Genomic DNA, 50,919 nt, shown 5'->3' on the forward strand with positions numbered 1-50,919 from the left:
AATTTGTCATCTACATGGAGAGAGAAAACTAACTTACAAACCATTGAAGTGTATGTTAAGGCTAGAATTAATTAGTTGCAATTTAAAAATGATGAATATTTAGCTTTTATCAGTGTGTTTTCTGTATTGAAATACATAGATCTAAGGTAAAGAAGACAACTTTTCAAAAGTACACTTATTTTATACTTTATTCATGTTCTCAAGAGGCATCTTTTTACATATTATTACATCTCTGAAACTGGGGTATATCTTACAATTGACATTTTACAATAGTTACTTTGGGGCAGCTAATTCATTTTTTTGTTGTCTAGGCATATGCAATCTTGGTTATCATTGCTGGTAGTATGACTGACTAGACAACTGAAACTTTTCACTATTTCAGTCTATAAGCCGTTTGAAGAAGGATTGGGAATCTCTTCTAATAAGGAATTTAATCTAGTCTAGTAAGAGCAAGTAAGTGCCAACATCAAAATTTGCAGAATGTTGTTAGTGGCTTGGAGAAAAATCTGAGAAGTGATAACGGTACAGACTTATGAAATAGAAGGCTGCCTCTCTAATGCCATTGTTGACACAGAGGTCAGTGTTATGTGGAAAACAGATTGGTAACTCTGAGCCAGAAGGTGATTTAGAAGAGCTGAAGTCTAAATTTGAAGAAGTTTTAGGGTTTTCTTCACCAAATAGTTTTGCTTATATATTCTTTTTTATTCATGTGTGACAGATATATGATAAAAAGTCTATGCCTAAATAAATCTAAGGAAGCTTTTTGAAAGGGCTATAAAATAAAAAATTTAAGTAATAAGAAAGAATTGCATCACTATTTAATTGATAACATTTTCTTCTTAGTAGCACATTAAATAGCATTGGCATCTTATATGCATGATTAATCATAAGCAAATGCACATTAAAACCATAATATACCACTACATGCCTTCTAGAATGGCAAAATTAAAAAGACGGACCAAAGGGTGTGGCACAACTGGGACTCTAATGCATTGCTGATGGAAATGAAAAATTAGATAGCCGCTTTGGAAAACAGTTTGCCACTTTTTTAAAAAGTTAAACACACACTTAGTTTATGTCCCAGCAATTCCACTTCTGGGTATTAATCAAAGAGAAATGAAAACATATCCTCACAAAGACTTGTATGCAAATATTCACAGTAGGCCCAAATTGGAGATAATCCCAATGTCTATCATCTGTGAATAGATAAATAAATCATGGTATATACATATAATGAAATAGTATTCAGCAATAAAAATGAATAAGCTAAGTGTACATACAACATCATAGATAAAAATGAAAAAGCCAGGTGCAGAAATCTTCATATTGTATAATATTGATGATATGAAACTCTAGAAAAGACAAAACCATAGTGATAGAAAGCAGATCACTAGTTGTCAAAGACCAGGGGCTGGGGTGAGAAGACTCTACAAAGTTGTCTGAGCAAATTTACTGAGGTAATGGAAATGTTCTTTGTCATGATTGTGGTGGTGGTCATTGAACCGAATGCTCTTTGAATCATAAATTTTTTGCATGTAAATTGTACATTACTAAAACTGCTCAAAAAAATATAAAAAAATTATGGTATCATAGATTTTATGAAACATGGATTTTTCTGTATTTTAAAAGTAATATAGAGAATAAACTCAGAAAGAGGGAGAAATCACTTGAATTCATGCAACACAAAAATTACCGTTTAAAAATATAAGATTGTTTACCATATTAGTCTACTTTTAGATTTTCCCCTTATGCATGGTCATATCATAAATGGCATTCCTGTGGAGTTGATGTTAGACACTGTATAAACTGAATGAGAGGTTTCATGGCCTTCCTGGTTGTCGATCTTATTTATGGTAATGTATAAAAGGCTCTTTATTTTTGGGTTCCTGTAATATCTCTCTGTGGAATATGACTCAAAGAATTGGAAATAGTTAAAATAATTATTTTAAATCATGTCTCTTTAGGACATTAAATTTTGATAATTGAGAAAGAAATCTAATACAGAACTAAAATATGTTATTCAGAGAGAATTTTAGAGCCAAGGCCTAAAGACAGGAATCATTAGATACTGAGGTATGTATGATAGTTTGATAATGAGTGAACTTTTGACAATGGCTTTATGGAAACTTTCATTTTAATTTTATAACTTGATTTAAAAAATTATATAACCGATTCTATGGGTTTTTCTCAACAACAAAGGAATTTTGCAATGACATAAACTAAATCAGTCCTTATTTTTTTTTCCTGCTCATACCTATCTCATATAAAGACAGATGGCCTCAGCACGTTGCACATACCTTTGTGGTTATGAGCTCAGGCCTAGAAACAGTTAGGGTGAGGAAATTTCAAGGGAGAAGGTTCAGACCTTCACTCATGGAATACAGAGCTATTTTGACACTGCATTTTTGATGCATCTCATTTTATATAATAAATTGTGTTTTATGGAAGGCCTTATGCCTGTGAATGGGGTGAAGAGGAGGCCTCCTTGGGATTCTGTGACTTGTTCCTAAGAGCCAGATGGAAGCAAGTGTTTTTGGGGGTGGGGCAGAGGTGGGACAGAATAGGTTCCAGGTACGGTCCCCTTTCTGGTGACGGCAGAGGCCAGTAGCTTCTGAATGTGGAGACTGAGTTATTCTGAGGCTTGAGGCTTCTGGTTCCTGAGCCTCTTCCATTGAGGATTTAGTATAAGTTTTTTCTTTAGTGACTACTACATACTAGGGGATTTACATAGGTTATTTCAACCACCTCAAGAAATAAATAATGGTATGTGCCCCATAGGGTTGTTGTGAGGATTAAATGCACGCAAAATATTTAACACATATCCATTCAGTTACTCAAGCACTTACTATATGACAGGCACAGAGCTGAACTCTGGGGGTACAATAGTGAGCAAGACAGACAAGCTCTCTGCTATATAAAGGTTACCATCTAGTGGGGGAGCGATCTCTTGAACAAGTCATTGCTAAAGAACAACACTGATATGTGCTGTGAAGGAACCATCCACAATCACCTCAAGAGACAAATCTTTCTTGTTCCTATGTCAGAGATAAGGAAGCTGAGTCCCAAGAAGGCTGGAGATCTTGCCCAAAGCCACACAGCTAGTTAGTCAGTGAAAATTTGGACTACCTTTGCCATCACATGGAGAATTTCCTTCAGTTTGATTTGAGAAAAGGAGCCAATACCTTTCAACTGAGATAAGAGAATGGAATCTGATCTTATCACCCATGTTTCCATGTAAATTAATTTTTTCAGCCTCATTTACAACATTTTTAAAGGTCTCAGTCCTCTCTCTTCTATATTCTTATGGTATGAGACCTTGGATACGTCTCTCTTTCCCTTTTCCTATAAGAAGAAGAAAAAAGTTACCTGAAGAAACTTGAGCAAGTTTATTCACTTCTGCAAACCTCAGTTTCTCTTTTTGTAAAATGGGGATAATAACACTACTAATTTCATAAGGTTGTTGTAGAAGTTAGATGGAGATAATGTGTAAAACTTCGAACAAAGTTAAAATTTCAGATGGTTGTTGTTATTGCCACTGGATTCAGAGAATGTTTTATATGCAAAGGGAAGTGGGGGCGGAAGCTTGTATGTGGAAATATTTTCCCTTACTTCTTATACTTGACCTAGAGAGAACTTGAGGTATGATATTTTGGACCTGAAAAAAACTCTCCCAGCTTTCTTACTTTCTGTTTTGTGAGTGGTGAAATGAATTTAGAGAAAATTTAGTAGCTATGAAGATTGTTGACTGAAGATGCTATGGAAAATATGTTCAATTTTCTCTCAATTTGGTTTGATTAAAAAATTAAAGGAAAACCCTTTTGCTGTCATTCAGTGTCAAAATAGAAACTATAACTAGAGTTTTGAGGTATGAAAAGTATTAATATTTATGAATATTTCAATTAAATTTTTGTGTGTCATGTAGAAGAGGCATCATTTCTACATCCTCCTTATCCCCTTTTTTGTATTCAAATAAGGAAAGGCGTTTGACAGTTGAATATCACTTCATAAAATAACAAATTTAAAGACTAATATTCAAATTATTGACACATAGTATTTGAGTGCTATATACAACAAAACATGCTTAAAACATGACATCCTAACAATTAATTTGTTTTAAGAAATTCCTGCATACTCGTCATGGAGAACTGATCTGTATATATAGAAACAGATCTTCCCTTTGGTGTATTTGCAATAAAAAGACCTGTGTCGATAGCACAGCCTCCATTTAGAATTTTTAATTCAATAAGCATTTGTTGCAGAGCATTGTATTTCGGTGAAAGAAAGATGACTAAAAACCTAGTCTCTGAGGAAAGTAGTAATTTAAGGAATGAAAAAGGGAAAAGAAGAACACTGTACGTGCACAGCTGAATGAGGGGGAGAACCTGGGCCGGATGCTGAGCACAGAGCTTTGCATACTGTGGGCTGCCTATGGCAGTAGCCTCTGTCTCAGCCTCTTCTAGGTATTAAGAGTATATGATCACTGGGGCTCTCAAGTGGGGTCAACTTCTAGCCTGGCCTGCCTTCTACAATACTTTCATTTCTATAAGCTGTATTTAGCAGAAGACTTTGCCTCTCTTGGTGTTTTTCTTCAGTTGGGTTTTGGTGGTTTTGCTGTAGCAATTTGTTTCATTCTTTGAGTTCTGCCTTTGATTATGTAACTTTTGAACTATTTTATCATTGTTCACTTCCCTTTTTCTTTCACTATGAAGAAAAGAATAAGATGCAGAGTGTATAGTGATGAGAGATGTCGAGGGTGGAAAAGGAAAGAAATGGAATTATAACATATAATAAGTGGCAGCTTGTGTCCATAACAGGGAAGACTTCTGTGTCTCCTCTGGACCAAGGGCTTTATCTTTTTAGGGCAGCCCTCCTAGGCTGACTTACAGAGAAGCGCTAATCTTACATCTAATAAGCTAGAAAAATCCTTCAACCTCAAAAGTACCCTTCCGGGTAACTCACCCTTCCAGGAGATCCAGAGGGTAAGTTTTCCTGCCAAAGGGCAGTAAGCTGGTTCTAAAGATAGCTCAGGGAAATTTCTAGATAATGCTGTTTTCTTTTTTTTTCAAAGCAATTCAGAGACCATCACAAGAGCTTTGTTAAATATCCCCAGTGCAGAATTCAAGCCAGATACAAGGCTTACAATTAGAACATTGAAGCTTTGATGCCAATTAAAAATAAGTGATGCCATTTGTGAGCAAGGATCTGAGCGGGGGGGGGGGGGAACAGAACAGAGAGAGGGACATTAAAAGTTTGAGCAAATATGAGCAAACTTCATTAATGAATGAATTAATATTTCAGAGAGAGTCACTGTTAATCTTGAGCCTAAAATTTTAATAGAGACTTCAGGGTTTTCCAATGATAAGAGTACTAGTATAAATGGGAGGTAGAGTGGAAAATGTGTAAAGGTTATATGTTTCTTGTGGTTGAAGATACAAAGTTAAAGAGTTTTAAGAACAGAAGTCAGCTGTGGTTCCAGGTGGCAGTATATTGCAAATCGTCATTCAAGTAGATTGGTTCTGCTTATACCTAAACACATAGCTTCTCAAAAGATCCAGTTTCTGGTTTCCCAAAGAATCACAAAGCAATGAATGTGTTTTTCTTGTTCATAGCAATATTACTCAATGGTGATAGGATGGTTTCTCACTTTCCTCCTTTCCTTTCCTTTCCTTTCCTTTCCTTTCCTTTCCTTTCCTTTCCTTTCCTTTCCTTTCCTTTCCTTTCCTTTCCTTTCCTTTCCTTTCCTTTCCTTTCCTTTTTCTTTTTTTCCTTTTCTTTTTTTCTTCTTTCCTTTCCTTTTCTTTTTTTCTTTCATTTTCTTTTCTTTCTTTTAAATTGAGGTCTTCTACTTATTTTTAAGTAGAGGGTAATATTATCTGAAAGGTCCTCAATTTTACTGTTCTGAGTGGCTGGTTCTCCTGTAGTTCCCAGTATAAGGTAATCTCGAGCAACCTTTTTGAGACAACCACAGTCTTTAACAAATGAATGTGAGAAGCCCGCTTTCATTTCTTAATTTCTTATTTCTATTGACCTATAATCCTGCCGTTCTGGGTAATCGATGGCATCAGCTAGAGTGGAGACATTTCTTTTCAGACGAGCTCTGAAAGGATGAAAGGAAAAAGATTCTTTAAATGTGAACAGAGAAACAGTGGATGGTAAACAATTTCCCCTAAATTATAAAGCTATTACATTTCTTATGTTAAAACAAAGTGCGATGAGACCTGTGTTCTTTTTTATTACGTTTCTAATAAAATCCTATGTGAGAAGAGATAAATAGAAGTGATTTTCCAGAAACACCAGATGTTGACCCACCTGTCCGATTACTGTTAACAGCTCTAATCTTGTGGTTAGGTAAATATCTTAATTAAATTACATACCATTTTTGCATCATTAGAATAGGTCAAAAGCTGGAACTCTTCAGAAATTTGAGCCTAGGTTTGTTTGTATCCAGTTTGCTTATATACATTTAGGCATCCACCAAGAAGAATCATTACATCATTCTTATAAAGCCAGATTCCAGTTTTGCTTCTCATCAATGCTGAGTGATCGTGGACCTCAACTGTCTCTTTTGTGTATTTTGTTTCCCTGGTATGAATATGAAACAACACACTGCATGTAAAGCACCTGGCATATAGAGGGCACTCAGTAGATGTTAGTCATTGCCGATTTCTCCTCCTTTCTGTTATAATATTGAAGTAATCTCCCTTAAACATCATTATCATCTTACCTATTGACCGAAGTGCCTACAGTGACTGTTTTTTTACTTATCGTATTCACTCATTTATTCAACTATCATTCAAAGTATTATGTTTATCCAGAAATGAATAAAAACATGACCCCTTCTTCCAAGGAATTCACAGTCTAATGAACCAAATTAATTATGGAATTTAAAACTATCTTTTAACTAAGTTGCCAATATCTGTTTCCCATTTCAAGTACATCATTTCTTGTTTTTTAGATATAGGATCGCTTTACCTTGGGGTCCTCAACATTGGCTGAACACTAGAACCCCTTGGGCAACTTTCTTAAAAGTATTAATGCCTGGGCCCTGCCCAGTTCAATGAAGTCAGAATCTCTGGGTAATGGTGTGTTTTAAAAGCACCCAAGTGCAATCAGAGTTCGGAATCTTTGGGTTAGAATCAAGCCATACTCAACCTCCTGGCCTTATTCTGTACATCACTTTTCGTTTCCCTTTCATCAAGCATGCCATTCCTTTCTCTTTTCTGTCAGCATCCCTCATTACCTTCAGAATGCAGCTTCAAATACATCTCTCTGGCTAATGTTTGATGTTTCACACTCTAGATTTTGCTCTCTGCTCTGTGTGATGCCCTCTTTATTCTCATGAATTATTTTCTCCTTTAGCTTTATTGGCAAGTGAAATTTACACAAGTGTTATTTATCTATTTCTTTTGTGTATTTTGTTTCCCTAATCAGTTTGAAAGCTTCTCGTGGAAGAGATCGGATGTTCTGTTTTCTGTGTGCTGTTTCAAGTGCTTTCATGCTACGTCTGGCTGCAGTAGACTCTTAACAAATGGTCGTGGCCAACTGATTCACTTCTGGTAAGCTGACTTCTTCATCCAGCCTGTTTTGGTGTTAACAGCTGTAGGATCTCAGCATGAATTATTGAACTTTTAACTTGATTTTCTAACTCCAAATTTTAATCTCTCTTATTAGCCAGTTCCTTGGAATTTAATCTTCCTTCCTTTCCACAAGTCCAAATGAAATGTTTTAAAATTTCTTATCTTTAGGCAGTTTTTGGGACAGTGTCTGAATTAATTAAATCCAGATATAATAAAAGCCATAGCAGTGAATCATACTCTGCTAAGCTTCTTGAAGACAGGGGCCATGTCATATTTATCTTTGTGTATCAGATACATGAACAAGTACCTGGTATACAGCAGGTTCTCAATAAAGATTTGTTGAATTAATTAAATTGTTTTTGGGTTAAATTAAGGTTCTGAATTCATCTATGTGCACATTATTTGAAAACTGTGATGCTTTTTTTTTGTTTGCTAACTGGTTGATTTTCTCTTTTTTACAGTAGAAAATATGTATTTTATAAAATAATTACAGTTGACATGCAATATTATATTAGTTTCATGTGTACAACATAGTGATTATTTATAAAACTTACAAACTTATCTTCTCAATAAATCTAGTACCCATCTGACACATACTTAGTTGTTACAATATTATTGACTGAATTCCCTGTGCTGTACTTTACATCCTCATGACTATTTCGCAACTACTTATTTGTACTTCTTAATCCCTTCCTCTTTTCAATCACTCTCCCTAAACCCTTTCCCATCTGGCAACCACCAAATGTTCTCTATGAGTTTGTTTCTGTTTTATTTGTTTATTTTTTCTTTAGTTTCCACATGTAAGTGAAATTATGTGGCATTTGTCTTTCTCTGTCTGACTTCTTCACTCAGCACAGTATCTTCTAGGTCCATCCATGTTGTTGCAAATGGCAAGATTTCATTCTCTTTTTAATGGCTGAGTAATACTCCATTGCATATATATACCACCTTTTCTTTACCCACTCATCCACTGATAGACACCAGGTTGCTTTCATATCTTGACTACTATAAATAATGCTGTAATAAACATATGGTTTCACATATCCTTTTGAGATAGCATTTTGGGTTTCTTCAAGTAAATAACCAGAAGTGGGATTACTGGTTCCTTCCTTGTCTCTTATTATATAGCCTTTGTTTTAAAGTCTATTTTGTCTGGTATAAGTATTGCTATCCAAACTTTTTTGTTTGCTTGTTTCCATTTTCATGAAACACTTTTTTTCATCCCTTTATTTTTAGTCTGTGTGCATCTTTCGATCTGAAGTGGGACTCTTATAGGCAGCATATGTAGGGGTCTTATTTTCTTATTTAGCCACTCTATATCTTTTGTTTGATGCATTCAATCCATTTATGTTTAAAGTAATTGTTGATAGCTATGTAGTTATCCCATTTTTTAATTCATGTTTTTCATCTTTTTTTATTCTTCTTTAAGAACTCCCTTTAACATTTCTTATAATACTGTCTTGGTGGTGATGAATTCATTTAGCTTTCTTTTGTTTGGGAAGCTCTTTATCCATCCCTAGATTCTAAATGACAGCTTTTCTGGGTAGAGTAATCTTTGTTGTTTGTTCTTGCTTTTTATAACTTTGAATATTTCATGCCAATTCCTTCTGGTCTGCAAGGTTTCTGTTGAGAAATCAGCTAACAGTCTTATGGGAGCTCCCTTATAGGTAACTAACTGTTTTTCTGATTTTAAGATTCTCTCTTTGTCTTTAACCTTTGACATTTTAATTATGATCTGTTTTGTGCGATCAAGAGTGGCCTTGTGTAGTGGCTTCTTTGAATTCATTTTGTTTAAGATACTCTGTGTTTCCTGGGTTTGTATGTCTGTTTCCTTCACTAAGTTAGTGAAGTTTTCTGTCATTATTTCTTCAAATAGGTTTTCAAAGTCTTGCTTTCTCTCTTCTGGTAGCCCTATGATGCAAACGTGGGTACATTTGATGTCCCTGTGGCACCTTAAACTATCACATTTTTTTGGATTCTTTTTCTTGTTGCTGTTCTGATTGGGTGTTTTCTGCTACCTTGTTTTCTAAATCACTGATTCATTCTTCTGCTTCATCTAGTCTCCTGTTGATTCTCTCTAATGTATTCTTTATTTCGGTTATTGTATTCTTCATTTCTGACTGGTTCATTTTTATGTTTTCTATCTCCATTTTTATATTTTCTGTCTCTTTGTTAAAGTTCTCACTGAGTTCATATACTCTTCCTCTAAGTTCATTAAGCATTCTTATAGCCGGTGTTTTGAACTCTGCATCTGGTAGATTGCTTGTCTCCATTTTGTTTAGTTTTTTTTTTGAAGCTTTGTTCTGTTCTTTCATTTGGGACAGGTTTCTTTGTCTCCTCATTTTAACTGCCTCCCTGTGTCTGTTTATATCTATTAGATAGAGCTGCTACATCTGGTTTTTGTGACCTTGTGTAGTAGGTGTCCTGTGGGGCCCAGTCATCTGACCCAGGTGCTACAGATATGTCCCTTGTGTGAGTTGTGTGTGCCCTCCTGCTGTAGTTGAGCCTTGGTTGCTGTTGGTACATCACTGAAAGGGATTGACCCTTGGGATGATTGGTTGTCAGGACTGGATGTGGCTGCAGTGGAGGAGCTGACTTTATGGAGCAGGATTCGATTTAGCAGGGCTCTGGTGCCTGCTGAATCTGCCGTTTGGGTATGCTTGTGGATCTGGTTGTGTGGTACTCTGGTGTGGTCCAAAGCTGGCCACTGGATGTGTTGGTTCTGGGACCTCTTGGGAAGGGCTTTGGCGTAGAGCAAGGTCAGCTGCTGCCTGTGCCCTGCCTGGGTCCACTTGGCATGAACTACAAAGCAATCTGCAGATGGTTGTCACTTTTGCTGGGCTCGGAGATACCTGTGAGAGGCTAAGCTGTGAACCAAAGCCATCTACTGCTAGTGCAGGGTATGGGGCATGTCAAGATCACTTTTTTTTGAGTTTGTGAACCTTTGAGAGATTTTAGGGAAGTTTGCAGCATAAGTCAAGATAGGTTGTTTAAATGAAAAAAGAAACCGAAAGTGGCTTGGGTGGTGCCACAAGTTAGGTGGGGCGAGGTCCTGGAATCACCAGGGAAATGTTAGCCAGGTTGATTGAGACTTAGATATGGTGCCCGCCTGTGTCTGTGGACTGGATTGGGGGAGAGCTCAACAAAGGAACAATAGCTTATGCCAGCACCTTTGTCTGATAGGAAGCTGCCTCGCCAGCCCTCGCTCTGAAGCCAGACAATTCAGTCTCTCCCCTATATCCAGTGCCTTTTGAGCTGCTGCCCTAGTACTGGAGCTCAAAGAGAGTGAGCCTGTCAGTGAGTAAGTCTGTGCATGGCCCCTTTAAGCAGAATGCCTGTGATTTCAGCCACTCTCCATCTCACTCAGCCACAATCCCTTTTGGTTTTCACAGTCAGAAGTTATGGGGACTTCTCTTCCTAGCACTGTAATCCTAGACTGGGGAGACTAATCTGGGATTAGAACTCCTCACTTCTCAGGGGGGACCTCTGTAGTGAGATATACCTCCCTATTTTTAATTCCACATGTGGTTGTGAGACCAGCCTGTTCAATGTTTCTACCCCTCCTACCAGTCTCAGTGTGGCTTCTTCTGTATATCCTTACCTATAGGACTTCTGTTCAGGTAGACTTCAGGTGGTTCTCAAAGATGGTTGCTTTGTAATTTAGTATTTTTGATGTGGTCCTCGGAGGAGGCGAGCACAGCGTATACCTATTCTGCATCTTGACCAGAACTCTCGCTAATGAGATGCATTTCTAATTGTATTTTTCCCTCTGTATTTATCTGCTTATTACTCATAAGTTCTGGGAATCTAACTTTCTTGTTTTATATCATTGTGCCTCCCTTAGCTTTTCAGTTCACTGACATTCTTTTGGACTTAGTATTGGTTCACGTTGGTCATTAATCTGTCTGGCTGTCTGTGGATCTGTGAATATCTAACACCAAACCTAAACTGGGCCATTTCAAGTTAATGCATTTAATTCACTGAATTTTATTTCCTGAATCTCATTAGCAAAAAGATAAGAAATATTAAAATTAAAATAATATAAATGTCAGTCAATTGATTTCACTCAAAGACAACCACTGGGAATTTTTTGTTTTATTTTCTACTAGTCTTTTTTCTTATATGGATTTTTAAAGCATGGCTGTGATCTAAAATTTAACTGTTTATTCTATTTCGTATTTTTGTTTATTCCTTTAATATTGTAAACTATGTATTTTCCAAGGGTTTATAAACCCTTTGTTAAGTTCTACTTAATGGGTCTATTATATTTTAAGATATAAATGTATAATAATTTTAGTAAGCCATTCTTTTATTGTTAAACTTTTGAATTGTACTGTTTTTCTTTCTATTTTCTTTTTTACTTTTTTTTATTACTATAAACAATGTTGTGCCCATCTTCATGCATAAAGATTTTTTTTTTATGTACATAAGTAGGGTTATATCCTAGAAGCTGTGTCCAAGAATATGAACATTTTCAAGTTCTTGATACAGATGAATAGATTACTTTCCAAAGGATTGTACTCTTCCACAGCCCTGCCAACAGTGCATCAGTATTCCCCCTTTCAATGAACTCCTGTCAGACTTAAGAATTTATTTGTAATATAAAAAGGGTAGTTTTTATTTTATCTAGGGTAAGGCCCTTCTAGACGGTCTCATTGTACACATGTCTGTAAGGTTTTATTCCATTCAGTTTGGCTTCTGAATCTTTCCGCACTAATGCTATCCTGATGCAGTTGTTGATATGAAGGAACTGGTTCGTTAGTTTGCTTTGAGTACACTGCTGTGGATGTACTGATAGAAGCTGTTTGGAGTATACAGCTCAGGATGTGTGTCAACAGAGGCTGGTTGTAGTGCACAGCTCTGGCCATACTGATAAAGGGTGGTTGGAATGTGCTGCCAGACGTTCTAATAGAGATGCTTGAGCCAGCATGTCACGTATGTGTCAGCATATGTTCTTATAGGTTGACCATGTCCCCTAAGAGAAATGGAAGCTTAATTCTTTGGCTAGAATTTCTTACGTAGGGATTTGGAGATCTAAGTTAGAGGAGACCATAAACTATAGACTACGAAATATGGAGTTTCCTTAAAAGAACGAGAGGGACTGTGGACTCTTTGAATGCTTCAGTTGACTCTATATCTTCAAGACACTTCCATATTCTATTTCATTTGATTTTTTTTTGATCCATTCTCATGTCAAGAGACGAAATGTGGTTTTATTTTGGTGACTGGTCAATAGGTAATTTTGTTTAAGGCCATGGTCAAGTTGGTTGGAGTACTGCCTTTTATGGTGTCATGAAAGAAGACTAAATATCTATTAACGTATGGAAAGTGGTGAGGAGAAATTTTATCCAAATATATAAAATAGTCACATTTCAAGGCATTAATCAAATGTCACATCCTCTCTCGAAGTCTTTTCTGACTACTCTAATTCTACTGTTTGTTCTCCTACAGCACTTAGAACCCTCCTCCTATTATAGCATTGATAACACTGCATTAGAGTTACCTGTGTACATGACTGTTCCCCTACTCAGTTTATGGTCTTATAGAAGACAAAGGTAATGTTTTGCATATTGTATTCCTAATACTTAACAGGTTCTGACATGTAACAGATAACTGATAATTCATTATTAGATGAGGAAAAGATGGAGATATAGGAGAAATGGAAAATATTGTTAAATAGGTAATCAATAGCATGTATTCTAAATTAGCTTTTTTAGTCAAAACCAATAATATGGAAATGTGCTCTTCATTTTATAGATGAGGAAGTGTGTCATAGAGAGGTTAAATGACTTCCCCAACTGACACAGCTGGCTAAGGCACAAAGCCAGGTTCAGCATGCATGTGTTTTAAAGCTCAATTCCATGTTTTTTCTAATCTTCAATGTAATTTGCTTTAGAAAAGTGAATAAAAATAACTTTTTTTCCTGATTATATGGAAAAAACACCTAGCAAAATAAGCTTTCTTTATGTTATGGTACATGTTGATTTTTTTTTTCTGGGATATTATAGAATAATGCCTTTACATTTAACATGAGTCATGGTATTATGAGATTTTATAAAGAAGAATGAGAACTGAATTCTCGGAGGAACACTTTATATAAAAAAGGTAATTAATGTTTTAGTGTTAATATCACATAATGATGATTTTTAATATGTACCATATTTGGATAAATGTCACCCCTATATTTATACTTCATAATTTTTTGAGTTAATAATGTGAATAAACTTACATAATACAAATAAAACTGATTGACCCATAGCCTAGCAAGTGCTTAGGTATTCTTATTTTTGTTCTTTTTTTTTTCTTAAGATCACATTCTTTAGCCAGATTTTGTCGTTGTGAAACATTCAGAGGAAGCAACTGAAGTGCTTGTTATGGTAACTGGAAGAATCAAAACGAAATGATTTTAACTGAGTAAAGGAAGGAAGTCTTCAGTAGAGAGAGTTGTCTTAATATGTGCCAATTGGTTCATACTCTTGACAGGTTGCTATATCAGACTTTGATAATTAGGATTCCACTGAATCGTAGAGGGGTAAGATCCATGAAGTAAATCATTCTTTCTGTCTGTCTGTCTTTCTCTCTCTTGCCTTCCCTCCTTCAATCTCTCTTTCTCTCTCTCCCTCCCCATTTCAAAAGCAGCCTCTGGAAGAAGCCAGCAGATGGGGGCCACTGGGCAGTGCTCCTGGTTTCTCTGCTACTCAAAGGCAACAGTTGGTAGATGCCATGGGAGCAAAAGAGGCAAAACTGAAAAAACAAAAACTTTTTATCTTTTGAGAATTGAAAAGTAACATCTGAGAATGGCAATGGAAGGAGACAAAGGGAAAGAACATGGGGTCTGTGATGGAGCATAGGCCCACAAATAAACTTTGTGGTCCATTTGAGTTTCAGTCCAGATAGCCTCCACATCCTCAGCTTTCCCATTCGTAAAAAGAATACGAGTGACTAAAGAATGTTCCCTGGAATTTTGGAATAAGATAAAGGAATGTACTGGCTAAGATGTAAATTAATCTAACCATCACCCTAGTTCTAGCTTATGGTTTTAATTAGCATTATCTTCTTTGATTATTTTTAATTACCCTTACAACCCCTAAGCACTTTGGCAAGGCTGTGGTGAGGAAAGTTACTGTAAATCAAATTTTGGATTTTATTGCTCTAATTGGAGTTGAAAACCATGGCATCAATTAAACCCCCATTTCTTATTACCTTAGTTCATGCGATCATCATTCTAGGTATGTATAAAACCTCAGTGTGGAATAATTATATAATTCCTTCAGCAACGCAGCCAGTACATTAGTAACATCCTGATTAGGAGAGGCAGGAGTCTAAAACCTTATTGGGAACATTACTGTGAGCATTGTGAGAGCCTTAACTGTGTCATTTTCTTTCTGTCTCTCCACATTATATAGCTCAGGCCAGAAACATATAAGGAGTTTAGTAAGTGGTTCTAATGGAGACACCTATACCTGATCTGCCTTGTTCCCTCTATGCTCAATTGCTGATGGTCTGTCATGACTTGGCAGGCAGTTTCAAGTTTACATTCAAGCTTCAAATAGCACCGAAGTCATGAAATCTTCTGTAGGAATGAGAGTTTCAAGATGTGTTAGGATAATTAGTGTTAGCTGCTACAACAAATAAAACCTTGCAGACTCATGGACTAACTAAATAAAGGCTTATTTCTTGCTTATTTCTCAGTCTATTTTGCAACTATGGAATCTGGAATTTGTGGCTTCTGTGGTTTTTGTGGATGGAGAAAGACAGGTGGCGGAGGCTCACTGGCTCTCAACTGCCTTAGCCCAGAAGTGACATGCATTTCCACTTAGAATTGTTTGGCTAGAATTTGTCACATGACTCCAAATGTACCTGCAAAGGAAACTATGAGGTATAGAGGAGCTTATAGAATATTTGACGAGTATTAATTGTCTGTGGCACATTACGATTTCTGTAGAGCCCTGGGGATTCCACTGTAGCTTTAGGTACTGAGTTATGAATGCCAAATAATGTAAATGTACAGATGAGCAGCCAGGTAGTTCTGTGGGAAATTCTTTTATTAAAATAAATTAAACATGAAAGGCAATTACAAAAAAAAAAAAAAAATCAAGTCTTCATTGTGCGATGTCATGATTCTCCAGGATCTTTAACTGGACTCTTCCATGGAAGTCGAACTGGAAAAAAACAAAATCAAAAACAAAAAAACCAAAAAACCTGTACAAGCAAGTTCCGTTGCTGATTTTAGGTTGCACATATTTTTAATTGTATGGTTCCCATCAAACCAGTAGAATACTCTCTTTTTAATCAGATATCTGTATTAGTCTGCCAAGGCCGTAATAGTAAAATACAACATATAATGGGGCTTAAATGATAGAAATTTATTTTCTCATAGTTCTGGAGGCAGGGAAGTCCAAAATCAAGGTACCTGGCAAAGGCAGACTGCTACCTTCTCACTGTGTTCACTCTGATGTCTCTTCTTATAAGGACACTAATCCTGTCAGATCAAGGCTCTATCCTTATGACCTCATTTAACTTTAATTACTTCCATAAAGACCTTATCTCCAAACACAGTCACATTCAGCCTATGCATTTTGGGAGGGACGTAACCATCCAGTCTGTAACAGTGTCTAAGGTTTCCTGATGAGAGGTGGCTTCCTTTTGGCTGAGTGAAGAATAAGAACACAGGAGCTACCAAAATATAGAGCATCTTCCTTAAGTCAAAAGGGAGTCAACATTTCATACTAAAGGTCAATCTAGATTTTTGTTATTGTTGTTTTTGTTCAGGACATTGAAATAACTAAGCCTTAAGGAGAACGGTTCAAGTTGTTGTTGCAAAAATTTTAAGGTCTATTCATTTGTCAAGAGATTTGTTGGCCGAATTCTGTCTCTTTCTTAACTGGCTCTGAGAGAGCTGGTTTCATGAATATTGTATGTGGTCACATTTTTGTACAGAATTCTACTGAGTTTAGATCACACTTGTGTGCCTTTTAGCTCTAGGAACTCATGTATGTCTCTAAAGTAATTTTCAAAGTTGTGCCCCTGAGAGACCATGTTTTCATGCTAATGATGGTCCCTTAGAAATCCTTAAAGGAAATCTTCAAATAATAGAGAAATTAATATAAAAATATTATGTTATTTAACTATTAGAACATGTTATGAGGAAACAGTAGATGAAATTAGCCACAGTTCCCTATAGAAACAAGCACAGATGCAGGGGAATATCATTTGATCAACTGAAGCATCTTTGCAAGCCATCTAGGTTGTAGAGTAGCAGGTTGGCAGCAAACTCACACACGTGTTTATTCTTAGCTTTGTCTTTTATCCGTTGTGAGGTTAACTCTTGTGTAATATGATTTTAGCTTTCCCTTACATCATATACCACATTGTTGTAATTGATGGAAGCCACCTTTTAAAATAGCAAATTATATGGCTGAAGGAACATCTTATCAAAACAAGAGCCTTATGAGCAGCATGTCTACTAGATGGAAAGATTTCCATAAACTTCCAGCCTTTGTTCTCACTTTACTTTCTGCCCTGTCCTCATTGTGTTCGAGAGGCTGCTCCTCACAAAATGAGAGTCAGAACCCCTTGTGCTGTGAGGCAAGAGTCAGAATTGTTTACCTTGAGACACTTATTTCCACAGGTTAAAAGATGTTTAATATTATATTAAAGCACCAATTAGTAGTTTTAAAGTTCCTTGAAAAGGAAGAGCAACCATTGTATGCATTTAAGGAGTTATTATCTTTTTAATATTTATAAAACACCTTGAACTTGTTTTTAAAAAATATTTTGTTTAAACTCAGCAGGATGTTGTGATTATTGTTTGAATAATTGAGTCTCCTAAGAGCTGTAATTAGATTAGGGAAACTAGTGGGGAATGGGATCAGAGGCTTGGCTGAGGGCCAGAACTTGGGAAGAGGTGTATGCAGGAGAGGAACTGAATCTGGGAGTAAGTGATTGCAATGGCTTTTTTTCTGCCACTGGTTCTAGATGGCAAGAATATGACAGAGAGAAGGAAATTTTCCTCGCCAACCAGCTAACTCTATAATTTTGTCATAGGTACAGTACTTTCCTGGCCTTAAGTATTATAAGCACAGTACAGAAGGAACATGGTCTTTGGCTTCAGACAGCTCTGGTTGGAATCTTGACTTTGTTTCTTAGGAGCTTTGCAACCTTGGACAAATCACCTAACCTCATTGATCTCAGCTTTCTAATCCATGAAACTGGAGAAGTACTACTTTGTAGTGTTGTATCAGCATTAGAAATAATGTGTTAAGTACTAACTTGTGGGCCCAATTCATTATTAGTGCTCAATAAATTGTATTGATAATCATGGTCATTATTATTAATAGTAACACAAGAAAAGGATGAGGAGGGTAAGTGACTATTATTTGTTTGAAGTCAGGCCTTGCATTGTAATGGTTTAATAAAGTAAAACTATTGATTCTAACAGGTTAGTTTGTTACTCCTTTAAGAAAATCACTATTTGTATTTTGAAAAGGTCTCCTGTAGGCATTACAATAATTTAACCCCAACGATGGCTCTGGTAGAAATTTCAAGCACAGTCAGGTTAGTAGAGAAGAGATTTAGTGAGCACAACTGACTTTTGACTTTCAGGTTACATTTTATGGGGGACAGTGGACATTACAAACAGACATTGGCATTTTATGCTATTTAGTTTAAAAGTTTGGTGTTTGTTGTGGGGATTCACGCAGTACACAAGAAAAGGGTATGATGTATTTACACTAGTGCATTTATAAATCAATCATTGTTGCATTAAGATAAAACAATATTAATCCTCTGTTGACATGTACAATGGGCTTTCTACTCCCATAATGGCACCTCATAGTTTCCAGACTTATGCTGTTACTGTTTTAGAGAAAATTAAAAAAATATATGGATATAGATATTTTAGACATAATTTAATTTCCCTGTTGATCATACTTGTCTTTTTAATTACTGAAATAACACATATATTTTACAAAATCCCAACAATTCAGAAGTATGTAAAATAAAAATTGAATATTTTTTACCCCAAAGAAATTCATATAATTTTAACTTTGAAAATTTTATGAAAAAGTTTGAATCCACATTTTACTTTTCCTTGACATTTGAAAGATAATGAGGGGTCTAGTGACATTCTGGCAAAGGTTTTCAAACTCTAAGCATTTGAAACAAGCAAATTGTAATCTCTTTAATCCATGGATTCTTTCAGGAAGCATAGGGTGGCAGTATAAAAACACGAGCTCTGGCCTGGGACTTTTCACATAGGTGTCAGTGATTTGTCACACATGAATACGTGGCAGAGGAATTTAAAATTTCCCTTTAGGAATAACCAACCTCATAACACACCAATAAAAAGTATTCCTACAGAATAAACCTGTGGCCACAGTGTACGGCATTTTGTTGTTGGGAGGAGTGCATTGACAGTGGCTTATGATTTCAATGCTCTTTGAAGGCAAAAAGATGACATTAGGCTTTCAAAGTAGAGTTTTCTCTGAGGTTCCATTGCTAGACTTCTCAGTGTGGAAAAGAAGCGAGACTTATGGAAAACGTGGTTGAGCATTGCTGAAGGCCTCTGCTGAAATTATTACTGCTTAAAAGCCTTTATAAAAGACCTATTAGAGTTCTTAGCTCTTGGCCAGCAGGAGCTTGTAATTTATGATTGCATGGACGGCAACAAATATTAAAGACAGGTACAGTTGAGAAAGTGTTGAACAAAATTTTAGATGTGCTATTGTATATAGGAAGGAATAAATGTATCCTAGAGAGTGGAATGATTATGATAATAATTAGGAACTTTATTAAAAAATTTCTTTTAATTGTTATCCTTTCCTTCTTTCTTCAAAGGAAGGATTAGGCCAGCTTTTAGGGATATGTTTCAGTTATCTGTTGCAAACTATTCTGAAATTTAGTGGCTTAAAATAATAACAACCAACTGTGGACTGAGCTCAGGTGGGTGGTTCTTCTGCTGGTCTTGTCTGGGGTTACTCATGGAGTTGCAGTATCTGGAGGCTTTCTAGGGCTGGAAGTCCAAAATGGCTTTACTCATGTCTGGTACCTCAGCTGAAATGCTTGGAACAGAAAGGGGCTGGTTAGGGATCTATCAGTCTCAATCTCTCTCTGTCTCTCTCTGTCTCACTCTGTCTCTCTGTCTCTGACTCTGTCTCTGTCATCTCTGTCTCTCTGTCTCTGTCTCCCTCTCTCTCAGTCTCTGTCTGTATCCTTCCCTTTCTTCCTCCCTCTCTCCTTCTCTCCTTCTCTCCCTCCTTCCCTCCCTCCTTCCATGTAGTTTCTACAGCAGAGTACCTCTCTGCTTTTCCTAGTGGCTTAGGGCTCCAAAGGGGATGAAAGCAGAAGCTTCCATACCTCTTCAGGCCTAGGCCAGAACTGTCAAAGTGTCACCATATTCTATTGACTAAAGAAAGTCACAAGGCCAGCCCAAACCTATGTCAGAGGGAAAAATAGACTTAATTTCTTGATGAGAGGAATAGCAAAGAATTGGGTCATCTTCATTTTGCCACGGAGTATAAAATATATAGCAAGGTACGCAATAATAACTTCTAAAAGTTGCTATTAAACTTTCTGATTGAAGGGCAGCTATCATATCTGATATGTTTACACTCAGTGGAAACAATACAAGTGGTCTAATTTCAAAGGCCCCAAAAGGTCAACTTACCAACTAGCTTGGCTTAAGGTTTACAGTTTTTCTGATCAGAATTACTTATAAAATTTTATAACATTAGATTTGGGAGAGAATTTAAAGATCACCTAACCCAATCAAATTCTGACAAAAACAAGCATTTAAATAAGATTACAGACATTAATTTGTAGCATATCGATATAGCACATCTGCTGGCTATTTTATTTATATGACTAATTCCTTGTAACTTGGGTTGAGGACAGGATCTAGGGAAATAGTACAAAGGACAGAAACATTTTACATGGAAGAGAAAAGGAAGGAAAATATTTAGAGTCTGGGGTGTGTTCACACCCTAGTAAGGGCTTAGGAGGAAACACAAAGCACTTAAACTTAAGGAGGGATTAGAAAATCTTTAAGATGTATTTTACCAAGATTATAATTTTGCCTGAGAGAGAAACTTTAGAAGTGATTTACTACAATTCTCTTCCCATTAGTCAGAGGGAAGACTTCTTGGAAGAAGGGTTTCAATACCCTTGGAAATGAGAAGCGACTTTCTTATAAACTACTCAGTTAGTATGGAGAGATGCTTAATTTTCCTCCTAGAGATTGTCTTCTTCATATCCTTGTATTAGCTCAAGATTTACCAAAAAAGTATTTATTTGGCTAATCCTCACCTTCATCTTTCTATAATTTCTCTTCCTCATTTCCTTAGAGGAGGAGGGTATTAATCAAATGATCTGAGATTGTGCTGCTCACTGGCCTCCACTGTTATTTTTGGAATGTATATTTTGGTGTGGGTTAGCATTCTAAAGTGTGTGTTTATAAAGCCAAGCCTGCTGGCCTTCAGCCCCTGGGCTTGTTGAAATTCATTTTCTATTTCATTCTGCAGTTGTCCTTACCTGCTGGGCTTAACAGCTTCGGTCTTCTAATTTTCTGAAAATTATGGAAATGCTTTGAGGTATCAGCATGCCTCAATATGCTCTCAGGGAAGCTTCAAGAAGAGCTAGGGTCACTGTGAAGGCAATAAATTTCAGCTGGAGAATGAAAAAGCTATAAAAGAGAAAATAATAGACAAGGGAATTCCCCTTGAAAGTGATAAAACTAAGGATCCCCTCCAGGCCCCCCAACTCTGCCCCTGAACTGCTAAAGGTGCTGCATTCTTCTTCACACAGTTTCTGGTCTCCGTCTTTTTGTGGACCAGCCCAGTGTCCACGCCAGGAGCTATTTCCGTCTGCAGTTTCTATACGGGATAGAGCTCCTTTTTGTGAAATTAGCTGCATTCTTTTGGACCTTATTAATTTTTTTTCTTATATGAGTGCTGCAATCCTGAACTTAGAGAATTTGTGAATCTAATGGGTATGAGAAAAAAATAAACCCAATTCAATTAAATACTTTTTTTCCCTTAGACTCAGAATATTTTCACATAATCTGGAATTATTTAAAATGTCTTAGTATTGGGGGGGGGGGCAAAATATCCAGGCCCCAGCCTGCTTCTTAATGGAAAAGATTTATGGAATTTAGAGGTAATTTGCAACTTTAGTTCTGCTTCGGTTGGTGCCCTTATTATTGAATTAGCTAAAATATAAATTATTTAATGAGTTGAAAAGACAAATTTCCTGGTCCCACTTGTTATATTTTCAAAAACTTCAGATTTCTATTTCAATAAAAAACAGAGACGTCACTCCAGTTCTATGCATTTTAATTTGTGGGACCCTTGATTGACCTTCCCAGGAAAGCTGGACACTATAGATGTGTGCCTGTATTGGGGTACAATTTTTCTTTTGAAACTTCATTAAAACACAACAGGGGTAAATCAATACCTGTTGACTCACAGTTTTGGTTTCTCATGTGTTCCTCTGATCTGATGAGATGGGTTTTTAACCCATTTAGTACCATCAGAAAGGACACCTCTGGCTAGAAATGTTCCTGGCTGTTTTCAGTGTCTCTAAATTTGTCTTGTTTTCTTCATTTCCCTTCCCTTTTCCTATCTGGTCCCTGGAGGACATGTTGGCTCAGAGATCTTCTAATCTAGTCAATACCAAGAAATCTAGGTGGTCATCAGAAAACGTGGTATCTTAGGGTTATGAACCTCAGAGAAATGACAGTGACTTTAAAACAATTTAGCCAAAGGGTCAAAACACAAGGTCTGCTTTTCCGATTCCATGGGAACCTGAGCTAGCATGGGCCTGCTATGAGTGTTTTCTGAAGTTGACTCACTTACACGGACCTAGGTAGGTTTGGAAGGGAGGGGATGTGGCATTCATAAAATAAGTGAGAACTCGTGCATTTTCCATTAGCTAAGGGAAAGTGAGAGAAGAGGTAACTTCTCCCGCCTGAGTCTCTGCCCCTTGTTAGCAGATATCAGATTTTAATGATAATGTCTTAGAGATTGTCGCTCTTCCCACACTTAGCTGAGACTCAAGAAACAGGCTAGGACAAGAGGCCTAGTTGTCAACCAATTTTGGTCAGACTCAGGATGGTTTAGCCATTTTGGGAAAAGAAAGCAATTTCGCCTGGAGACATTTCTGTGATTGGTAACAGTCTAGCGGGTCAGAGGGACAAGTAGCATGTGACCTGGAACAGCTTGTTAACTTCTGGTTGGTGGTTCACAGAAGAGGGGTAGGGGTGGTAAGGAGGTATGTAATCAATCATGCAATCAGTGGGCTTCAATGAAGAGAGAGACAGGAGATGAGAAAGGAGAAGGGAGGAGAGCGGAAAAGAGAGACTCGGCTTATGGAGGTTTTCCAAGGGAGCAAAAGTAGAAGAAAGGACTAGGGGAGTAGAGATGGATCCTTGAGGGACTACTGCTCCTAATGACATTTCTAATAATCCATCTTCTGTGATAAGGTATCATCTGAATTAGAACAATTTTGTCTTCTTTCAAAGTTATGAGACACACGTCTTGGTGTCTGGCATGCAGCATAATGTTTTTATTCTCTGGGATATGTTTTTTTTTTTTAAATAAACTTTGCAAATTCTGTTGTGTTGCTCTCTTGACTGCTTCCCTTCCTAGTCTCTCTTGAAATCACTTCATTTAGACTTCCTTTCTCCTCATGCCACTGAAGCTTTTCTTATTGAGGTCTCTAGTGTGCTCTACATGGTTAAATTCTGTGGTCAGTTCTCATTCCTCATCTCTTTTGATTTCCTGACAGCATTTAGCATAAGTTTTCACTCTTTCCTTCCTTCCTGAAATACTTTCTTCACTTGGCTTCTGGAGCACCAACACTTCTGCTTTTCTGCCTGTCCTGTTGGCTGGCCTTCCTCATTCTCTTTGCTGGATCTGCCTTTCTTTTTTTTCTTTCTTTCTTTCTTTTTTTTCCATTATCTCTAACTATGAAGAATGCCCCAGAACTCATTCTTAGAACTCCTTGCCCTGTACTTTCTCTCTGTCCCCTAGCTCATCTCATGTACTCTTCAGGGCCGGCCAATCCCCCAAATTCCAAACTCTGAAATTCAGTTGTCTACTCGTTTCTAGTTGCATATTTAACGGGCATCCCAAATTTAATATTTCTGACTCTAAACTCTTGATTCCACATTACCCCCGCCCCCAAAGAAACATGTTCTTTGCCTGCGCTCCACTCTCAGCAAATGATACCCCTCTCCACCCAACCACTTATGCCAAAAGCCTTGGCGGGAATTCATGATCTTTTCTTTATCTCATATCACCACACCTAAACCATTTTTACAGCTGACTAATCTTAACCATCTCTACCACTACCACCTTTTTTCAAACCGCTGCCACCTTCTCTTGGACCATCGCGGCCTTCATAACTGATCTCCCTGCTCCCATCCTTGTGTTTATTGCCACATTTAATCTATTTGGTGAAATGCCTGCATGTGTCTTTTGCTTATCTTTCTACTGAGTATTTTGATTTATTTTCTGTTTGCAAAATAACTCACTCAGTTTACAAAATGTCGATGTCTTTTCTGTTTGCAGAATAACTCGCTCAATTTAAAAAATGTCAATAATTTCAGAAAAAAGTCAATAAAAAGTAGAAGATCCTGTTGTGAACCAACTTGAGTTTTGTTAGTCATGCTAAACCTTTAGGTTCTTTCTTTTTGATACATAACAGCAGTCAGAAAAGATATTTATTTATTTATTTATTTATTAATTATATATATATATATAAAAATAATTTTTTTTAGGCGAGGCAACTCTTGGTTAACCGCACAGATTGCAAGGATCTTGTCAGTTTACAATCTCTTATTTTTTTATTTTTTACACCTATAGCACCTGGTCTTCCTAGGTGGTCTCCCATCCAAGTACTAACCAGGCTCAACCCTACTTAGATTCCGAGATCAGATGGGATCAGGCTCGTTCAGGGTAGCATGGCAGTAGACACAGAAAAGATATTTGAGGTGGCAATGGTTAGCTTCTTTCCCACAACCTCACTACCATATTATAATGTCTCAGATTAAATTCTACTATATATTCCAAAATGTAGTCAACAAATATTCATTAGCAAGCAGGTACAAAACCATTTATAAACTTATCTGTAGACTCCATGAAGTCCCAATAATCTGTTCTTTCATGTTTCAGAGTACACATTGGCATGTTTCTGTCCTCTAATCTGTCTCATGTCATCAAATCAATGACAGGGTATAGCATGTATTAGGATTAAGTTCCATCTCCTAAGGGAACAGGATGTTGTCTTCTCTTGTGCATGCAAAAGTGGACAGATCTTTAACAACTCTAGACAATCCATATTCTTTGAATGCCATTAATTGCACCAATGGGAGCAAATTTTTAGCATGAATCATACAAATAAACAAGTTATTAGATTCACCAGTAAGAACCCATTTGACATAATGTGCTAATTAGCAAAGAATCAGTTGTCAATCAAAAGATGACCAGCAGAAAGACTTAGAGTAGCCACCCGTGGAGAATGGTCTTTTCTGACATAATGCCAGCTGAATTCTTAAAAGAATTTTGCTGACTATCTGAAGAATGAAAGTTTGAATTAAGCAGCACTTATATAAGGTCACAATGCTGATACTGAAGTATTTTAAGGAAAATAACAATGACCATAACAGACTTTTTTTTTTTTTTTTTTTTTTTTGCCAATTGAGTGGGAAAAACTAGAAATAACTACTGTTAGATATATACTTCTTTGATAAATGCCTTAACTTTTCTGGATAAAAACTAATTTACTTTCATGAATTATAAAGCAAACTCCTATATAAAGAACAAACATCAGTATATTAAGGAAAAAAAAAAACAGTAATGTCATGAAACAGGACATATATTGGCACCTTTCTGAATGGTCCCACCTAATCTAACCCTTTTCCTTCCTCCTGTAGATAAGTGTCCTGACAAGGATAGCAAGCTGTTCATGTCCTTGTTTTCACTGTAGTTTTACTGCCTAATTATGTATCCCTAAACAACGTGTTGATTTGCCTTAAAAATTAATGGTCTAAAAAAGAAGCATTAAGAAAAAGTGATCTGTAAGAAAAGTTTAAATGAGTTACATTTTTTTCTACCCCATCCAACTAACCTTATAAATCAGCTTATGCTCTCTATGCCCCCATCAATCAGAAATGGTTCTTTTTGCATTCAGTTGGCATGTGGCCCATTTATCCCACATATTACCCAAGGAAGGATTAATAATAAAATGAGTACATACATTAGATATCAGGTGAACCTTAATTTTTTCACATAGAGCATTTTATACAATAACCCTAGGAGGTAAATATTGCAATATTATCAGCCTCATTTTATAGATAGGAAATCAAGCTAAAGACGTTCGATAATTTCCCCAAGATTATATATTTAGTTAGTGGTAGATCCAGCTTTGAATCCAGATTTGACTCAAAGGTGTGTGCTCTTAATAATTACTAGAGTTTATTTCCACATCCCAGGGGAGTGGTCCAAATACAGCTCTAGGAAATTGCTTTGCTTTTCTCTTGACTCAGGGAATGGGTCAGGGTTCAGTTGTGAGATGTAAGGGAAATAGTGTCAATCAAATCTATTTGAATCCCAGCTCTGCCTTTTACTGGCTCTGTGACCTTTGTCAGCTTACCTAACCTCTCTGAGCCTCGGTTTGTTTTCAGTTAAATGGGAATATATATTAACAATTACCTTACAGAGTTCTTGTAAGAATTACAGGGGTCTAGTATAATGCTTGGCATGTTACATATACTCCACAGATTCTCCTCTAAGCTCTGGTCTGGTTTGAAGAGCCGTGAACTCCTTTAAAAAAAGTTATTGTGAGTTTTAGTGGATAGAACTGTAGAATCTGAATGTTGGAAAAAAACTTACAGATCATCGAATGCAGATTTCCAAAACTAGCTGTGTGTCATCATCATGTGAAGAACTCTAAAATATGCTAATTTCCAAGCTCCAATGCCAAACAATACTGATTTAGTAGATTTGAAATTCCATTGATAATGGTGGACATATATTATTATATTTTTGTCAAAACCCATGGAATGTACACCAAGAGTAAACCCTAATGTCTACAGACTTCTAAACTACGGACTTAAGGTGGTAATGATGTATTAATGCAGGTTTATTGATTGTACCAAATGTACCACTCTGGTGCAAGACGTTGATAGTAGGAAAGGCTATGTGTGTGGAGGGGGGACAGGGAGTATATGGATATCCAACTTTGCTGTGAACCTAATACTTCTTTGACAAATAGTTTATTTTAGAAATGGTTCCACAGAGGATTCAGATGAACATTCATATTTGGGACCAACTGAACTCTCTAGTTCACCACCTGGGCAGAAGCAGTTGCAGCTGCATCACTCTTCTCAGAGTCATTGCTTCCTTCCTGTGCCTCTTCAGGAAGCTCGCTGTTCTCACAAAGCCAGTTCCATTATCGGAGAACACCAGCATTCAAAAGTTCTTCCTTGTATAGAATTGACGTCAGCTTTATTGTAATTTCCAATCATTGTGCATAATTTCTCCCACTGGAACTATGCGGAATAAATCTAATTTATTTCCCACACAAGTCCATTCACATATTTGAGGGCAGTGGTCAGATTCCTCTTATCCCTCTCTCATCTCAAGTCTTCTCCTTTCCAGGCTCACCTTCCACAGGTTCTTCCTCTGATAATATTTTTCAGGCTATTACCAATCCTGGTTAGTAGCTTTCTGGTATTTACATTTACAAAATATTAACAATACAGCTGGCACAGGTACAGCCCATCAGAATGGAGACCTAGTATGCCTGGCATTAACTTCTTGGTTTGGGGAGGGCGTGAGGCACAGATGCAAGGGGCTGAAATAGCAGAAGGCTCTAAGTAGCAGCTATTTACCAGCTGGCACTAAAACGTCCAGTACTTTAACAAACCGGCCATACTGGTGCATGCTTACTGAAAACGAGCCTAGTCAACCTCCCTCTTAGAACATAACTCCAGTTTAGAATGTGATGCTCTAGAGGTAGTCCGAGGCATTAGAGTGGAACTGTCAGCTTGCAGACATCTGCATCACCCAGTGGGCTATATGTCTGGTGGTAAAACAAATCTAGGAAATATTTCCAGCTGTGAAGGCATTTTTCATCTCACTTCTTTATTGCAATTTTGTATTTGACTTTTAAACCTGAATGTAGGTTCATTTATTATGTGATTTATGGTTCATTTTTTTGCTGTCTACTTCAGACCCTTGGGTTGGTCAGTCATCGTGTGCTCCTGATTTCATCCTGTCTGATGTTGATGGATTTTGATATTGTTATTGGTAACAAGGTTGCAGGAGGTAAGGACACTTCAGCCACACTACTAGAGACCTTTCCACAGCAAGTGTTCATGCATTCTGACCTGGCTGTACTTGGAAATCACTGGGAGAATTAAAAAAAAAAAAAAAAAAAAAAAAAAAAAAAAAAAATATATATATATATATATATATATATATATATATATATATATATATATATATATATATATATATATATACCTAGACTCTACCCCAGGCCTCTTGAATTACCATCTCCAGGGTGTCAATTTTGACAAAGCTCCCCTGATAATTGTGACTCGTGGTCAGGTTTAGAGACCAGTACTATAATGTATGTTCTTTACATATTATTTTCAAACTTTAAGAATGCACACTGAATAGATGTTTACTCCTTTTTACTGAATTTTGTGAAACCTAATATTTTTAAAAGTCATCTTTATGCTCTTTAAAAAATAATATTAGTGTTAATATCCTTTTTAACTTCAAGTCATCGCTTCCCCCTGAGGAGAATTTTTCAAATGAGAAAATGGAAACAGTTAAGTGTCTTGTGTCAGCTCATCTGAGCATGTTCTAAAAGTTTTTTTTTCCTTTTTAAGCTCTCCGTTCAACCCATTTATTTTAGTTTGGGTTTTTCTGAATCTACAACCTTCTATGAAAATTTCAATAACATAATTCTAAAAGAATTGTCTTTATCATGCATTGTATTTTCATTGCCCTAACTGATGATATACTGATTTGATTTTATGTATTTAGCAAACACTTACTTAGAGCTCACCATGTGACAGGCACTGTTTCTAAGAGTTTTACAAATGTTAACTCATTTATTGTTCATAATAGCTCTACGAAGTAGTAGTATTGTCTTTATTTCTCAAATGAGGAAACTGAGGCAGAAAGGGGTTAAGTAACTTGCTGAAGTCCTCATTATCAGGAGAGAATGGATCTGTTTTCAGAATCTGTGCTATTAGCTACTAGCAAATACAAAAATTGATAGCAATAAATCTAAAGTAGTTTTAAATTTGATGTTTTATTCTTTTTCGGTGTTAATGGACCCAACAAATGTCACATAAATAAACCAAAACTGAAAGTGGCAGTGGTTACCATCTGGACTGTTTATTTTCATTTACATAAATTCATAGGTCCTGGACATTGAATTCCATATAGAAAATTCTCCATTTTTAAAATAAATATCCTGGCTTTATAATGTCAAAAATGTATTTTGGAATGAATAAGAGAAGTGGAAGTACATGAGTTTTATTCTTTATGTCTTCAATATAATGAAACAACAACTGACAAGGAGATAAATTAGGACTTCCAGAATGTGGCCTCTAACCCTGCCCTTCATTATATCTGTTTCCTAGCAGAGTTAAGTTCATTTCTTTTATGTTCCTGTTACTTGGCCATTCATTTGTTCTTTCGTTCACTCAACAGATATTTTTTGAGAACCAATCATATGTCAGGCTCTGGGGAAAGAGTGACAAGAAAAATCTAGATCCCTGTCCGCATGGAGCTTAGAATATAGTGGAGGAAAGATATAAACAATCACAATGTAATGCATAACTAAACTGTGTATAGTTTGCTCCATCCTAGAAATTATCACAGTGAACTGTAAATGTCGAGGTACCTGTCATCTTTGTTCTAATTCTAAGATATTCGAGGGTAGCTCTAGGTGTCTTTGTGCTTCCAGGGCTTGCTAATTCTGACGTCCACTTACTGCTTAATTATATGTTAAATTAACGAGTGAATTAGCTTTTTTCTAAACATGAATCTAAAATGATTGGGCTATAGTGATTCCAATTTTGTCTTTATATTTCAGAATGTGGAAAGATGTTAATTCTAGGAGCAGTTCAGGAATATTTTACGTGCTTAGTTAATGAAGGAGAAGATGTTTTGGCTGATGTCTTTGGTAAACCAAAGACAATTAGAAATTCATCATTTTCTTTTCTTAATATAGAAAACAATATAGAAGTGAAAGCAATTTCTCAAGAACTGGAGAGACATTGAAGTTTTTGAGCTTACAGAGACATTAAAGATTGCTCAGTTCAACCTCATGTATTGTCAAAGAGGAATCTGAGGGACAGAGGAAGATAATTTAATCAAGACCACACAGTTAGTAATAGATCCACAGCCAGAAACTGGGCTCTGTACAGTCTTCTTTAAGACAAAACAAAACTAAACTGAACAATTAAGTAGAGCTTTTTTCTTTTCATTTTAAAAGGAAGAATGTAATTATGAATTTATTTTCCTATCACAGCTTACTAAATTTTTAAAATTTTATTAGTCTATTGATTGATTGACTAAAATGGTCACATTATTCTTCTTATCTAATGACAAAAGCAGACTTTGCCAGAACACAGATTGTTCATACAGATTACAATTATTTTGTTCATCTGCTCTTCCTTCTTGAAATGGCTAGTCCAGAAGCTCGTAGAGTAAGTTATGGAGATTGTGGTCAGTAGGAAGATCAATGGATTCAAAGGCAGATTGCACATGAGAATTAAATGAGCCAGTACAGATGTGCTTAAAGGAACAGCAAAATGCCAACTGGCTGGGCTTTTCTGCACAATAAACTTAGTGAGATTGTATACATGCAGATTGCAAAATGCATTTTTGTCATGAAAAAATGAATCTAAATCATTCTCTGTTTCACACTTCTATATAGTTTTTATCTTTTCTGGAAATTCAGGTGAAACTTATTCTGAGAACCCTGCATTAAATAGTTTCTATATTTTAAATTATCTGTGAGACGGTGAAATTATTGAGTCCTAGAACTGGGTTTCTTTTCTTTCAATTTCCATCCCTTGCTTTCACTGATTTATGGATTGATTCATTCATTCATTTGCTCTTCAAGAATATTTTGAGCATATCTGTGCCTCTGTATTATGCCTGATCAGGAAACAAATATGAGAATTAACATTGACAGGACTTAAAGTTTATTTGGCTCAGCAACACCAAGAAGTATCATGGCAGAGCCCAGTTGTTCTCCTTAATGTCCTCACAAAGGTTGTGGCCTCCGAAAAAACAATTTTTCTTTAAAACTTATTACAGAAATGTCATCCAGTGACTTCTGTAAACAATTTAGAAACTCTTTGTATTTTTTATTGTAAATTGTTTCTGAGGTAATGTTAATGTTTGCAAATCTTCCAGAAGATTACTTATGTTCTAAATATACTTCTTTCAAGTTCATATTTTAGTCTAACTTTTAGGTATTAGGTGATTAAATGTTATTTATCCAATTCAGGGTTTTATATATTATATGTGTGATCTGAAGATTTCTGAGAAGGTTGGGGGTGGGGCGGTGGTTGGTAATTCAGAATTATTGCAAGAGAGCTGCAATTTCATATGTATACCCAAACTTTGTCTCTGGTAGGATAAACATATGACGCCACACATAAATACACATGTACCAAAAGTATGCAGATGCTGCTGAGGTTAATAAGGTGCAAGTTAATTTTAAAAAATGATTCAATTTGTGATTACTTTTTATCATAATGTATTTCCCAATCAATAATTATTAAATGTTCAAACACTATCATGCATATTATCAAACATTTCTGATATTAAAAAAGATTTTCATAATTCAAGAAGACTTGAAGCCACGAACATAAAATATATTTCTCAGTAATCTTCTCTTTTTTTCTTGGTGAGAAGTCCAAATCTTGTTTGTACTCCTCAACGTACCTCTCATCGGCTCAAGCATTTTAGTTCCTATCTTTATACTTTTTCTAATACCGTAATGTCTTTTCAGGTGAGGTGATAGAAATTTCACAGAATGATTCTTGTCACTCAGAGGTGAGATAATAATGTTATGTTTTGTTTCTTTCAGATTTTCTGATTATATTGTTTTCTGAGTTCTTCCCTCAGCAACTCACTGGTTCTGTCTTCTAAGAAAGTGAAGTTATTATTCCTTCTTTGAATTGGTTTTGTAGTTTGAAACTAAGGGATGATTTCCTGGGATACCACTTGGCCTGACTGCTCAGCCTTCCGCTCCTATTCTTGATTCCCCCTCATGATCCCCAATTAAACTATCATTTACACCTACATTTTTTTTTCTTTTTAAATCAACTTCCTTCTCCACCTGTATTGGCTCTTTCCCCTGTTAACATCCTTTAGCTCTCACATCTTAGAAATTAAAACCTTCTCTTAACCTGATATCTAATTCCCTGTCACCCCTTTCTTTTTTCATCGTTATACCAGCACTTCTTAAATTAGTATTTACCTTCATCGACACTTTCTCACCTCCCATTCATTCCTCCACTTGTAACCATCTGCCTTCTGACTTCATCTTTTCACCAAAACTACTCAAGCTTAGGTCAAAATTGAATTCTTCTATTTCAAAATCTAACAGACACATTTATTTTTTATTTAAGTGCTGCTTCTGCAGCTCATGAGCAACTCATCTTTGATTGGGTCCCGCTGTCACATTCCTTCAAGGCTTTCCCTCATCTTACAAAGCAATTTTTTCTTTAACTGGGGCTAACTGCTATAGATCCTTGAGATTCAGTGGGTCACTAATTTGGGAAGCCATATCTTTCTCTTAGCATCAGTCTGAATGATCTTTATAATAGCTTGTACCACATTCTATTAAAACATTCGTGTTAATTTTTGCTTTGGATAAATATTCTTGGTTCGATATACATAAATTAGAAAATCTAGTGAACATGAAAAAAGAATCTGTAATAACCTCGTAACCTAGAGAAAATCACTGCTGGTATTTTGGGTTTTATCCTTTCAATGCACATACGTACACACGTGTTGATGTAAGCTGTTTTTTTTTTAAAAACATAATCATAAATATATCTGAAATATTGTTTCATAATCTGCATCATCATTTTTAAGGCCTCATGTATCCAGTTTGGATATATCCTAATTTATTTAAACTCTTCTCTTTCCAAGGTATTTAGAGTGCTCCCCTCCTCTCACTTCTGTTTAACATACTGACGTAAATATACTTGTACGGACATCTCTGTAAGTTGTCCTATTACAAACTATGGATAAATTTCAGAAGGAGTTATTGAGGCAGAGGGTATTTTCAGTTTTAGGACTTTTGATATATTTAACCAAATTAGCCTCTAGAAAAATATTACCTCAGTTTATAAAAGTAGCTGACCACATACTATTGTAATTGCTGGCTTATTTGTTCATCCTCCTCCCTAAATTTTTGGTGCCTGAGTGTGATGATGGTGGAGATTCCTATCAGAGTGCCTGACAACTACTTTTTGAAAGAACCAATCTGTGTGTGTGTGTGTGTGTGTGTGTGTGTGTGTGTGTGTGTGTGTGTAGTTTCTTTGTAGTTTCTTTCCAAAGTCATGTCTGACTTTGGGAAAAATTTCCAAAAGTAAATAAATTAGGATATGTTTATAAGTGGAATACACTGCAGCCATTGCAGATGTTGATGTAGATGTATGGCAGTTGTTTACAAGGTTGTTACCCAAAAATAATAGGCTCTAAAACAATATGTATAGTATGATTCCATTTTTGTCATATATTTCTATGCATAAATTACATTTACAAAATTAAAATTGAGATGTACCATGTTTGATTATCTGTGTTAAAAGAATGCCTGTGAACCATTTTATAACACATAAATAAGCAATTTAAATAATTACTTTTACCAGTTATTTCCTCCATCATTCCTCCTTTTCCCTTCACTAAGAGAAAACAAGAAAGAGAGGGTTATATTCCCAGTTTAGCCACCATGTAATAGAATAGTTTATTCGGGTTTTCTTGTGTAACTCCTTTAGCTGTATAATAGAAGTAATTATGCACATCTGTATCCTCTTCTGAGGAGTATTGTGAAATAATAGAGATTACTTGGTATTCTTGGGAGGAAAATTAGTGTAGTAATCCTGGATATTTTTATGAATTATTAATATCTCCCTACCTTAATGTTTCAAAATGACTCAGGGTTTAATGTGACTTAATGTGTGTAACAGGAGGCTACTTAGGAGGAAAGGAAGGGATCTGATAAGCTATAACACAATACTATAATAAAAGTTATTTTTATCACTTTAGGAGACTGCGGAATTTTGTTCCTTAGCATCGTTATGACGTAATGATACACAGTGTCTTCTGTACATTCTTTTCTTCCTTTCTGGTAATTTTGCCTGTTTAAACATAAAAAGAAAAAAGTTGTCTTCCTTCTGATTGTGTTAAGAGAGAAAGTTCACAAATTTCAATTCACGTGCCTTTGTTTTCCACCCTTAAAAAGCTCCAACTATCTGGAAATATCTGAGGTAAAACAATTTCTGTTTTACATTCTATCTACAATAACATACTTGCCTTTCCTTTGATGAAACACCAAAATAGAAAAACGAATAATTCTATTGAAATTATTAGATAAATCAGTTTCCAGGCAGAACTCATAAAAATTGCTTCAGATTGCTGGCATCAAGGAATAGTTAATCTTTTTGCTAAATATTCAGGAGATAAATTACAATTTTTATTTTATTTTAAGCATTTTAACTTTTCAAGAAATGTCTCATCCATGGCAGTAGAAAGGTTGAGCTAATCTTATTAATCAGCATAATGATAATATTGTTCAATATACTGTACATGTACTACCTCATTTATTATTGTTGCTATTATTTACTATTTGGTTCTGCTATTTAATAATTTTATGAATTTATTGGCTTTCTCCTGTGCTCCATACTTCCTGGCATTTGTACTTAATTATAAGTACTTCGCCAAATACATGGCGACAAAGAGTGAAAATAGCAGAAATAAAAACAATATAACTCGAGGAAGGTGAATGGCACAGGGGGCTGGCAATGTCTGATCTCGTCTTATGAGTGGAGTGACATACTTTGTTGTTCAAACTAGGACAGTTTCAGCTATGACAGAGGGAGCTCACTGTGCAGTATGCTAGGATGAAGTGAGTAAACAGACTTTCTGGGGCAAACTGGAACATATAGTCACCCTACTTAATAGGAGGAATAATAGGTAGCCACTGAAATATGCCTTGTTGGGTAGAGGAAGATTCAATACTTTCTATCTGCCTTGGAATATGATTATCTCTATTTATAAAGTCATTCTTAGAGAGATTTCTCATCTAGAGCTCTGAATTCATTTGTTAATACCTTGTATTTCTTTTCTTTTTTCTTTTCTTTACTCTTCTCTTTTCTTTTCTTTTCTTTTCGTTTTTTCCTTTCTTTTGTAGCTTAAACTGTAGGGGCGTAAAAAATATAAAACTTTTCCAAAAAATATAATATTTTTCCTCTCACCTTCTAAGTTTCTTCTAGCTGGGCTAATGATCAAATTAACAAAGATAGATTAACAAAGGGACATCAAATTTTAACACGCGCGCATGGGGAATTCACATAGACACGAAAAGTACAAAGACACTGAAGCAATATTGGGTATATTTGACATTTTAGACAAAGGAGAAACGGAGGAATGGGGTATTAGATTTCACAAGTGAGAATGGGCAATTCACAGGTGGTTGAGGAAGAGTGGAACACACATGGCAGGCAAAGTCTTGCTAGCAACTCAGAAACATTTGACAAAAGATACCTAGCTAACAGGCTCCTAGATGAAGCCTTACTATTTCCCATACTTAATTTGAATTAGGCTAAGAATTATATCTTAAAATTTCCTTCCTGAAGCAGGTTTTTCTTTTTGAATCTCTTGGGAAGGAAAGATGGAAAGGTCAAAGGTTTTTTCTGAGTCTAGTGTTTCTTAATAGCCAGGTTAAAATAAATCTCTCAAAAGGCAGCTTCAGGGTGTCAAAACTTTGGTCCCCTTTAATACATTGTAATTTAACTACCTTAAGCCAAAAGAGAATTTATAACAGTCATTGGCAGAACCCTAGGAACATGGCCTCAGATGCTGTCACAATTCCCTGTGTCTCCAGCCTCTGCTCCTCTCTGTGCATCTGACTTCCCTGTTTTTCAGCCCTCATAGATCACTGCTTCTGCTTCTCCAGTCAAAAGTGGGAACTTGGCTGTTGATAGTTCATAAATCTTATATCTAACAGTTACAGCCTCCCAAAAAAGACTGCCTCAATTCCTGGTCTTTTATGTCTTAAATTCCCCAAATTACTGAATTTGGTTTAGAAGCTATGATCTACATCCATCAGCTTTGACTTCAGGTAAAGTTATGGAAAGACAAGGAGCCTTCCTTGTATTAATAATGGGAGCCAAAATCACCTTTAATCACCAGGTCCTAGAAATATCTACTCCTCTGAAAGTTTTACTAGATCATTGGGTAAATAGAGATACAATTTCAAGTTTCATTCCTCAAAATTCATGGAGCACTGCTATGTGCTGGGTGCCAGTATATTAAGCTGAGTAATCAATGTCTATTTTTACAAAGAAGTTACAGACACATAACAGTGAAGGATGTTATAGTAAATAGGGGCCCTAGAAATTACGTAGCCTACTGGGTGTCATTCTGGGTTCTGCAGAGCCTTAGGTTTTGCCAGGGTTTATCTATGGCCATCTTTGGGTACAGGGAGGAAACAGAGGAAGTTAAAGGGGAGACAAAATAATAGAATTCTGTTTCTGTCTCGATCATTTCAGCCAGAGCAGCTCCAAACTATTATTTGTTAGCTCTTTTGAAGTTTCCTCCTTGTTACGAATGAAGAAATTTAGGGATAGTGACTATCTGAGGTCAACAACAACAGTGGGCTAAGAAGGCACAAAAATAAGATACTTTCATGTGCAATACCAATGAGCTGCATTGTATTCTTTATGTTCTGCATACTCTTTTTAGGAGAGAGTTTAGCTTTCATCATATTTCTGAGATCCTCAGCCAAGTTAGTCATATTGCACTCTGGTGTCCCTGTTATAGGCACTGACTAATGGCAAATGTGATGACTTTGGGGCTATTAAGAAATTGTAGTCATTGAGTATGATGTAAATTGCTTTGACCTTTATTAACATTGTTGTCAGACCTTAAACTCTTCTGAGTTTTTACCTGTGTCTCTAGTTGAAGTCCTGAATTTATAGTAAAAAAATTCCAAGGTTACCTTCTTAGCAACTGACGAAGAATTATCATACAAACCCAATTCCTTGTTTCCTTAACAAACACTATGATAGAGAGAAGATTCTGAGTTAGGGGAAACCACTCTTTATGAATTCTAGCTATTTGTGTTATAACACTATAATTCTATAGTCTCTCTTGGACATTACATTTAAAGAAAAGATACATCTCATTCTGTGTTTCTAACATTCCAGCTCATTCTGCCTTTATATGTGAAGATAATCAGAGGACCTAGAAACTCAAGTATTAAGTTATTAAGTCAAAGGCTAGAACTATTTAGCCAGTATTATAAAAATTATATTAAATTATTGACCAAATGACTACAATTTGTTCTAGTTGAGATTTAGAACTCAAGACATGGACTTTTCTGCTGTTGGAGTATTGGACAGAGGCAAGGAGGCAGCCTTGGACTTTTAAGATTAGGAGGCCTCTGCTGAGGCAGAGGAGAGAGAGGGAAACAGCTAAATTCAATTAGAGACTAGTAGGAGCAGATCAAATCTGCAGCTGGAAGTGATCATCTAGCAGCTGCAGCTTGAACATCATGGTGACTGTAACCCACACAAGAAAAACAGAATGTGGGAGGCAGTCTTTTTGCAATTTCCTTATGCCAGTATCAAAACAATGTTAAGGCTTACTGATATTCTTCATGAAAGAGTAAAGCTCACGAAAAATAGATTTTGATGCATTTTTTGTAGAAACAAAAATACTAAAAATGACTTTCATTAATCAAAATTCCTACTTCTAGCTATTTAATGTTTTATTTTTTTAAATTTTGCTATGAAAAAAATATTGTGACAAGAATTTTTTTTTTGCTTATTTCTTATTGAACACATCCTAATTTTCTCCTTAGGATTAAAACCTAGAATTTCCATTGCTGGGATGAATGGTGTCTATATAATTAATATTTTTGATGTATATAATCAAATTATCTTTTAAAAAACTATTGCAATAATGAAAAATATTCTATGAATTTCTTACTGTTTGTTGGGGATTCACAGAAATTAAGACTACATGATTCCTTCAGTGACTCCTAAAGTTAAAACTCTCAGGGGAACAAATGGATCATTTCTATTTTATTATCTTTTCTGAGCATTGTCTCCTTGCCAAGGACATAACTTTTTTAAGGTCAATATTCAGCCTTCTCTTCTGCTCTGTCTGCCTGTGTCCTAAGGCCACAACTAGGTGAACTATTGAGCCAAATCAGGATAATCAAATTCTTTCTCTTGAGAATTGGAACCAAGAGGCTTAACGTCTAGACATTTGGAGAATGTAGCTAGACATTCTAGATCCCAGAGCCCTAAGGTCTTGTAGAGCTAGGGCAAAGGGTGGACATGTGGAAAACTATAGATAAGTTGAGGTAGAGGGCCTTTTCTATAGGAGGAATGTAGAAAAAGAAGCAAATGCTGAACATCAGAGACCACATAACCTGAGAGAGCCAATGGTACAGCTTCTGTGAGTTCCATCGGTAGATTGTATAGTTTGATTTATCTTGTCCAGAGGTTCTCAAACTTTAGCGCACATCAAAATTACTTGAGGGGCTTGTTGCAGGCAGATTGCTTGACCCCACTCAAGTTTCTGATTCAGTAGTTTTGGGGTAAGACTCAAGAATTTATATTTCTAACCAATTTTCAGGTAATGCTTGATGCTTCTAGCCTTGGGGCCATACTTGAGAACCATTGAACCAGTAAGAATGTGTAAAAGTCCCTCAGAGAAGAAAATGATACAATTTCTCACATTTTTACTAGTTGCTCTTAGTAAGAGCTTAGAATTAATTCTTTCCATTTTCCTTTTCTCCCCTCTACTTCCCTACATCCCCTAACCTCCACCCCTTGTAAACCCTTTCTCTTGGCTGTCCTGTTCTACCATGGCATTTACCACACTGCTTGGCAATTGCCATCTGCCCAGTTAACGGCCAGCATCCTGATGGCAGGGACCAGTGTTATTCATCTTTGTGTCTCCATTGACTATCACCATACGTAGACAGGGCAGGCATGAACTACAAATATGTTGAAGAAATGGAAGAATGAATGAGAAACTCTTTTTTTCTTATCGATCTTAGGTCCTTGAAAAAGTCCATCTCTTGTGGACTTGATCCCTCCTTTTCTCTCTGGTAAAATTGGGAGACTGTTGCTTATTTATTTCCTAATCTTTATTCTTAGAATATAAGTGGTTCGTTAGAATGGAATAAAGCAGGAAAAAAGGGAGCATGTGTGTGTATGTACATGCATGTCTGTGCTCTGTTTTTCTTGTCTTATATTTCCTTCTGGGTGTTCATCATGTAATAAAACAAATGTGGGAGTTGCTGGACTTGGGCATTTCCACTAGATTATGTACCTCCTTGAAGAATGTCCAGTTCATAAAGAGTTTTATTTTATTCTCTGTAACAATAATTCTTGGTTTTGCTTGATTAACAATGCATAACCCACAAAACTACATTGTCATTCATTAATTTCTTGTGACTCAAAGGCATCTTGATATAGCACAAAAAAGTTAGACTTGAAATTAGCAATATAGATTCTAGTCTTAGCTCAAACTTTAATCAGTTGCATTCTCTTAGCCAAGTCTCTTAATCTGATTGTTCAGTGAAGGCTTTAATACAAATGATCTAAATATGCTTTGCAACTCTTAATGCTTTCAGCATGGTGAAGTTGAGAGGAATATGTTCTCAAGAGTGTGATCTGCTTTAGGCACATATTTATTTTCAAACTCAGGTTTGGATCATATGTCCTTTTGAGTGGTAAAGAGATTATTTGATGAAATAAAGGCAATTCAAGAGACTTCAAACTGTTGTGTTGTGGCAGCCTGACCTGTGTTTTTGGATCCTCTGGGAGTGAATGGAAAAGAGCATTTAAAGAGAAGGAGCCAGTCAGAAGAGTTATTTTGCATTTATCTCCCATGAAGAAGAAAGCTAGAGTTCTTGCCCAAGTCTGAATATTTAATTTTTCAGTGAATAGGAGCCAGACCCATCAACACATTCTCTCCTTTGAACATTTATGGTTTGTTCTATATCTTGTCCCTGTGGAACTTCCTGAGAGAAGAGATTGGATGTATAACTTCTGAAAAAGATAATGTGATCTCAGAAATATGCTGTTTGGCATCTGAAGAAAGTCCAGATTTAAAGTATCAGCACAGTCACTTGCTAACATCTTCCAAGCATCCAGCTGTTATCATTACAGTATGTTCATGTCTCGATCTTGGGAAGTATAGTTTACAGGAATGTCACAATGGCAGAATAGTTGGTAAGAATGTTCTTTCTGCATATTTGACTTTTTAAAGAAAAACAATTTTGGGAAAGTGATGGTGACGGTGAAGAAACATATTTTCTTGGTGATGAAGCCACAGCAAATTTCCAGAGGAAGAAAAGCTGTCATTTTCTTGACCTTCTGAGATTCTCCATGAAATTTAGTTCTCTGTCAGTTTGCTAATTTATAGGAATTATAACTGATTTGAAAAAATTGGAGTGACATCCCATACGTATTTTCTTTCATGGGAATTGTGTCGAAGGTGACCTTTACATAAACTACTTGGTGCAGAACATGATATCAGATATTAACTTAGTTTCTTTTCTAGTTTTCTGATAGGTTTTACCTTAAAAAAAAAAAAAGACAAAAACAAAAAACCCCTCAACTCGGCTGGACTGAAAGTGGCTGATTTGTGCCTTCTTTGAATAATATTTTCATTTAGTACTTACTGGAATATACAGAAAACCTTAAAATCCTTAAAGAGTCACATTGGTAGCACCAGAAAGGTGCTTTGGACTTTCTGGGTTCATAAAAAAACTTTATCAAATTAAAATATGCACATATCAGAAAAGTACACATAGCATCAGTATAAAAATCATTAAATTTTCAGATACTGAACACACCTCTGTAACCAGCACTTAAATCAAGAAACGAAACACTGTTAGCACCACATAAATCCCTCATGCTTTGTTTTAGTCACTAACTCCTCCTTTCTTTCCAACAGTATCCATATGTTGACCTCTAAGGGCACAGACTACTTTTTCTTTTGCCTGATTTTATACTTTTGGCTGTACTAAAGACATTATTCTCTATTTATTCTTCATATCTGCCTTCTTTCTTCCAACATTATGTTGGTGAGAGTCATCATATTATATATAGCTGCTGATCATTCTCATTTATGAATAATGAGTACATATACTTTATTTATTTATTTATCTAGCAAATTTGTTGTTGATGGAATTTGGTTGTTTCTGTTTTTCTGGATGTTATAAAGAGTTTGGCTATGAACATGCTAACTAGGACACTTCTTTGGTGAATGGATGTATGTATTTGAGTTGGAGGTACAATTAAGAGTGGAATTGCTAAGTCATAAGATATAGGTAAATTCAGCTTTAGTAGATAATGCAAGTTTTCTGAAGTCTTTGGGCCAATTTACTGTCTGTCTCATTTTTGGAATTTTAAGATTGGTATTCGTGAGGTGCAAAGAGAAAAAAGGTGTTGGACAAGAGGTGCTGATATTAAAACTAAACTGTGACAGAGTAGAAATTTAATGAATGAACTTCTGATTCCCATGGCTCTCTGATTTTTTCCTAACTCTTATTTAACAAAATCCTAAGTTCCTGTGCCTCTCTTGCTCAACTGAAGGTGACCCTTAGATGATGTTGCTCTGAGCTTCTGTTATAAAATATGAGGTGGTTTAAAATAATTTTTAAACTGTGAATACTAATGAAAAAAAATTTTTAAATGAATCTCTAAGGAAGATTATTCCTCCCTAGCTAGTGTCAAGATAATGTTGAGTGAAACTCACTTTTTCTTGGTGGTCTTCCTTCAATTAGCTACCAGCTCCCACTAAACTTAAGAAGACAAAGTGAAGTGGGGGAACATGGGAGCAGTCCTTATTTAAAGAAAAAAGAATATTTTTCAGTGGAGAAAGAACATAACACCTATGAAAACATTGATGTATCTGCCTGAAAATACCTCTAAGAAACTAGGATGAGATGTGAATAATTTCTCACGGCAAGAAAACTTCTTGTAAGAAAAGAAACCCATCCAATAGTTTTTGAATAGCTTTCTTAGAGCTACCTGAGCACTCCAAATTATTAAACTAAATAATTCTAAATTCTTAGGATATGAGCATTGTTATTATTAATGAGCAATTTAATGTTTGTTATAGCTTGCATATTAATTTTAGGTAAAATATTATGGAAGAGAGTAGTCTTATGTGCTATATGTGCATAAGTCCCTTTGGTGATCTACAACTATAATTTTTGATCATATATCTTATTTGACTTGAAGGATTATTTTATTATATCCAGGAGTTTTAGGATATATATCCAGGAGTTTTAGGATATATATCTTTAGGTTTATTTTCTCAACTATTACTGTTGGCATGTCTGCTATTTATTTTATACAAGTTTCTTTGTTCAGAATACGATAGTTAATTAAATATGGTTTCTTTGGGAAAATAAGTCATATAGATTCTGGGAATATATTATGAGTGAAAATAGTCTGATGTCTCTCTCTCTCTCTCTCCCCCCGTCCCCCCCCCCCGCCTCTCTCTCTCTCCCCCTTCCTCTCTCCTGTATGTTGTGTGATATGACTCAGTACACACACACACACATACCAAGCCTTATGTAAGTTTATCTTTGCAAAGCAATGAACTCCAGCATAGCTCAGAAGAACCCTGAGTGCTCTGCTCAGATGTTTGGATTTTGTGGAATATGTAATGGGGAGCCAGTTAAGGTTTTTCATAGATGAGTTAAATCAGAGTTACTTTAGGAAGATGATTCTGGGAAGAATTGGAAGCAGAAAAATTTAGAAGCCCCAAATGGCTCATATAATAAAACTCCTGAACGTTATAATTGTCTTTGCAAAAATTATGAACTCTTGTTACATTAAGCTCAAAACTAAGACTGTAATGCCATGCTACAAATACCGTCTCACATGAAATTCTAATGTAGACAAGCTGCAGATGTGTTAAACTTTTAAGAAAAATGAATGGGGAAAACACATTCTGTTGAGAAAAATCAATTCATTAGTGGTCCCAGCTTATGAAAATCTTAAAAGAAAATCACCAAGATTTGATTTAATAAGAAATATCAGGCTCCATTTCTTGGAACCTCAGTTTTCTATAGGAGTCAACTTTGAGAACTGTTTATTTTGCTTTTTCTCTTGACAGTGAAGCCTTAAATACAAAGGAGGCAAAAAGAATAAGAAAATAAGGAATAGTGAAGTGCTAAAATATTCTCTCTGTTAGTGCAAATCCCTTTTAATGAAACTAAAGCTTCCATTCTGATTTAAAATTGGTGGTGGATCTTGTATGTTTGGTAATCTTCCTTTTAACATGTCTTCCTTGAGACAGCCATTGCATGTTCATAAGCAAAAACAGAGAAAGCACTCTTCGAAATCAGTCATTTTATCTCTCAATACTCATGCTGGACTCCTACTGGTCAGAAGCATAGGAATATGTGAGTTAGGCTTTTGGAAAAACTAACCTCCTTCCTTAAGACAAAATGTTCTGTAAAGTGTATACTTTACAGTTCTGCATGACGTTATAAATAGGTCCTTAATTCTGCTTGTGCACCTCTATGCTAGTGAGTCAACCAGCGATATACAGCAGAGCTGGAAAATGCCAGTGGTTTATGGTTGATGACACAGGAGCATCAGCAACACTGAATGATGAGATATTTAAAGAATGATACAGCCTAGTTTTTGTTAAGCCGCTGTGCAGATAAATGACTTACTTGGATAAATCATTCTGCACTGACCTTAATGAGAATTGTGCACAAAACTAATTAAAAAAAAAAATCCCATCAGGAAGTTTTTGGCACAATCTTGTCCAGATTGCTTGAGCCCAAAGACAGCTTAGAGAGAAATGTAAAGTACACTGTCTGTGATATTTGTAAACTAGAAGAAAGTACCACGTAAGCTTTGTCTCAGCACCTGAAGTTTTAATATTGTGTGCCAGGTATATATTTGAAAAGGAAAGAGGCAGTGTGTTTTGATGAGTGAGAAAAAAGAGAGAAATTTTGGTCATGTAAGGCAAACCTTTGGCCTTGCTTCCCTCCAAATGTAACCATGTCATTGTTCAAAGTTATTATAAGAGAGCCTTTAATACACCTATTAAGCTTATTGCCTGACTTTTTATTTTATTTTTTTAGCTGAGGCAACCCTTGGTTGACCTCACAGATTGCAAGGACCTTGTCAACTTACAATCCCTTATTATTATTATTATTATTTTATGCCTACAGCACCTGGTCTTCCTAGGTGGTCTCCCATCCAAGCATTAACCAAGCCCGACCCTGCTTAGATTGCAAGATCAGATGGGATCAGACTTGTTCAGGGTAGCATGGCCATAGAATATCTCCTGACTTTTAAGGGGTCATGATCTTAAATTCTTTCACCTTATCATGTAAATGTTTGTAGGTATAGATAGGATGCTAGTTATAAAAATGCACTGAAAAATAAGAATACTATATGTAAGGGAGAGAGTAATATTTGAAATGTTAAGCCATCTCTTGAAACATTCAGTCATCAAAAATTGTTTTAATCCAATTAAAACAGTAGGTTGTAATTTCGAAAGGAAACTTTCATATGAGATATCAGGATAGAAGGGATCAAACTATATGAGTGATGATCCATTAGGACCAGTTCATTTTATTGTAAGACTTGCTCTGTTGCTCTGAACTAGATTTAAATGCAGTCCTAAACGGCATAAAGTGACAATGAAAGTAAGTGAAATAAATGGACTCCTGCTCACTTTCGGAAAAGTGGATTTAAAATCGTGTACACGCGGCGCTGTAATGGGGAGTCAGGGTGCTGCTCCATAACACGTAGCTCTGAGGAAACCACAGCCAAGACTCACATTGCTATCTTGGCCCATAGAGCTTTCATGAAAGAGATTGAGGAAAAGTAACTTCTGATATTTGTAAGATAGAGATGAGATTTGAGGCAAGGTTAAAGGGCTCCTTGTGGTATATATAGGTATAAACATGTACATATAACTGTATATATAATATATACATATAAATATATATATATACTATATATAACTACATATGTACGTGTGTATATATGTACACATGAAATAATATACTACATAGAGAAGAGTTATACATATGTATACATATATGTATATGTGTGTATATGCATATATAGTATAATATTTATATAGTATAATAAAGATAGCACAATGACAATAACCATATATTTTTAAGCAAAACCCCTGAGATGTTACCAGTGAGATTTTTAGTCTATCCAAATAAACCTTTATATTTTCCTTGAAAACAGAAGAATCTAAGGCAAACCTTTTAAGATATTTCTTTACTGTGAAATAGTGACAAGCAGTAGTGTCCTAGAAGAAAAAGCTTAGAGCATTCTCATCCTCATGCCTACGTTGTATTTTAGAATAATTTTTTGGAAGAATGTATCAAAGCATGTGAAACTGGTGGCTAATTATATTATCATTAGTATATAGTAACAGCATTATCATTCTTCATAAAACACTATGAAATAAGTATGTTAAGAAGATTTAATTACGTGGATGTGTGAAATAATAAAGGAAAATTGCAAGTTAATTGCTTTCCTTAGAGATGCTATTAGGGGTGGCAGTTGCCTAGCATTCCCATGAATCATCCTGAAGAAATGTTATTGGGCTGCTTTCTTTAGAGTTATTCTGAGGAAACTTGGAGGGAGAACTAGGACCTGCCTGTACAGATTTTGCGGAGTTCTTTATTCTTCGTAATGTGCCACTGCCTCTGAGAAGCCTTCCCTGACTTCACCTAGAAGACTTGGTTTTACCCCTTTTATAAGCCCTAAGCACTTTGCAGATACCCCTGTTTTGTTTCTTAGCACATGGTATTTTAACTATTATTCCTTGTGTTTGTTTTTCCTTCCAAACTGGGAGCTCTTTAGAGACGTGATTATGTTTTATTCTTTCCAGTCCCTAGCTCAGGGCCTGGCACAGAATAGTTTCTTGATGTAGGTTTGTGGAATGAGTTGGAAAGTCTCTTCTCATAGAACAAAAGGTGGGGCCTGGAAAAAGGGGTCTGAGACAAAGGTTCTCTCATTTTTTCCTTTTAGGAGCATCTGAAACAATTCCATTATCTTAAAAAGATTTGCCTAAAGCGTTTCAGCCTGTTGACAAACTCCTCTACTTCCTTATTTTCTTGAAATTAAAAAAAAAATTATTTCTTTCTCTTCATATTTCATCTAATTGGAAAAAAATATCACTTGAAGGGTATGACTAGAATAGCAGAACCATCTACGATTCAAGATTTAACATGGAAAAGATCAGTTATCTTTTGTGGCCAATTTATATTATCTTAAATATGCTGTAAGTATGTCCTTTGAATTTCCTCATTTACTCTAACACGTTATAGGTTTGGGTGGGTGTGACAGGGAGACAGGCAAGGGAAAGTGTTGTATAAAATAGTTGAACTGTGATGCCCCTTCTCAATGTGAAGTTCTAGGATCCTAAAAAAAAAATGTATAACTTTCTTTCAAAAATTTTTTTTCAAATTATTATTTTTTCTATGCATTGTAGATTTTGGCACCCATCTGTTCTCAAGCATACGTATCTAAATGGTGCACGCCTACTTAAAAAACCCGATTTACAGTCAAGAAGGGAAGCCGTATCCCACTTGTGCATAATGTTAGGATGACAAAATGAACTTTGTTAAGGAACTCAGGCCTTTAATCAAAAAAAGCAGGGAACTGGGGAAAAAATGTCAAAAAAATGGAACCACAGGTGGTTTATCACTAAAAATGGAAGAAAATAGACGTTTCATTCAGACAACATCTGTTAAGCTGGATCAGTTCCACCTTTGCAGATAATAAAAAAATGAAATGGCTGCTTAGAGAAAAATCTGTTGGTTTTGAGAAGAGTGGCAGGAGAAAAATGGTATGTAAATTACCAACCGGGGAAGTAAAGCAGATAGAGTGTTTATCAGGGGTGACACCAAGAGTATAACCCATGGCTGTAAGGAACCAGCATAATTGTACCGCAAGGAGGTAAGTGCCAATGGATTGCTTTGGGACTCACCCCTCTTCGCATATTTGTGCTCCCAGCTTTGCCTCTCTAAATTGCTGCCTAACTCATTAGCCCAGAGGCGTGTGTGTGTGTGTGTGTGTGTGTGTGTGTGTGTGTGTGTGTGTGTTTGGGGTGGAGGGGGCGGGTTGGGATCTGTGCTACACAGAGAGAAACTGAGGTAAAGACAAAGTTGGGGCATAACCGAAACACAGAAAAGGAGAAGAGGTATTTATTAAGAGTTTTCCCCACTATATGTTGATTATATCCCTGGTTGATGTAGTATGAAGAAGACAAAACAATGAGTGCCAAATGACTTAATGTTTAAATTCCTAAGCATTTGCTTAAATTTCAGAGTTTCTTTTGAATATCAGGCTTAATGTCAAAATTTTCTAATCATATCTGGCTTATAGATTTACATTAGGTTTTCATGTCATTTTCATCTTCAGTTTCTCCAAATATATGAAATGTCCATAATTTGTAGTTAACAAGTCTCTGGGGGGATATTATGACAATCTGGATAAAAAATTCTACACTGGAAAAAATTGGCACCGAAATGTGTCACACGAAGACCCTTCACTTGACTTTTCATTTCCATTTATTTTATTTAATGCCCCATATATTTAAGATGTTCCCAAGAAGAACTTAACCTGATTTATCAATATGATAATAAACGGTACCTTTTATTTTATTTGACGTGGTCCCATTCCAACCCTGTTGCACACTTTGTTTTTGGAATTGTTATAGAAACAGAAACTGAGACCCAAGTCTAAGCAACTTTCCTAAGGGCTCATTGCTGGCCCGCTTGGTGAACGCCGTGTCTTCTTTCTGCTGCTCAACATTGTTGAATATCAGTCGTAAGTCTCCTGAAGCCTCCGGCTTGGTGTCATGCAGTCTGGGACTTTGGCTAATTCAACTGGTGATGGGAACGGCCATCATGAACAGATACAGTATTGTTTCCACTTAAGCTGATTATGACTTTGATTTCATAGTTTATTTTCTTTCCCTTTAGTACATTCTGACTGCAAATTTGGAAAGCTCTTTCTCCATAGGCCAGATTGCCAGATTTATGCTCTAAAGCAGTTTTTGAATTAGTTTGCAATGTATGTGCACTTAGCAGGGGCCAGTGTTTAACGCAGACATTTGACCCCCTGCTTTCCATTTTTTCCTTCCTTCCTTCCTTCCTTCCTTCCTTCCTTCCTTCCTTCCTTCCTTCCTTCCTTCCTTCCTTCCTTTCTTTCTTTCTTTCTTTCTTTCTTTCTTTCTTTCTATTTAAACTCATTTATTTTTATTATGGTGACATTGATTAACGAAATTCAGTGAGTTTCAGGTGTATAACAGTAAGGCATATGTATATTGCATTGTATTTGCTTTCCATTTTAAAAGGAACATAATGTCACAAAGATGATTTGACTGTGGTGAGGGTGTGGAGATGTTGTTCCTAAAGGCTTTGACCTTGGAGTTGAGCAATGTTCTGACCTTTACTTCAGAGCTCTTCTAGTCTTCCCAGGACAGTCTTAGTGGGACATGGAGTAGAGGGCAGAAACTGTTTGGCCACTGAGTTGCTACAAGTGAGAGCTAAGTAGGGCTGGTGAGCAACTAGTAGAAGAAAACATTATCTGTGAAACTTTTAAGACCTAAGACTTAATAGTTTTTTGCAGTTTCCAACTGCAAAAATGAAGTTGCTCTCTGCCATTTGCCTATTTGCTTCCCCTTTTATCTTCGTCAAATCCCAGTGGAGGATAGTGGATAATGGCATTTATTTCTTGATATCAGAGGTGGTGCCTTTCTATCCAGGAGGGGACCTTCTGACTTGGAGATAAATCCATGGGGACACTTAAATACTAAAGCTAGTAACTGTCATTATATACTTGGCTTCAGAAGGGGCTTTACATGGGGCAGATTCTGTCTGTTGCTTACCTTCCTTGTCAACACAATTAGCCTCTGCGTATAAGTCACATTTGATATAAAGTAATTATGACAATCTTGTTGCTCCTTGCCAGTGATTTATCTGCATGGGCATGTGGTCTTGTTTTGGAAAATAATTGAATACACACCAAGGAGGACCTTGCAGAAAACTCTAAGGAGCCTGTATCCTTGATGACGTTTTCGAGCTGCTGATTCAATCTTGGTATGGCTCCTCTCTGGTCTCTTTATTATGTCCTTGTGGTTTAAGCCTGCTAGTCAAGTTTCTGTTGCTTGTGGCTAACACTATTTCTAATTGATAGAATATCCTAGAACGGATTGCATATTACAGTTCACTTTTTATAACTTTCAATTTTTATACTATAGAACTCCCATACTATAATTAAGAGGACAATTTATTCACATAGCAAATGGCATAATTGAATAACAAAATCAATAGAGAATGCACTTGAATATTATGTTAAGAAACAGAATAAGAAATTAATTTAGCAAATATATAATGCATAAGTGTGCCTTATTAATTCAATGCCAATTATCTTTAATCCAGAAAATTATACAAGCTTAATTATCATCCTCCTATATTATATTAACATCAATATTTATAATAAATTTTGATATGCTGACATTTATAGTTCAGTTGAAATATTGATGCCTTCATAAAGCAAGAACATATTTCAATGTACTTAAAATAGTATAGCACCGGTGGAGGTAAATGTGAGGGTGAATTCTGGAAAAGCTGGCCCTAATATAACAGATTATTTCCAGTGTACAGGAGATCTGTGGCCAAATGGTTGGTAACCTGGGGTATTTGTCATTTCTCTGCCCAACTTTGCTCCCTGGTCAAAACCAAGGGAATAAGAAAATATTCAGAGGCCCTTGGATGATGAGCAGGAGGAAAAAATGTGGGAGGCTGGAATATGCCATTAACTAAAACTGCTATCTAAGTATTTGTACCTCCACTATATGTATATTTTCTCAAGGACAGCTTACACAGTGCTCAGGAATGCCTGGCATCAGCACAGTAAATAGAGCATCGAGCTCCCTGATGCTCAAGTGCTGAAACAACAGTTGTTCTTGGGCCAGCACATTCTCATCTCCAATGAAAAGTGAGCCCAAGTCTTTAAGGGCTTATTAGAGGAAGGATATTATTTTCGCAATGACTCAGAGCCAGCTGCGAAGGCCTTTAGTGCGGCTTATGCTGCTGCTCCCCTCTCTTCCACCTTTGGCATGCCTACAATTGGATGAAGTGCTTTTCCTGAAACGGCAATCACTATTAAATCCATTAGATGGACATCAAAATGTTCCCCTAATTGTTTAAAGTCTCATTGTGAAAAGGAAGTTTCTATTGATTGGAATATGAGGGGAAACAATCCCAAGTTCATCATACTTTTCCTTTTTATAAACATGGTCAGACGAGAGTGACACACTTGGAGTCATTACGTTTACTTCTCCGAAGATTCTTGTTCTCCACTAGAAGTTTCTAGTCTGGGTTCGTTTGTGCCAAGTCATTCTGTTTTTATTTTTTATATTTCCTGACCACTTTTTCACATTTTTTTTTCCCTTGGGCCCGTCATATGTACTTTATATCTTTGCCTTGTCTTCAAAATTTTTATTAATTTCCTATGATTTTTAACACCAGATCTTTGAACGATTACTCTTTAAAAAAATTAGTTGGCTGGACCCCACTCTCAGCTTGTGGCACTTCTTTTCATTTCTTCTCCAAGAGCCATTACGGCTACTCTCAAGCACTCACTTTTAGCCATTGCTCAATATTTGGATTCCTGATGGCAGGCCATTGCCCTTAGCTATCTATCCCCAGTTCCCAGAACAGTGCCTGACACTTAGTGGGTAGTGCTTAATATTTTTGGAATGAATGAATAAATTCAGATGTTCTTTTAAAATCTCACCAAAAAATCACTTTGACAAAATAAATCTACCCAAGAAATAAACAGTCAAAGTGAGACTTTTGCTATGGTTAGACAGTATCTTATTTGGTTTAGACCCAGCCTCTTTGATAAATCTTTGTTCCTTTCTTCACTGGATCAGGAGTGTTGGACAATTTATAAAGCAAAGAAGAAAAATATGTTTACTGCTTTAGATTTCTTTGTTCTAACATATGTCCTAACAAATATGACATTACCAAC

At 36.1% G+C, this 50,919-nt stretch overlaps 2 pseudogenes; both read right to left on the minus strand.

The window, feature by feature from the left end:
- Positions 1–24,430: 24,430 nt before the first annotated feature.
- Positions 24,431–24,549, minus strand: LOC118607221 (annotated as a pseudogene).
- A 19,514-nt stretch (positions 24,550–44,063) lies between these two features.
- LOC118607602 lies at positions 44,064–44,182 on the minus strand (annotated as a pseudogene).
- Between the last annotated feature and the right edge of the window lie 6,737 nt (positions 44,183–50,919).

Source organism: Rousettus aegyptiacus, unplaced genomic scaffold (assembly GCF_014176215.1).
Source record: "Rousettus aegyptiacus isolate mRouAeg1 unplaced genomic scaffold, mRouAeg1.p scaffold_m13_p_8, whole genome shotgun sequence".
NCBI lineage: Eukaryota > Metazoa > Chordata > Mammalia > Chiroptera > Pteropodidae > Rousettus > Rousettus aegyptiacus.